The following is a 72,089-nucleotide window of genomic DNA, read 5'->3' as shown; positions in this document are numbered from 1 at the left end:
ATCAGCAATTTTAAGCACTAAAAACAAAAAAAGTCTCAGAAAAGAAATACAAAGCATGGAGAAGAACAAAATAAAAACTGAAAACTATGACTGAAATAACCTCAGTGAATGAGCTTAAAAAGAAAATGGAGATCTTAGAGGAAATAATAAGTGATAGGACAGATCAACAGAAATCGTCCAAGATGAACAACAGGGAGAAAACAAATTGGGCAACAAAAGAAACTAACAGAACTCAAGGACCTGTGGAAAGATAACAATACATTTAACATTGGTATCTTTGGAGACACAGTGAGAGGAGAGAAAAGGATAAGTCTAAAAGAGTATTCAAATAAATAGTTGCTGAGAAGCTCCAATGTTTGAAGAAAGACATAAGCTCACATATTTAGGAGGTCAAGCAAATTCCAAATACAAGAACCTAAAGAAATGCATGTCAAGATATATCATAATTAAACTTCAGAAGACTAAAGACAATATCTTGAAAAAATCCAGAGAAGAAAACAACATTTTTCCATATAGAGAGAAAAGTGTTCAAAAAATAGTTTCTTATCAGAAACCATTCAGTTCAGAAGGAGGTGGTCAACTAAAAATATTATTCAGTAATGAAGGGGAAATCAAGACACATTCAGAGGAAGGTAAATAGTAGACCTATTACTTTAAAAGAATGACTAAAGGAAGTTTCCTAAGCAGAAAGGAAATTATTAAAGAAGAAACCTAGTTGTCATGTCCTGAGCTGCTTTCTTCCACCTTGCCTTTCTGCCATGATCTTCTGCCTCATCTCAGGCCCAGAGCTATGGAATTGACCATCTATGGACGACCTCTGAAATCATGAGCACCCAATAAACTTCCTCCTCTAGAAGAAGAAGTAGAAGAAGAAGAAGAAAAGAGGGATGGGATGAGGGAGGGGGAAGAGGAGGAAAAAAACTTGGAATATTAGAAAGGAAACAGAACAGGGTAAACAAAAATATGAATAGTATAATAGACTTTCCTTCTTTTCTTGAATTTTATGTTTTATTATTAAAGGTAGCCCTATGTCTGATGTGGTTCTAACATTACCTGGTATGGTGCTAAATGTATGTAGAGAAGTATTTGAGACAATTACATTATAAAAAGGGGAGGGTAAAGGAACAAATGACAGATATGACTTATATACTTCACTTGCTCAGGTACACATATAATGTGAGATCTAAAGCAACAACTAAAATGAATATAAAAGCGATACCTTAAAGTGAATCAAAATGATTTCTAACAAATAATTCAAGAATGGGGAAACTTTAGAATATGTAGAAGGAAATGAGAGGGAGGAGGGTATGATAAATGGTGGAATGAGACAGACATCATTACCCTATGTACATGTATGATTACACGAATGGTATGAATCTACATCCTGTACAACCATAGAAATGAAATGATGTACTCCATTTTTGTACAATGAATCAAAATGCAGTCTGTAAAAAATTAGAAGATAAATTTAAAAAATTAAAAAAAAATTCAAAGTGGATCACAGATTTGCAAAAATAAATAATAAATAAATAAAATTCAAGAATCCAAAAGGAACTCATGAAAAACAAAATGGAGAAGTGAAAATAGAAATCAAAGAATAAATGACAGTCTTAGATCATAACATATCAATATTACATTCAATGCAAATGGGGTGAATATATCATTTTGGAGATAATCATTGGCAAAGTAGTTTTTTTAAATGACCCAACTATATTTTATTTACTAGAAACTCATTTCAATAATAATAATATAGTCAGATTGAAAGTATCAGTATTAAAGAAAGTTATACCATACAAACATCAATAAAAGGAAGCCATAATTGTTATGTTAAACTCTGAAAAAAGTGTACTTTGGGACAAAAAATTACCAGTGATAGAGGGACATTATATGATAATAAAATAGTTAATCCATCAAGAGAATATAATGATCCTAAATGTGTATGCACCAAACAAGAGGGCTGCAACATATATGAAGGCAAAACTGATGTAACTGAAAGGATACATAGATATATCCACAATTACACTTGGGGACAATTGCTTCTCAATGACTGATAGAACAACCAGATAAAAAATCATCAAGAATATGAGATAATTCTAACAAAGTCATCAATTAACACTCCTAATCAATATTTATAGAAATGCTTCACTGAATAACAACAGAATTTTTTTCAAGTGCCCACAAATCACATAACAAGGCACACAGTATCCTGGACCATAAAACAAAGCTTAATTTTTTAAAAGAATCATAAACAGTGTATTCTTCAAACATAATGGAATCAAACTAGTAGTTATTTATAGGAAGTTATTAGAAAAATGTTCAGTCATTGCAAACTAAACAACACTTTTAAAAATAATGGTTCAAAGAAAATCTCAAAGGCAATGAAAAAGAATACATTTAACTTGAGGAGAACAAAGATATAGCATATGAAAATTTGTGGGACATGTTAACAAAGAAGAAAGATTTAAATCAATAATCTATCCCTAGAAATTATATAAAAATGCAAAATAAACCCAAAGCAAGCAGAATATAAAGCGTAGTAAAGACAAGAACAGAAATCAATGAAATTGAAAACAGAAAAATAAATGGAACAAAACCGGATTCTCTGAAAAGATCAATAAAATTGGCAAATCTTTAGCGACTGACAAGGAAAAAATGATAGAAGAGACAAATATCTAAAATCAGGTATGAAATAGGAGATATCGCTATAGAGCTTTCAGATAAAAAAATGATGTACTGTGTATTGAAAACAATAAAACTTTGATGAAAGATATCAAAGAAGATTTAAAGAAGTGGAGATATACACTATGTTCATAGATTGAAAAAAATTAACTTTGTAAAGATGTCAATTCTCTCCAAATCTGTCTACAGATTAAACTCAATGTCTATGAACTTCCCAGAAAAGTTTATATAGACACTGATAAGACTGTTCTAAAATAGAAATAGTATTCTCAAATAAAATAGCTAACATAATTTTTAAAAAGAAGAATAAAATGTGTGTGTTGGGGGGATCAATCCACCTGATTTTAAGAATATGTATAAAACTACAGTAGTCAAGATTGTGTGTTATTGTCAAAGACAGAGACACACAAATAAATGGATCAGAAAAGAGATCCCACAAGTAGACTACATAAGTACACCAAACTGATTTTTAAGAAATAATCTGTATTTAACTATATTTCACATACATACAATTCAACCTTTAATTATACATTTTTTTTTAGTATAGTCACAAAGTTGGGCAACCAGCACCACTAAATCCAGAATATTATAATATCCCTGAAATAAAAGTTTATACTCATTATCAGTCATTCCCCATTCTCCTCCAACTCCTAGCCACAGGTAACTCTTGGCCTACTTTGTGTGGATTTTCCTGTTCAGGACATTTCATGTAAATGAAATTATACAATATGTGGCATTTTGCATCTAACTTCTTTTGCTTAACATAATGTGATCAAGGTTTATCCTTGTAGTATAAATCAATATTTCATTCACTTTTATGAGGGAGAAAAGCAATTCAATATAGGGAAGACAGCCTTTTTTCAACAAATAATTCTTTAGCACTATGACATGCCATAAAACAAGATCCATAAAAGGAAAAACATATAAATTGAGCTTAATCACATTGAAAATTTAGCTTGATGAAAGGCCTTGTCAGAAGGATGAAAAAACGGAGTAAAGACCAAACTCAGCAAAGTTGCAAGATACAAAATCAACATACAAAAATATTAGAACTGTTATATGCTTCTGAAATAGAAGTCAGAAAGCAATCCCATTTAAAATAGCTACAGAAAAAAAAACCTAGGAATAAATTTAATGAAAGAGGTAAAAGATCCCTACAATGAATATTATAAAATAATGGTGATATCAATTGAAGAGGACACACAGAAATGGAACAGTATTCTGCATTCATGTGTTGGAAGAATCAATATTGAAAAATATTACCCAAAACAATCTATAGATTTGGTGTAATCCCTATCAAAATGCCAATGACCTTCTTCATACACTTATGAAGAAAAATTCTAAAATTTTTATGGAACCACAAAAAGCCCTTAATAGTCAAAGCAATCTTCAACAAAAGAACAAAGCAAGAGGCTTTACACTACCTGACTTCAAAATACACTAGAAAACTGTAGTAATCAAAACTGTATGGTATTGACATGACAACAGATACAATGGAAAACAGACCAAAGGAACAGAATAGGTAGTCTAGACTTAATGAGGCACTCAGCAACTCAGTGAGACGCTGTCTCTAAATAAAGTATAAAAAAAGGGTTGGGGATGTGGCTTAGTGGTTAAACACCCTTTGGTTCAATCCCCAGTACCATAAACAAACAAAAAACCAAACAAACAAACAAAAAACTGCAATGAGATATCACCTCACTCCAGTAAAAATAAAGAAAATGTGGTAAATTTACAAAATGGAGTATTATTCGGCCATGAAAGAACAAGATCTTTTCATTTGTATCAACATGAATGAAAGTGGAGATCATTATGTTAAGTAAATTAAGCACAGAAAGATAAGTAGCACATGATCTCACTCATATGTGGAACCCAAGAAAGTTGATCTCGTAGAAGCAGAGAATTAATCATTGTTACCAGAGCCTTGGAGGAATGGGGGAATTGGGAAAGTTGGTTCAATGGGTACTAAGTTACAGTTTGATAGGAGCAAGAAGTTGTGGTGTTATTGTACCGTAGGGTGACTAGGGAGGACAATAATGTATGGTATATTTACATATATTATTGAAAAGATAATAGATGAAAAGATTTTGAATGTTTTCACCATAAGGAAAGGATACATGTTTGAGGAGATAGGTTTAGCCTGATTTAAACAGTATACAATATATACATATATCAGATCATCACATGGCACCCTATAAATATGTACAGTTGTTATGTTTTTATATCAGTTAAAGTAAATTCAATTAATTTAACTAACACATTAATAGCAATAATTCAAAACCAATAGTCAGGCACTATCTTGCTTGTAGGAAGTTTGAGATGACGGCACTAACTGTGAAAAATGCGGCACTTATTCACATGCTTATTATTTAGTTTAACTAAACAGGCAACTCTTTGTGTGAGTCAGGAAAAATGAGGCACTAAAATCTGTAAAGGGTTTTTCTAAGGTTAGGAAAGGAAACTAAGGTCACAAATAAAATATGAGCTCTGTAAATACTCAATGCTTATGGATATATTCAGTTAATTATGCTATGTACATATGTGAATAAACCACAGTGAATCCCACAATTATGAATATCTATAAAGCACCAATTAAAAAAAATAAGTGGAAAGAAGACTAGTAGAGTAGAAGAAGAGGACAAAGGAGAGGAAGAAGGGGAGGGAAGGAGCAAATGCTGAGAACTGAAATGAGCCAAATTATATTCCATGTATGAATGATTATGTTAAAACGATCACCACTACTGTGTTTAAATATAATACACTAATAAAACATTAAAATAATTTTCAGAAAATGTTACATTTCACTTTCTTTTCCACTCTCTCCATACCTTCCAACTTAACTAATCTCTTGCAAACTCTTTAAAGCATAGATTTTTCTAAGAGTCACTTACTACCTGTCTTCTCTAACCAGGTGTACAAGACTAGCCAAAGTCTTCATACTTTTCCAATACATGAGTAGTATAGATATCAGTCAATGCCCCTATCCAGTAGCTCTATAAGTCCTAGACTAGTCCACTTAAATTGCAACCCCTGTCAGATCCCCATCTTGCCCTGTGGGAGCCCTGTCTCTTTTCATCTCACTTAAATAAATCCTAGTCCTTTCACTCCCTTAAAAAAAAAAGAATCAGTCAATTTTTATAAAAAGAGAATACCACATATTGCTGTGCTGTATGCAATCAGTAAGATTCACTCTTATGAAATTATTCCTTTGTTAAATTTCAAACACTGTAAAAAATGATGATCTGAAAATAAATGTATATGGTCTCATTATTGATAGCCTCAATTTTTTTCTAAAACTGGATCACCTAAGTTCCTGGATATCACAAGAATTTATCTAGGAGTATTAAATGAAGCAAATTATTTAAGTATCCTTTTTAGAAAAACTTGAAAATGTATAAAGGTATAGCATAAATGTGTGGAAATTTTTTCACATTGTACCAACTAAGATTATAACATCTTAACCAAATTGTATATTTCTTTTAATTTTTTTTTATTTGTTCTAATTTGTTGTACATGACAGTAGAATGCATTTATACATTTTGATAGATCATACATAAATAGAGTGCAATCTCTCATTTTTCTGATTATACATCTTGTAGGATCACAACGGCCATGCAGTCATATATGTATATGTATAAGTATGTATGAGGTAATAATGTCTGTTTCACTCTACTATCATTCCTACCCCATACCTCTCCTCTCCCTTCACTCCCCTCTACCTAATATAAAGTAACTCTATTCTTCCCTGTCCCTCCCTTATTGTGAATACTAGCTTTGTGTCATGCAAGCTAGTATTTCAAATCTATAGCACAATCTCTAGTAATACAATCTGTACGATTATCATTATTTCCAAAATTTCCATGTCATTCTATCCTCTTGAATTTTAACTCTTCCATACAGATGAAACAATCCTTCTCCTGAAAAACACACAGCATATTTTGCTCCTACATATTCTGCATCATGATCAAATGTTGTTTTATTGACAAGAATCTCTTCTTCTGTGGGAATGTTTATTGGCATGAAGCATAAAAATTTCATTGATGGTGAAGATACTTGACTCTTTCTTTTGCATGAAATTCTTTGAGAAATTTTATTATAGGTGGCCTGGTACTGTCTGTCACAAGTGATTCATCTATGACAAAAACTTTTTCATGAATAAACGTGCTTGACAATATTCCAATTTCATTTTGAAACACCAAAATTTCTTTTATTTTAAAGTTTTTTAAAAATTATTTTTTCTTTTTAGTTATACATGACAGTTGAATTTATTTTAACATATCATACATCCATGGAGTATAACTTCCCATTTTTGTGGTTGTACGAGATATGGAGTTACACTGGTTGTATATTAATATATAAACATAAGAAAGTTATGTCTGATTCGTTCTACTGTCTTTCCCATTCCCATCTCCCCTCCCTTCCACCCATTTGCCCCTGTCCAATCCTGGTAAACCTCCACTCCTCCACACACCTATTGTGAGTCAGCATCCACATATCAGAGAGCACATATGGTCTTTGTTGTTTTGAGATTGGCTTATTTTACTGAGCATGATAGTCTCCACATCCATCCATTTACTGGCATATGCCATAATTTTATTCTTCTTTAAGGCTGAGTAATATTCCATTGTATATATATACTACATTGTATTTATACATTCACCTGTTGAAGGGCATCTAGGCTGGTTCCATAGTTTTGCCATTGTGAATTGAGCTGCTATAAACATTGATGTGGCCATGCCACTGTAGTATGATGATTTTAAGTTCTCTGGGTATAAATAAAGGAATTTGAGGTCAGTCAAATGGTGACTCCATTACATATTTTCTGAGGAATCTCTATACTGCTTTCCAGTTCAGAGTAAATTTATTTTTTAGAATACCACCTCCAGTCAAGAATGTTGTTCTAAATGGCCCACCATGGGTCATGTGCTTTCTTCTTTTCCAGCCTTGTTCATACTATTTCTCTCCCGAGGGCCCCATTCTCTGTTACCTATTTATACTTTTCTGGCCATTGAAGGCTCATCAACTTATAAAACCATTTTTGGTTTCTTTTCCTTCTCCCCCTCTCCTTCCCTTCTCTCTCCTCTCCTGTTTCCTCCCTCCCCTCTCCTTTTCTTCCTCTTCCTCCTTTTCTTTCTTCCTTTCTTCTCTCTCCTTTCTTTCCTTTTCTTTCTTTGATTCCACACTTCCCAAACAAGTTCTTGAACAGTATAAGATAGCACCATCCTATGTAAACCTACAATGCACATATACTGTCCCACAGTGTAGTTCTTACCCCTTGTTTCCTCCCTCACTTCCTTCCTTGTTTCTTTTTTCAGTTATGGGAGGAAGTGGTAGAATATTCAAACGTTCATGGGTTTTTAAGTAGTTTAAAAATAATCATTATCATTAAAAAATAATTTGATACATGTAGATTGGATGTGGTAACACATGTCTGTAATTCCAGCTGCTTGGGAGGCGAGGCAGCAAATTTGAGGTCAGCTCAGCAATTTAGGGAGAACTCGTCTCAAAATAAAATAAAAAATAAAAATATTGGGGATGTAGCTCATGGTAGAGTACCCCTGACTTTACTCACCAGTACTGCAAAATAATAATAATAATAATAATTGTGAAATAGAAAAAGCTTACAGTTTTCATCATAACATGACAGAAAGTAAAATCCAGGTGTGTCTCATTTCAAAGCATAGGCCCTCAACCACCATAGTACTTTAAAGCTAAGAACTTTCAACATTTTTCATCCTTTATAGTATATAGCAGTAGTAGTTTGTGGGTATATTTATAAAATATTCATAGAATTAAATGAGTTTACAAACTGATCCCCTGAAGAGAAGGCTTCCTTTTATAGAAACCATCATTTGAAGATGGGATTCATTGAACAAGAACCAGTAGCCTCAAAAGTTAACTAACTCACTCAAATTGCAAAATAGTAGCTAGTGTGTTTTAGCTTTTGAAAAGGCATTAATTACTTTAATAAGAATTGTATTATCTTTTTAAAATAAACAAGTGCTTCTGATTATGAATGACTTACAAGAATATACTGTATTTAGATGGAAGTAAAAAATTATTATAGGAAAATGTTTAGGAAAATGGGTTAGCCTGGAGCCAAAGTTCAGCATGGAACATGTCAGCCACCAAAATGTACAGGGTTGGTCACTTCAGTTGCAGTTGTTCTCATGAAGCAGCCTTAACATGGCCGAATCCTGCCCCCACTATTGAAAAATAACAATAGACATTTGTTAAAAATAAGACTACTAAATGGCCAGCTTTCCACTCAAAATAGTTGATAGTGCAAAGGTCAGATAAAATATCAGATAAGAGTAAGAATTCTATGTGTGGATGCTCAGGTTGTTCCTCCACCAAGGACAGTCCATAATGTGACATAATGATTGCTTGTCACATTAAGAACAGATACTAAGTTATATGAAAAGGGGAGAAGAGGTCATGGGGATTCCATATCTCCCAAAGAAGTTCTTGAACAGTAGTAGTAATAGTAGTGCACCATCCTATGTAAACTCACAGTTACACACCTGGGAGAGCACACATGCACATATTGCTCAGCACACATGTGTGAATCTATAGCTTGTGCCTGCTGCACTGCAGATGGGTCCCCTGGGGATGCTTTTTCCTCTTAGCACTCTTAGAGTCTGACTTTAGCCTCCCATAAAGATTCCAAACCTTATACAGTCACCTCATCTGGAGGTCAGAGAGAGGAGATTAAAATGTGAATAGTTCTTGTAGAATATGCATCCTAACATCTATGCAGGATGTTTGTAAGCTGGCAAAGTACAGGTACATTTGTGCAGGCATCTGGGGTTGTCTTCTCCACATAAGGGGGCCATGAATGGTTTCTTGGATTGAAAAGTAATTTAATGAATTATTTATGGATTTTATTTTTAAAAGTTTTTTAGTTGTAGATGGACACAATACCTTTATTTTATTTTTATGTGGTGCTGAGGATAGAACCCAGTGCCTCACATGTGCTAGGCAGGCACTCTACCACTGAGCTACAGCCCAGCCCATTTATGTGGTTTTTTTTTTTAATATATTTTTAGTTGTAGATAGACACAATACCTTTATTTTATTTATTTTTATGTGGTGCTGAGGATCCAACCTAGTGCTTAACATGTGCTAGGCAAGTGCTCTACTACTGAGTCACAATCCAAGCCCTTTATTTGTTTTTAATTGAGGAAGTAGCACCTTTTCCCAATTTACAAAATATCCCTAAGTGTAGGGCAAAGCTCATGTTAATGGAGAACCAAGGATGGAATGGAGTGAAAGAGGATGATTTCATGGGTATATTTTTGCAAATGGTTATCTTCTTTTCTCAGCATCTTTCATAGTAGTAATTTATCTTTATGCAGCTATTATGTCTTATATATTGGAAATGCAGAAAATGGTAAAGCACAGTCCTGTCTGTGAGGAGTCGGTAGTTTAGGTTTATCAAATCTAGTGAACGGAATGATTCTAGTTAACTTTTATACAGAACTTTACCTAAATTAACAAGTGTTTGGACTTTTATATCATTAGATCATCTTTGACACCTGAAATAGTTCAGGTTACAAACAATGTGATTTTCAAAATGATCAGAATGAAGCTTGCTCAGCATAATATGTAAGTTTGGAGAGATGTTGTAGAGCTGTGGAACATAGTGGAATTGATGGTACTGAAAACTCACTTGTGGAAATTTTAGAAATGAAATAATCATATCCTTGAGGCACTGAGGCCCAAAAGTTTCCTAGACAAACATGCCAAGAAAGAAAACTACAGAAAATACCCATATTTAATATGGAGAAAGAATGCTTTAATGTAATACTAGCAATTTGAATCCAACAATATATAAACATATACAACATGGCCAGTGGTATTGTGCCACAAATATGTATTTTGTTTAACATCTGAAAATGTATTAATGTATCCATGTATACCCATCACTTTCAAGTTTCTTCATGTCTCTTCGTATGTCTTTCTGTGTGTTTTGTGGTAAGAACACTTAACATAGATCTGTTTATTACCTTCGTTGTGGAGATGGCATCATATGTGTATGCATATTTCAAAATTTTACAAGTGGTATATATTAAAGATGTGCTAATCCAGACATTGGGCATGCCTGTAATCCCAGTTACTTGAGAGGCTGAAGCAGGAGGACTGTAAATTCGAGACCAGCCTGGGGAACTTAGCAAGACCCTGTCTCAAAATAAAAGCATAGAGAGGTTTGGGGATGTAGCTCAGTGCAAGTGTACCCACAGACTTGATCCCCATTACAAGAAAGAAAGAAAGAGAGGAAGGAAGGAAAGAAGGATGAAAGAAAGAAAGAAGAAAGAGGAAGTAAGGAAGAAAGAGTTTTTATTCATCAATAATAAATAAAGATAGTAAAATAATGGAATACATCCTGTTAACTAAGGAAGTAAGGAAAAACAAACATTTTCTGGTCATGTAGAATGTTCCATAATGTACACTTGTGTATAGCATGTGAAACTAATGCTGTTTCTAATTCAGTGTGACTTTCTTTGATTTATTTACTGAAGGATATAAAATATGAATTTCTAAGAAATAGCTCGAATGTGAAGGAGTAGATGAAATCTGTATTTTCCAGAGTATATTTAACTTCCATGAAGATAGAAAATCATGAATTGACCTTGCGCAATGAAGAGGATAAAAATTCCATGTGGAGAAAAAGGAGTGGTAGAATGGCCAATTTTCAGAATAATTTTGGGAGTCAAGCCTGCAATAGCAGAACTAGTCACTTTCAGATTGTTGTAATAGGGCCAATATCAAGGTAACAGTGTACTCATTGTACCTTGGAGATAGGGATATCCATCAGGTGACAGGAGTTGAATTTCCTTTTGATGACCACCCTTCTTTGGTGTGGAAACTGAGGATCAAGTATTTCTGAGAAAGATATAAGCAGGCAGGCCAGTTCTAGACAATAAACAGGACTGGGAATGCTGGGCATGGTGGTGCACGCCTATAATTCCAGTAGCTTGGGAGGCTGAGACAGGAGGATTGCAAGTTTAAGGATAGCCTCAGCAACTTAAATGAGGCCTTAAGCAACTTAGAGAGACCCTGCCTCAAAATAAAACAAACAAACAAACGAACAAAAAAACCCATAAAACAAGAAGCAAGAAGGGCTGGAGATGTGGGTCAGTGGATAAGTGCCTCTGATTTAAATCTCTAGTACAAAAAAAAAAAAAAATTCAGACAGTTAATTGCAGTCAGGGGTTGACTGGTATGGAGACACACACACACACACACACACACACACGCACACGCACACCCAAGAGTTTACTCTTGCATGTTAACCTATGCACAGTATATAAGATTCCAACTTTTGCTTCAGGAAAATTCTCTTCTAGTCAAACTAGATGATTCAATTTCATGTTTTTGTACCAGGTTTACCCACTTTTGCTTTTGCAATGCCCTTTCTTTAGAAAGCATCATTTCTATCTCTGTATATTTGAATCCTTTATCATCTTCAAGGTCCAGCTCATGGAACTGCACTATCCTTTACTTGCATAATTCACTAATACCCATTTATTTATGCAGTCAATAAATATTTAATTTGTTGTTACTGAGTCAGTTATTGTATAATCCTATAGCTGGAAGTAATCTCAGTTCACTGAATCCTTTTAGCAATTTATTTGTGCCTTTTTAATGATATTTACCATATTCAGACTATTATTTTCATGATCATCTTTTTTTAACACCATGAACAGAAACCATGTTTATTTTTATACATGATCACACAATGACCTGAATATAACTGGTATGTATTTTTATGATCTCTTGAACCCTTGGGGAACCCCAAACCTCCCCTATTTTCTTTATTCTAAATTTATCATTTCCACAATATACCAGGAGAATCACTGGGTCAAACAGGCAAATTCCTTGATGAACGATTTTCTCATGAAGTCTAAGTTTACTAGAAGAGGACATTTAAACATGTTTTTACTTCACAAAAATAATACTTCCAAAACAAATTTCCAGTTATACAGATGTAATCACACTGAAATGAGCAATTAGACTCAAGATTTCAAACAGGGCAATGGTACCACTGTGTTAAATGGACAAACAATTTTTAACGATGGGTCTTACCTGAGCATCAGGTGTCTATGTTGATAAAGAGAGAACTGTGGGTGCCTTTCTTATGCAAGGTGGGAAGTAGAATAATACAGTAGTTCACAATTCAGCCTGAGGGAACACCTTCGCTGAACCCAAACTACAATTATCAAAAGAAACTAGTCACCTGCCAATGACAATGGAAGGACCTATCAATAATTTCAAATCGAATGAGAAGAGGCAAGAGAAAAGTTAAAGAGAACAAGTTGGTCAAAATAATACTAGTTTGAAAAGCTGGGAGATTACAGAACAAAGAAAGTGGAATCATCTGTGCTGTTTTGGCTTGGAAATGTGAAAATTTTTGAAAAGAAGCTGGTGGCGCCTTTGGTGGTGGTGTAGATTACTTCTTTTTTCACTGTTGCCTAATGTTTAATGAAAAAGCATGGGGGTAAAAGTTAGAGGAGAGTTTGTTTGGGTTTAATATTTCTTGACAGTGAAATCTTTTTAGACTAAGACATGGTCTCTAATGGAATGTGACAGCATCACTTAGGGCATTTCAACATGGATTGTGCAATATTCTTGAAGGCTAATCATAGAAAGCAATCCCATACTGGCAAAAAGAGAAACTGTACTAAATGTTTCTTATCTTTCCATTTGCTGTGTCACCCTTATGATTGCTTCCATGTTTTTATTGTTTTGTTACAACATATATTTGAAAAGCCAGCTAGAAAAATAAAAAGGGGGATTTGGTTTGGTATGCATTAGGTCTTCAGTAAATGCAACATGGTAAAATGAAGAGAGAAAAAAACATGTCATAGACATGTTGTGTCAGATGAAGGGAACTGGCATAGAAGTTGTTAATACACAGCTAGCTTGTTTCAGCAATAGAACGAATGAAAAAGTAGGAGCAAAGAGAGATAAAGAATAACTTCTGGGCTAGGGATATGGCTCAGTTGGTAGAGTGCTTGACTCGCAAGCACAAGGCCCTGGATTCAGTCCCCAATACTACAAAAAAAAAAAAATAAATAAATAAAAAGAATAACTTCTTTGATAGGGAATGTTATAATTTGAATTAGTTCCTGTAAAAGGAAATCTACTTTGCTTTATACTGTTTCCATGGTATCTTCATATAAAGTTATTTGGGGCACAGGGGTTAAGAGTGGTTTTGGGAAAATGGTCAAAGAGTGTTGGTCCTTGGCTGTGTCCTGCCTATCCCGGTGCCACTTAGAAGAGCATTGAATAGGACTTCAGATATGACTTTTCCATCTACCCTATCCTTTTTTGATAGATGGGAGAAATTTGAATCTAGGGAGAGGTAAGGATTTAACTAAACTCACAGGCTATGCCTAGTAAAGGGACTAGAACTGTGTTTTGACTCAAAAGTCAGTGATGTTTCCACCACTTCATTATGTTTATGGTGTTCCACCTTTCCTTTTAGTCTGTCTAGTTCCCATGTCCTTAGCACTTATGCTTCTCCTCCAAGTGGGACCCAACAACAAACTCAGCCCTTTCTCTCAACCCACTGTTTTATTGTATACACACCTCATCAGTCTTCCTCCATCATTATCAAAACACTTCTTTCTATTGGGGAATGGATAATGAAGTCACATTAATTTGTTTATGGCTATTTGTGTATTCAGTACAAGGAAGGGTATACCTATTGTAAAAATATCTTATCCCAAAGACTGACTCTCATGGTAGAAATTTCAATCAACAAAACAGGCATCTGGGGAGAGATTTTAGGTAAGTATAGTCTTTCTAAGGTTCTCCAGATCATACATGTATATGAGAACTTACTTGGGCCTAAGCAACAAGTTGTCCATTATTAGATACACTGGCTTCTCTACTTTCGAGGTATTGAAATGGCCTGCTACCCGCTGGACTGGCAATTATTTTGAGTTCTAGTTAACTGTGCTCTTATAGTTAGGACTTGAATCCCTAATAAATTGCTTCTTTAAAGGCAATTTCAGTGACTAACCAGCACATTGGATCTGGATAAGACATAAATCAGACCTATTATAGATTTCTGAAAAAGAAAACCTTACCAAAAATACACTTTGCAGTTTTATTTCAGTTTTTATTTCTGCTTTTAATCATAAATTGGCCATGGTTCACTGGAGAGCATATTAAATCACCCAGAAAAGGTTTCCAGCCTTTCTACAAAAAGGGCTGTCTTTTGGGTACTTTTTCCCATTGCAAATATTCTTGAAAAACAGACTTCTTGGCTTCTTTTGCAGTAAATGTCCTTGTTCCATTAGATGAAGCTGTTCTTTTTTTCTTGCAAAACTAACGTATAAACATTTTGAAATATAGTAGCCTTGTAATCCTCTTAACATATTAGAATTGTTTAATAATTTGAGCTGCCAAGTCAGCTTGACTAAAATCTGTGACATGCACATATGCATCTAAAAGTGACTGCTGTCTTTCTTTACTGTTATAAATATTGCAGCTGGGGAGATTCTCCCACCCACCCCTATCCCCCAGCACTTTCTAGTTTATGGTAGGAGAGGATTTCTTTAAACAACCATGTCCTAGAATGGGCCTCTGTATGGTCAAACAGTATATGTCAAACTTTTGAAAGACCTTTTTCTTCTTAGTGTGCTGTGCTTTGAGGAATGAAAGCCCATAAACCAAAGGTTCTGGTGTGGAAAGAGATGCCAAGGTCACAAACATTTACCTGAAAGAAGTAATAGGATATAAGAGTCAAAAGTGAAATGAAAGTTGCTGTGCATAGTTTTAGTGGGCCAGGTTCATGTAAAACCAGAATCAGAATTTTCCTGAGGGATGGTAAAAGCACACATTTTTCTTGCATCTTAAATATGAAGGAGAACAAGTGTTATACATTTAAGTTTCATTGAACATAGGTTGAACAATTTTTTTTGTGAAGTGAGAGTGAGGTTAGAAAAATGAATACAAATTAGAACTTGCAAAGAACTATCTAGCAGGTTGAAGTTATATGCACATATAGTCTTGACTTCCCTTCCCAGGGAGCATTTTATTAAGTCTTCAAAGTGCTTTTTCAGGAAATGTAATTTAACCCCAAAGTAAGCTAAATTACTTCTTTTTCATTTCATTTTATTTCTTTTTTTCATTTTAAATGGGATTAGATTACTTTGATTTTATTTAAACCAATAGAGCTGGAAATATTGCCATTTTTATGTAGATTTACAGTTGTATATCTGTCCCTCTAATTACATATTTTTAAAAAGGTCCAGCCAACCTACATATTCTATGGCAGCTGTATTACCCTTACAGATTTTTCTCTGAAAGATTTTTGTGTCAACAAAAGTGATATATTGGTACCAAAGTTGGCTATTCGTATTTTCAACAAAGATGAAGAAGAGTTATAGTTAAAACTATGTTGGCTTGCTTATTTCTTTAGCCACTATTTTATACAGCTCTTGAACATTTGCTTTAAGAACAATTGACGCTGCCTTTAAAAATCTCTTTCTTGGAGTTTATTTTCTAATTGGATAAATAATGGTCAAGTTACAATATTCAGGGTTAATAATGGGGTTTCAATGGGAATGGAATTGCCAGACATTCAGAATTTTTTATGTCTCGGCATAAAAACAGAGCCAGGCTATGTTGAGGGAAATGATAGAGTATCAATTTCTGTGGAGATTGTTATTTGGTGAACAATGTGCAATAGTACAGATAATCCATTTGAATAGTCCCAATAAATTCCTGTTTTCCAACAGCAAGGAACAGGAGACCAAGTATGATGAATTATAAATACATTATAGAGTCTGTGACCATAAACTTCAATACCTGAAAATATGAGGTGCAGTTAGTGATTCAAGGTAGGGTTGCTATATACAACAGTTGCTAATCTTAAAATTATTGGAAGTATTTTCCTTCAAAAATATTTATCTTACTTTAACCATTTGTTAACGAGGAAATACAGTTAGGAAGTACGGAAAATTTTCCTGTAACTAGAAGGAGGCTAAAGGAGTTACAACTACTCTTTTTGCCAGCCAGGTATAATTATTACTGAAGCAAATGCATCTGAATCCACCACAACTTTATGGCTATCAATAAGGTTCTTCCTAGTGCTATGACCTAGAAGACTGAGGGAAGCCTTGGTGGGTTAGGAATTGATAGTCTTCTGTGAGTTCTCTGATGAATGCATACTTGCCCCCTGCCCAGTCTCCCACTTCCCTACTGCTGTAAAATCAGACCCTGTAAATGGTGAACAGCTATCTAGGCAAGGAACTGAGCTTCCAAACTGATGAGGGAAGCAGCTGCCCTCTAGAGGAGGGCTGAAAGGGGATTAGCCAGGATTTCTTTTCGGGGCAGGCCGCACTTTGAGATCCTCAGAAAATTGATAGCTTCCAAATGTTCTTTGTGTTCCCTACAGTAAAGGGTCTCTGAGGCAGAGCCAGACATAGGATTTTACACAAAGGGAAATTATTAAATACATACTTCCCCTCATTGTGCCTCACTCCTTTACCCCACCCAGGGTGAATTGACTAAGATTAGTTAAGAGAAATATCTCAAAAACAACGGGAAAACTGGAATAAAGATACCACAGTGAAATAATTCATGGTAGAAGGCACTCATTTAAACATCATTAACACTCTGCTTTCTGGAAAATCAACAACTATGCAGCTAAAAGTACTCAGAGGTTTGGTCATAGAGTCAATCGTCACCTGAACCTGAATCTGAAACACCAAGGAATGGCCTGTGATCAATCAAATTGTTTTTATTTTGACCTCCATTCCCTTCTCTCTTACTTAATCTCTTAGGCTAGCAGCCACATCCTGTCTTCTCCCTTCCTCCCTATTCTGGACCCCATTTCAATGACACTCCTGCAATTCTCACAAGCATTTTCCATTCCTTTGACTCCTTCACCTTCCATTTCACAGCTTTGGCAATCCCCCTGCTCTGTCCTGGCTCAGTTCATTGGTCTACTTTGCCTGTTCTTGTTCCCAGGCTGCTGAAGACCCATCTGGGGAAAATTGCATATCCATGCTCATTGGCTCCACTACAAATGTGTGCTTTCCAACCTCAGCTGGACCCTCAACTCTTATCCTTAATCCTGTTCTCATCCGTAGCTGGCTTCTTTTACCGTTTCTCACAGCAGCTGTTCCAAACCTTCATTTCTCTTCTCAGGCCCCCACTTCTGGCCTCCTCACTTTGAGCAGATGACCTACATTTCTCTTTCAATAAAAAATGCTATTAGGTGACATTTCTCTCCTATTTTCCCATCTAATGTCCCTGTACTCATTCATCCTTGTCCTCCTCTCCTGTATCACTGAGCTTCTTTTTAATTCTTTTCATCTTTCCTTATAGCTTGCAAATGAATTTTAATATCAACTGCATTACACAAATACAAAACCTTTTATTTTTCCTCCTTATAACTCAAACATCTGTCTCATAACTTTTATATCTAAACTTCTTCATAACATAGTTAATGTTTGATATCTCTAATTCTTCATCTTCAGTCTACTTCTCAACACACATTTATTTGTATGTTGGCTTCTAGATTTCTACTAGGCTTGTCATGGAGGAGTTATAAAAATTAGTAGTCCCCCTGTATCTTTGCTGTCATATTTCTTGTTTTCCAGAGGCAATAACTTTAAATCTTTGGCTGGTAAATTAGTTACCATAAAAACCACTTACTTTCCAGCTTCCAGAACTGTGCTGTTTGCTTCCTCTCTGGTTCTCTTTGTATCATTTGAATTTATGACTTAAAAAAAAACGCACATTATTATCAATGGGCTTTCAGGGGAGAATAATATGAGGTATTTAGGTTCAATCAGAGATATTTGTTTAGAATTACCATTGTCTTTCTATGGCTCCTGTTATTCTGCCTGCCCCTTTTAAGAGTATTGTTCGATGTGTAGTTCTCATTTACTTTTCTCATTCCCTTCTACCTGCTCTCCCTGTGTGATAGTGTTCACTTTATTGTCTTCAACTTTGTCCCTTATGAATATAAGTCAATAATCTGTATCTCCAGTCCTGAAATTTTTCCTCATCCCCAGAACATCCATGTAAATACTAGGATTTTCCTCCGAGGTGTCCTATAGGCATGTTAAATATAACCTATTCAAAACCAAACATCTTTCCCTTTCCAACTGGCCCTCCTCCTGCCTTTCTTCTAGCAAATGGTATCATTCAGTCATCTAACCCTAGAATATGCAGAGTCATGCTCATCCATTTCACCAACAAAGAATCTGTTTCATGAAAGGGACAGATAATATCTCATTCATTTATCTATCCCTAGCCATTAGCCCAGGCACTCACATAAAAGTTTGTTAAATTGATGGGAACTTGCTTTCAGAATCTAAATATAGTGCAAAGCTAAAGTCATCATATAGACAAAGAAACACATAACAATGTGTTCAGCTTATGTGTGGTTAAGCTGTTTATTTTATGAAATTCTTCCTTGACATGAAACCAAGTTATGCATGATTTATTTATGATTAAAAGCATTTCTCCTGTTTTGTTTTCAAAATTGTCAAATTCTTAGAGAAATAAAAGCAATTGTGTGACTATTGCTTGACTCTATTATCTCTCTAAATAAAATTTTGGTTTAGAGATTCAAAACTTCTTGTGTCTTAATGAGGACCTCTAAAGGTTCTTTTTTAAAAGCATCAGAAATTATTTAGAAAATCCTGTCAAGTATTAGCTAGCTATAAATTCTTCCAATATAGCTTTCTCTTACTTCTTGGAGAAGGCATTCCACAGTTGTATTTTGTTAAGTACGGATTGCGTATCCTTTATCTTAAATGCTTGGTGCCAGAAGTGTTTCAGATTTTGACCTTTTTGGGTTTTGGAATATTTGCATACACATAATGAGATATCTTGAGCATGGAACATGAGTCTAAACATGACATTCATTTTTGTTTCACATACACCTAAATACATAGCTTAAAGGTAACTTTATTTAATATTTTTAAAGCACTGATGGTTTTATTGACATTCATTGCAAGAGGTCAAGGATGTTGGTAGTCAAAAAGTTTTGGATTTTGAATTTTCAGATTTGAGATGCTCAACTTATAAAAAATTAGAAGAAAAGCAGCAGCCACCTAGGACTTGGGGAAAAACAGACTTAATACACAAGAAGAATTAAGTGTTCTCCACTTTTTCTTTTCTTTGGCTCTAAATAGGAACAACTAAATCTACACATGAATGTCATCATGACATTTCTTTGGATTTCATAATAATTTAATTTTTCTATATACTCTTAAGAAGAATTTATACTTATGGATTTTCACTCACAGATCAATCTTTCCACATCATCCAATTAAGTTTGTTTATGCACATTCAATTTGCATTAGTTTTTTTGGATGAAAGTTTGAGCAATTGCTGTTTCCAGTTTAGATCCAAACATTGTGAACTAAACTCATGTACTCATTTTCAGGCCCTATGGTAGACATTTCTTATATATTTTCTTATTTAACCCTTAGAGGCAGCCCCCACAACTTGAAAATTAGAGACATTTAACCTTTATTTTGCAAATAAGGGAAACAGATGCTCAAGAAGTTAAGAGGCTTGCCCAGAACTAATTATAGGTCAAATAAATAGCAGACCTAGGATTTGAACCTAAGTTTCTTAATTTCAATGTTCTTCCCATTTTAGAACAGAAACATCTTATTCCACAGATACACTTGGGTAGTTTATCCCCCTATTGCACAGAGGAAATCTCATATCACTTTAGCCAATAATCTTTTATTTAGTGTCCATTATGGTGAAATTAGTTCTATTGAGTTAAGTGAAAATATTTTGGTACCAATTACATGAAACACAGAAAAGACAAGCTTTCCATCTATCAATAGATTGGTAAACACTAGGTCCAGACTTATGCAGAGGTGGAGTAATAAAGTAGTGAATGCTGAGATTTACTGAGTACAGATTATTATACCTGAAAGGAATCTAAATAAATAGTCCCATTTTTCAGAGAGGAAAGCTGAGTCTCATGGAAACCAAATGACTTGTTTAAAATCACATTGTCAATTAGTAGTAGAGACAACACTGGGACTTATGTCTTGATTTTAAGTTCTCCTGTTTTAAGAAGGTTTAAAAAAAATCATTCTTTAGGCTTGCTAATGTGCCTGAAAAATCCACCACTACTAAGGTATCTCACTTGGGATTTACATTTTGTATTAACATACTGATGTTCTTGGAAGAACCAAACAAGTCACACTGTTGTGAGTTCTCTTCCTGACTTGCGTACTGTTAGATCCTGGAGCCAGCTGAAGGTTGGATATTCTGGTGAGTGGAAGATAGGACAGGGTGATTTTGAGTTGAGATGGGTCAGAGGAAAATCCAAGTCCCTGACTTCAAAGGAAGAGGGTCACTCACTGTAAGGGATTCTGCATCATCCTGAGGCAATTTGGAGCTATAAGGCATTTGGGGAACTCTGAAGAAGGGACAGCACAAAAGGAGAGAGGACATTAAAAAAGCATTGCATAGCAAATGAATACAAAGTCAATCAACTCCACAGTTTTAGCCCTAGGCAGCAGTGGTTTTTTAATGTATTTATTTGTTGTTAACCTCCTCCAAATAGGCCAAATTGAGAGTTGGAGAAAATATTTTGTGCACCTAAGAATTTATATTTATTTATTTTTTATAAACTGGGTCATAATCTCTGCCCACTATTTGACCCTCTGTTTCTTGAAACCATTATCAGAACATCCTTTCTTCTCATTACTCTAAGCTTGCATATGACCCTCACAGCCAATCAGCCCTACAGCCAATTTTGTCCCCATGGACAATCCAGAAAGTGCCTGTTGACTGCTTTACTTAAATTCAGGGATGTCTGGTGAAGTCCTTTATTTGATAATTACTCTAATTTGTTCCAAAGTAAAGTGATTAAGCCTGTCTGGTACAACATGTTCTTGGTTAGTATCTGCATTTTTGAATGCTTATGGTTTAATTTTGCTCCAGGGCTGACAGATTGTTTGTCATGACTTGTGAATTTTACCTATCAAGGAGAAACTGTCAGGAGACATCTTGCTTTATTTTGATGGGGAATAATACTTTCCACTTTTGTTTATTCGCTTTTTGAGTGTCTGGTAAATTTTTAAAGCTCCTTGCCCCTGAGTTCTTATTTGACATTTTAGGACCTCCAGCATACAGGTCATTGGTTTTTGTATAGATTTCACATGTCTGATTTTTCACTCCTTTTAATGCTGCAAGAAAGAATTCATTTGCTCTGTGAGAGCTCTGGTAGGAAGACTTGTACTCAAACTGTTTCTGCTCTTTGTTTGGAGTCAGCTCCATGACTTTTACATTTCCCTGTGTGTGTGCCTGTCACATGTAGAGCTGCAAGGTCCTGTATTTAGGCTACATTGAGTGGCCAAGTAGCAACATGAATAAATAAAACACGGACATTGTCCTCAATTAAATTAGAGCCCAATGAGGGATAACATCATGCACATGAGTAAGTTGATAACTAACAGTAGGTAGTGAGCACCATTCTAGAGACTTAAAAGCAGTGCTATGGGAGCATAGCATAGGGAAAGATATATATTTGGAAAGTCAGAGGTGGCTTCATGACAGCAGTAAGAATGTGAGCTGAATTGTAAAGGACGTATGGGATCCAACAAGCAAAGAATTACTAAAGGATATTGCCTGACAGAGGGACCATTATTGAATATAGTCAGGAAAGGGTAAATACATCAGTGAAATGGTAACATGGAAGGCTTTGAATAAAAAAGTTAAAAAATTTGGATACTTTATCAGGGGCAATGGGTTACAAATGAAGGATTTTGAGCATTAGAATGACATGTTCTAAGATATCCTTCAGAAAGATCACTCTGGCAAAGGATGAACTTGAAATGTTAAACTTGGAGACAGGGTAACTAGTTAACAGGCTGTTCAGTTAGTTAGAAAATGCAGTGAGAACCTGAGTGAATCAGGAAATGTGAGACAGGGGTAAGAAGAGGGTGATAAGGGGATATTGCAAGTAATATTTAGGAAGATTTAGTTACTGATTTGATATAGGAGATTGTAGAAAGCCTGAGTAATCAAAAGTGTTTCTGCTAATATAAAACCTAAGAAATTCAGAAGGATGTTGTAAAGTACTGCACTTTTGAGGCATAGGCTCCTCCACGCTAGAGAGGAAACACTTTTAGAAATCTACTTAGTTAAAATGCCTTCTCTCCATTTTATAGATTGGCAAATTGAGTATAGAGATACAATGTCATCTTCCCAAGGTTACTTGACAAGGATAGGAATTTAAGCTCTTGTGGGAACAAATTCATTATTCTTTTCTTGCTATGATATTTTGTCATTCTTTATAAAATAATGGGATTTAGTAGAAACTGAAGATGCCTTCGAGCTCATCTAGTCTAATATTTTATTTTATAAAAGTGTGCTCTGAGGTGCAGAGAAGGGAAATAATTTGTCTGAGGTCCTATAGTTGGTAAATCATTGTTTCTATGTATTTGAGGGTAAAAAAGACCAGCCAAGCATGCGCTACCAGAGAACATCATAAATACATCATCCACGAAGGAAAAAATCCGTGAGGAGCCACTTCACAAGCATATGTATGTCCTATAATACTGGAGTGGAGTGTGGCCTGGTAGGTAAATAGGAACCACCCCTTGGAAGTCATCATAACCAGTTGTGAGAATTGGTATTAGGGTATTCCTGTGCTGTGACAACCAGTAAATATTTAAATTACAGCAGAGATACTTTTATAGTTGTTGAAGGAAATAGATTCCATTTTTGACTGAAAAAGCTTCATTAGAAAACTGTTCCTTAAGTGGAGGGAAGAATAAAGTTTTCTCCTATTTGATTCCTTTCCTAACAATGAGAACACCATAGAGAGATAGAGCAAGTGTCTGAAAAGTATTCAACATGAAAAAGAAAAGCTTTCTTCATCTTTTCCTTTCTAATCTTGCATTTCTTCTTGCTGTCTGAATTCTGCTTTACTATCTGTTTCCTTCGTTTATCAGTTTTTCAAAATCCCTCACTTTTGGTAGAGTAAAAGATGTGTTTTAGGACACATGGATAAGGAATATAAGGCCCCAAGTAGGTCCTTGGATTTGTAGGTATTCTTCCAAATGCAAACTTCCTTGCTTCATGAAGTCTAAATCAATCTTGAAGTCTAATACTTGATTAACTCTGTATATATTTCTAACTAACCTAGAGAAGTTGCTCATGTGAGTGGAGCAGATTGAAAATCATTTAGTGCTCAGGCAGACCAGAATGAATGAATTAATGGTGCATATTTAGAAGATATGAGTGAAATCATTGTAATAGATGAAGGCCAAAAGATACCAGAAAGCACAAATAGGAGACTGTCTAAAAGATCAACAGTGGCATAAACATCCCAAAGTCTACATAAATAGTAAGGCAGAATTCAGAATTAAGTTAAAATTTAAAAGAACATGAAGATTATAAATTACCTCTGTTTGCTATTAGTATACTACTTTAAATGACAGCATTATATAAAAATATGTGAAATTTATATGGCAATTTTCAGGGCATTTTAAACCACCAAATCAATAAGTAATTAAGTTCCGACTAGGTGCAAGATTTATGATATATGTATTTTGGGGGCTACCAAAGATCTGACCCAGGGGCACTTAATCACTGAGCCACATTGCCTACATCTTTTACTTTATTTATTTGGTGAGATGGTTTCACTAAGTTGCTTAGGGCCTTACTTATGCTGAGGCTGGCTTTGAACTTGTGATTCTCCTTGCCTCAGTGTCTCTAGTCACTGAGATTGTAGATGCTTGCTGTGGCACCGTGTTGTACTAAATATTTGAAGGATGCAAATGTTAGTAAAATAGGGCTTCCTGTCTGAGAAACTTACAAATTAATTGGGGGACAGACAGGACAAATGCCTAAAAGCTCAACAGCAAAATTTAGAGGATGGTTTGAGAAAAGTTCAGAAAAATTATGATAAGGCAATAAATGTAAAAGCCAAATAAAAAGGAGATGTCAGTTTATCTGTTGTGAGAATACAGATTGGTGAGATCAGTGAAGGATTTATGGAAGAGATAAATTTGTATTTAGTGAACAATTTGTATTTTGAGAATGCATATACATACATGCTTTCCCCTAAACACATGTGCACAAAGATGCATGCTATTATATAGTTGTCTAACATACCACTTATATATCATTTACTTCAAATTTCTTATGTCAGAGTAATTAATATTACTTTCACCTAATCTATTATAATAGAGCAAATTGGTATTTCCTTTTTTAATTAGACCATGAAGCATTTCAAATATGTTACAATAAGCTGAGATGTTTGCAGAGTATAAGTAATTAAAGGTGAAAATAATTAGAACTTTTTCAAGAGATGAAATGCTAATTGATGGAGACTTTAAGAAGCCTCACCAATTTTTGTGGTGTGGGAGGGAGAGCTTTTATTTTGCTCTGTCATTCTTCTAGAGTTGCTTTTCTTGGTTCTTTGCTTTGGAAAACTTTTATTCTGACAATATACTGCATATTTTCTTCTTCTTTTGACTTCCTGGAGTTCGTTTTTTTCACAAGTCATCAGTGAGCTCCTAATCATCAGACCTGGTAGCTAAACTCAAGAAAAACAGAGGTTTTCATCAGCGTTTATCAAACACTGCATGTTCTTTCCCTTTCCCCCAACTATTGGGGGGATTTGGGGTCATAGTGTGCTCCTTAATTTCTCCATTGACTCCTTGATCTTTTCCTTCCCTGTTCCTTACGTGCAGGTAATTCCCTGAACTCAATCTTGATCTATTGTGCTTTTCCTTAGTATAAGTCTCAAAACTTCAATTATTACCTCTGAAGAAATAACTCAAATCTGTATCTCCAGTCCTAACCTTTCACCTGAGCTCCAGTTTAGTTTCTCAGATGTCACCAGGAAATTTCCATTTTGAGATTCTATTGCCAACTAAATCTTAATATGTCTGAAAACCCAGTGCATTTTGGAAGAGGTGAAAAGTGGCATGCTCCATTTTTGTATCTTGACAGATGGTAAAATACCTTTCCTACCTCCCTTCTTCTTAAAGAGATTCCTGAACCCCTTCTACCAGTTTCTTTTGAAGTTAGAATTTATGCAGTATATCTTATGAAGAATCACACTCACGCACACACCACTCTACATGAGTTTTATCATTCCATTGCCACACTGTCTCTCTTGAAAATTCCTTGTTTTCATCAATGTATGATACCTTATTCTCCAAATTCCCTGGACACTTTCTCACTAACATTCCCTCTTCATCATAACTTTCACTATCCTAGGAAAGGCTAGATCCTCTCTTGTCAATTCATGCTTGGTTCACTACAATAGTCTCCTAACTGATCACCCTGATTTGTACCATTGCATTCTTTACACTGCTGCCATAGAAATCTTTCTAAAGCAAAGATATCATCACTGTACTTCCAGGATTAAAACCTTAAATGATTAGTCTCATTGGTCCACCCTTCAAATATTGCTCAGATCCATGATTTCTTCTCCATTACTAATGCTTTGTCTTACCTCAGCTAGCTTGTGGAATGAGGCAAGGCTTACATAATTAATACATTTATTTGATTTAGACTTCTGTTTTTCTAGTTTGCTCATCCCTCAAACGTCCTTGTTTCTACTCCCACATTCTTACACATCATAATGCCCACAAACTGGATGCTTTTCCCTCTACTCTCTACTTCTTCAGATCTCACTTTGACTTCAAGGCTCATTTAATGTCTCTTATCCTTCTCTGTGAAATGGTTCTCTATAATGGCCAATTCATACTGTTTCCTTCTTCTGCCAAATTCCTATGACAACCACCTAGATTTGCATAGGTAAAATCTGTGGGGAAAGGTAGGGAAGTCATTATAAGTGGGGTATCATTTGGGAGGCTAGAATGTGTAAGACATTTTAAAAGGGAAATGAATAACCCTTTCTGACTTGAGTCACAGATTCATGAAGAACAGTGCTGAGTCTCACTAAGTTGCTTAGGGCCTTACTAAATTGCTGAGGCTGGCTTTGAAATTCTATTCCTGTGGCCTCAGCCATGTGTATTTTATGGAACACATAATTATTTAAAAGTTGCTCATCAGTGGATGCTATAGCTTACCTCTTTCAAAAATGAGACGATTATTAGTCCAGATATTAAGAAAGGGGGAAAGTTTGCATGTTAGAATAGACAAAATTATGGAGGCAGAACTGCACAAGGATGTTTGAAGGATCTAAAAGGTTTTGATTGATGTTTGAAGTAGTTTATCATATTTACCTTAGCTTTGTTTTCATGGTTGCACTTTGTATGAATGATTTTGGATTTAATTACATTTTTAGTATCACAAGTAGATGCCAATATGTGAATAATAAAGAGATAAGATTAAGTACTATAATATCTAATCAGGTGATGGATAAAGTAACAGCACCTCAAAACTGGGACTTTCTGTGAAAATATAGTCCTTTTTCATAAAATAAATAATTTTTATTTTTCTTTAAAATATCAATCACTTTAGTGGATGTTACAATATACAACAAATGGGCACTTTATGCAGTGTTGGGGAAAAGGCACTCAACTTTCTTGAGGTGCCATTTTTAGGTAGAGACCAATAAGGAGTATAATAAATAAAGATAGTTATTGACTTAAGTATTACACATAAGACCAAAAAAATGGCTTGGGAAATAGAGTTGAGGTATGGAGAAAATGGTTTGAAAGGATTTGGATTATATGGTGAATTAAATTGTGCAGCAGCAATTCTAGCCTGAGGTTTCTCTATAATTCAGTATGTATGGCCAGTATCTGGGCTTCAGTTTTCCATACTATAAAACATGATGGTAGAGATGGTGGAAAAGAGAGAAGGCTGTACTTGGAAGATCTCTTTAAGACCATAGCCAGCTCTGAAATTCCATAGTTCTAAAGTTTAATTTCAAACATATATCCAGGGAGAGCTCTGGGCCTCATAAATACTCAATCTGACCTATATCTGAATTAGAAATCTTGCTCACTCAGCATCAGCCATATTTGTTGAAAACTGCATGCAAGTGTCTCAGATATATTTATAGCATTTGCCTACTCACACTCAAAAGGAAATATAAACTACCCACCCCTGCAGTTCCACCAAGGCTAGTAATGATGTTTTATATTCTTTAACCTCATTATTCTGGTCATAACTGATGACCATAAATGGATACCTAAACAAGAGAACTATATTCCTAGTGTTGGCATCAATTTGTGACCAATGGATCCCAGGCTGTAGAAGATGAGCTAAGCCAAACAAACTCAATTTCAAAGCAGTTAATATCAGGAGTAGAAGCCAAAAGGATGTTTTAAGAATTTCTATGATAATGGCACCAAATGTTTATGTAGCATTTGCTATATATGCTCATGTAGCATTTGCTGTATGTACCAGGTAAAATCTTAACTTATTTAATCCCCACAACAGTTTATGGGGTAGATGCTGTAATTATCACCCTCATTCAACAAATGAGGAAGTGGAATCACAGAAAACCTAAGTGGACTCACTCAGGGAAACACAGATGGTAGCAGAGCTGAGATTGAAACTCATGCATTCTGGCTCCAGAGTCTGTACTCTTGACCCCTACACTACATGATCTTGGATTTGAAGTATAATAAGTCAAAGAAAAACATTGAAGCTGAATATTTGAAAGGACAAAATAATATAGGGTATAAGTATAGGAAACTGGTTTGCAGAAAAAAGAGAACAGGGAAGACCCATAGTTTGGAAAGATATCAAGAAAAAGATTATGGAAGATGGGCATGGTGGTTTGTGCCTATAGTACCAGTGGCTCAGGAGGCTGAGGCAGTAGGATCACAAGTTCGAGGCCAGCCTCAGCAACCTAGCAAGGCCCTGTCTCAAAATAAAAAAAATATGAAAGGACTTGGGATGTGGCTCAGTGGTAAAGGCCCTCTGGGTTCAATTCCCAGTACAAAGAGAGAGAAAGAGAGAGAGAGAGAGAGAGAGAGAGAGAGAGAGAGAGAGAGAGAGAGAGAGAGAGAGAGAGAGAGAATGCATGAGCTGCATTCATACTTGGTAATATCAATATTTAATATTTATAAAATATTCATTTTGTACCGGTCACTCCTCTAAGCTCTTTATGTATATTCATTACTTTAATATTCACATATTATAATATAAATTTGATTATTAGCCTCATTGATGGATGAGGAAGTTGAAGCATAGATTGGTTAGTGACTTGTATAATGTCAAAGAGCCAGTAAGTAGCAAAATGGGAATTTGAACCCATATTGTCTTAACTCCAAAGTGAGCACTTATCACTACTTCACTCTATCCATGTACCAGCTCCTGCAAGGACTGGCTATATATTAGTTCATATCCCTTACTTTCTTTTAGATTTCTGTATATCTTTAGCTGGTTACTGCTGTTTTTACTTGAACTGTGATTATTTGGATTACTCCTTGCAACCAAGAGAGCTAATTGCAACAGAAAGATGTCATCATCAGGTACTATAGAGTAGGATATGAATGACTAATAGAATCTCTGTCCTCAAAGAGTTGGCAATTTCATTTGAAAGATAAGCCATCCAGATAGAAAAACACAGATGGTAAGAGTAACATGCAGCCATGGTTCTTTGAAGGAATGATGATCACACTCAAAGAGAAGTGAAGACTAATTTGGGGGTAAAGACCTCTGAAGTTCTGCAAATTACAAGAGGTTCATGTATAGTCTTTTTAACATTTCTATCTAAAGTTGGTTGGTGTGTAAACGCCAGTGAGAAAGATTTGACAAAATTAGAAAATAGAATTCCAAGTTCACTTTTATTAAACAAAATATTCATGCTTGTAGAAATTCTCCTGTCCCATTTAGGTGGGCTTGGTGGGTGCCATATGCATGGGAATGCTCAACAAGTTTTCAATCAGAATTATTTATTGTGATCTTCAAGAATCAGAGCAGAAAGTCACATGGAAAATTGGAAGCCACATGTTGGTTTGCCTTTTAATCATTTATTAACTAGTTAAAGAATTACCCACCTATGTTCATATAACACAATACTAAAAATAGTTTTCTTTAGGAAATTCTAAACTGAGAAAAATATGAACTCTCATTTATTGTTGGCAGAAATGTAAAATGGTACAGCCACTTTAGAAGACAGTTTCACAGTTTCGTACAAAAATCACAGTTTTTCCATATGATCCATCAGTCTCATTCATTTCTTCAAATAAGTTGCAAATTTATGAAGTTACACATGAATATTTATTTTACCTTATTTGTGATTGCCAAAAATTGAAGGTAACCAAGAAGTCCTTTAATAGTAAATGAATAAACAAACTAAGTTTCATTCATTTAATAGAATACTTAGAATATTATTTGGAGAGAGAAAGAAGTAAGTTTTGAAAATAAGCTATGAAAAGAAATGATGGAACTATAAATATATTGCTAATGTACAATTCCATCTATATGACATTCTGGAAAATGCAAAACTATGGAGACAAAATGTCTTTGATTGCCAAGGATTCAGGGAGAAAGAGGGAGGAAGGGAGGATTGAATGGGTAGAGCACAGAGGATAATTAGGGCAGTGAAACTGTTCTGCATGATACTTTAAAGGTGGAAACATGACATTATGCATGTGTCAAAACCATAGATCTGTACAACACAAACAGTGAACTCTAATGTAATGTATGGATTTTTAGCTAATAATAATGTATCAATATTGGTTCATCACTTGCAATAAATGTAGCACAGTAATGCAAGATGTTAATAATAAGGGAAACTGGTTTGTGTAGTTGGGGGTAGTATATGGGAACTCTACTTCCATTCAATTTTTCTAGAAACCTAAAACTACTCTAAATTGTAAAGTCTAATAATTTTTAAAAAATCTTAAAATACAAAACCTTAGGGAAATCTTTTATTATGTATATTTTTATTGAGGTCATGAAAAGGATTAGAATGTTTCCTCATTTTAGTTTTGGACTACCTCCTGAGGCACTGAACCACTTCTGAATTCAAAGAAAAATGTTACTGCTTTATTAACCCTCAGAAAACCATAAAACATTGAGCTCTTTAGTAGCCATTAGAAAAAGCAGTATGAGTGGGAATGCAATAAAGTCTCACCAAGTCAAAGGTATCGGAAGACAGAGATAAGGAGAATGAGTTATAGAATATTTAAAAAGGAATATAATTTATGATGTTCGAATATTTATTGTAACTGAAATTGGATTGACTGCTGTATAGTGCAGGTCCATGGGGGGATTGCATTAAGAATAGACTTTTTTTGTTTGTGTATTTTTGTTCACAGTTTCTCTCAACCTGGAGAGCCCTTGCATCCACCTACCAAATGCTTATTGCTTATTCATCCTCCAAGGCTTGAGTGTTTCCTACTGTCAAGCCTTCTCTGATGCATTCAGCAGAACTTCCTTCTGCATTGATTTATAGTTGTTTGAGTTCATATCAGTGAGATGCTTGAAGGCAGGGTCCAGGGCTTAATCATTTCTATATCAATTATTGTACTTTCAGTTGTATGCCTTGTTCATTAAAGATATCTCAAAAAAAGCTTGGCAAGTGCACTTAGTACAAATTATTGATATAGGTTGTAACAGAGTTTTTAAATGATCATTTCATTTTGAGTTAAAAGGCATCCAGTAAAATGTTTGGCAAGGGAGTAGATGATGGAAAGCTGTTCATGCATAAAATATATTAGATTTAAAGTTATAGAATCCCTGAATGTGAGAACCCTACAGATGTAGTTCATTTGGTTCAGCCCTTTCATCTTATTTTTGAAGAGGTTTATTGAGATATAATTCACATACCATTAAAGCTTACCTGTTTAAAGTGTATAACTCAATGATTTTTGGTATTTTCAATACCAAACACAATAACCATCATAATACCATCACAATAACCTAATTTTAAGATATTATTAATATACTACAACGAATTTTGAACCATTCACAGTCCCTTCACATTCCTTCCCTCTTCCCAACCCAGCACGACACAAGCACAAACTTTTTGTCACTAATAGATTTGTGTATTCCAGTCATTTCATATGAATGAGATCTTATGGTACGTGGTCCTTTGTTGCTGGCTTCTTTCACTTAACAGAACGTTTTCATGTTTCCTCAATGTACCAATACTTCTTTTCTTTATAATGCTAAATGATACTCCATTGTATGAATACATCACACTTTATTTATCCACTCATAAATTTATGAACATTTGTGTTTTGCCCCTTTGGGGTTACTATGAGTAATACTATTATGAACATATATGTAAGGATTTTTTTCTTTTGGGTGTTTACCTACAAGTGAAGTTGCTGGGTCACATGGTAACTTGTTTAGCATGACTCCAAATCTCTTTTTCAAAATTGATTGCACAAATGGTATGCCTTTATGCCATGTACAAACAGAGAAACAGCATGTATCCCATTTGTTTACAATAAAAAAAAATTGATATAAAGAACTAAAAAAAAAATTGCTTCACTGTTTTTTATTCTCACCTGAAAGGTATGAGAATTTCAATTTCTCTATATTTTCACCTACACTTAGAATTGTCTGACTTTTTGATTATAGCCATGCTAATGGGTGGGAGGTGATACTTCATTCTGGGTTTGATTGCTGTTTCTTCATGGCTATTTCTTTTAAGCACCTTTTCATATCCTTAATGATCCATTTATTTAACTTCTTTTGAAAAACAGTTCACATTATGTGTCTTTGAGAAACTGGGTTTTCTTTTCTTTTTTTTTTTTTGTATTGAGCTGTAAGGGTTCTTGATATATTCTGTATAGTATTCCTATACCAGATATATGATTGGCACATATTTCCTCCTTTTTTTGAGTTGTCTTTTTTCACTTTCTTTATGATGTTCCTTGGATGACAAAGTTTAAATTCTAATGAAATTAAACTTTTCAATATTCGCTTTTTCTCTTTTATAGTTTGTGATTTTGGTATTATGTCTAAAACATAAGTGCTAAATATCCATATTCCTAGTTGGTTCAATGGTTTTATTTTGAAAGAATGTTGAATTTTGTCAATTATTTTTGCTGTGTATTTAGTTGATCATATGGTTTGTCCTTCATTTTACTAATATGATGAATTATTTGATTTTCATGTTTAGCAAACATTGTATTCCTGGGATAAATCTCACTTGTTCAAGGCATATAATCCCTTTCATGTTTCTGGATTTGGTTTGCTGGCATTTTTTAAAGGATTTTTGTGTCTATATTCACAAGTGATATTGGTGTATAGCTTTTTTCCCTGTGGTATCTTTATCTGTTTTGATATCAGGTTGATATTGGTTGGCCTCATAGAAGTGAATTGGGAAATGTTTCCTCCTATTTTAAGGTTTTGTTTTGTTTTGTTTTGTTTTTGGTACTGGGTATTGAATCCATGAATGCTTTACCACTGAGTTACATTTCCAGTCCTTTTTATTTTGTATCTTGAATCAGGGTCTTGCTGAGTTGCTTACTGCCTTGCTAAGTTGCTGAGCCTGGCCTGGAACTTGCAAGCCTCCTGCCTCAGCCTCCCAAGTCAATGGGATTAGATGTGTGCCACCATACCATGCTACCCTCCTTTTATTTTTTAAAGACCTGATTGTAAATAATGGATATTTTTGTTCCCTAAATGATTAAAAAATCTCCCAGTGAGGCCATCTGTTCCTGGAATTTTCTTAGTTGGAGGATGTTGAATAATAATTTAGTCTCTTTGAGGTTATATGTCTATTCACATCTTCTAATTATCTTGAATCTGTTTTGGCAGATTTGTGTTTCTAGGAATTTGTTCATTTCATCTAGGTTATCTAATATGTTGGCATGCAATTGCTTATAATATTTCCTTATGATATTTTTTATTTATGTATGATTAATAGTAATGTTTACTCTTAGATTCTAGATTTTATTAACTCGAGTTTTCTATCTTCATGGTCAATCTAGCTAAAGGTTTATCAATTTTGTTGATTCAGTTGAGAGAACCAATGTTTGGTTTCACAGATTATTTTCTCTATTGTTTTTCTATTCTTTATGTTCTTAATTTCTGCTATAATCATTATTATTTCCTTCCATGTGGTTGATTTGGATTTAGATTGCTTTTCTTAATTTATTTTGTTTCTTATGACTAAAGTGTAGAAGACATTGTTTTGAGATCTCAATTCTTTCCTAATATGTTATTTCCCAATATAAAATTTCCTTAAAGCACTATTTTTGCTACATTACTTAAATCTTTATATATTGTGTTTTCCTGTTTCTTCATCTTAAAGTATTTTCCATTGTGATTTATTCTTTGACTCACTGGTATTTTATATAAGGACTGCTTATTTATCACATTTTTTAAATTCCACAAATTTCTTTGTATTGATTCCTAATTTAATTCCATTATGGACTATCACTATACCTTGTATGATTTTAATCTTATTATATCTATTAAGGCTTCTTTTTTATACTCCATGTACACTTGAAAGAATACATATTCTGCTGTCTTTGAATAGAGTGTTTGATAGTTATGTTAGGTCAAGTAGTTGTATAGGATTGTTCAATTATTCTATATCTTTCTTGATCTTCAACATAGTTGTTCCATTCATTATATTGTAGTGTTAAACTTTTATTGTTGAATTGTCTCTTTCAATTTTCAATTGCATAGGTGATTACTTTATGTATTTTCTTCTATGTATATGTACATATATGTTTATAATCATAGAATCTTCCTGATTGACCATTTTATCATTATAAAATTTCCTTCTTTATCCTTAATAACAGCTGTTTATTTTAAATCTGTTGTTGCCTATTGGATATACTCTTCAACTCCTGTTTTTCTGTTTTTTGTTTTTGTTGGTTTGTACCAGGGATTGAGCCCAGGGACACTTAATCACTCAGTCATATCCTCAGCCCGTTTTTATTTTTTATTTTGAGATAAGGTGTCACTAAGTTGCTTAGGACCTCACTAGGTTGCTGAAGTGGGTTTGAACTTGTGATCCTCCTGACAGCTTCCTGAGCACTGGGATTATAGGTATGCACCATTGTATCCAGCTCCTGTTTTGGGTTATTGTTTTAAGGTATATTTTATGTCTTTTTACTTTCAACCTATTTACCTATTTGTCTTTGAATTGAAATTGTGTGTCTACAGACAGCATATTGTTGAATATTGTTTTATTGTTTTTGTTTATTGTTTTCCATGTGTGTGCGTATTTGTGTGTGGTATGGGTCTGAAACCCAGTGCCTTGCTTGCTTGCAAGGCAAGCACTCTGCCATTGAGATGTACCCCAGCCCCAGATCTTGTTTTATTAACTCAGTCTTATTTATTTGTGCCTTTTGGTTTAATTGTGCTATCAGTTATATTTAATGTTATTATTGACATTTTTGTATTTTTTATGTGCCATTTTGCTTTTTACTTTGTACATATTTCATGACTATTTTTGGCCTGTGTTCTTCTCATTGTCTTAAGTGACCATTTTCTAGGAAATCTTTTCATTTCTTAATGATTTTTAACTATCCTTTTAAGAGTTTTTCTTTTAGTTGTTGTTCATGGGTTTCCAATATACAGTTTAACTTATCAAAACTGACTTCAGATTTATATTAACACAATTCCAAAACACTGGTATTTTGATTTGGTTGTGTTATTTATTATTGTTGTCTTAGGTAAATTACTTTCCCCCCATGTCTTTGAGAGTCAGCCTATAACTTTAGGTCTAATATTAATTGATCCAGAGATTTTCATACCTTTGGATAGGTTAAAATCCACACATTCTATTGTGAGATTTATCAATTTGTAGTGAGCAGATTGCATTACAAAAGTAGAATCCTTATATTTGTTGTGAACAAGAAGATTTACACAGAATTCTGAATGCTGTATCAAAGGAAGATGTGATTACGATTAGTCCAGAAATTATCAGACTCAATATAGTAATTACTAGCTGTGTGAATTTGAGTAAGTCATTGAAGGTCTCTGTGCCTGATTTTTCCAAGTATAAAATAGGAATAATAGTAACTACATCATGGAGTTGTGAAGATTAAGTAAATAAGTATAGGCTAAACACTTAGAATATTTCTTCCTATATAATAATGCTCAGAAAATGTATTCTATTGTTATTATCATTATTATTACTACCTTGAAATGTTTCTAATTTACACCAAGTACTCAAGGCCTCAGGAAACTTTCCAAAGCTTTTTGGTTAAAAAGTTCATTTTCTCTAACTACCAACTCTGTCTCTAAGCAATGGGAACTTGTTATTATCTAAGCCTATTCAGTTGTTGAAAAGGAAAGCCCAGTTGTTCGAGAAATAGCTAAGAGTGACGGTACTCCAGTGTAAAGGATGAACTAAAAATCTTCCAGATATTGTGCTTGAAAACATTTTTTTCTGTCCTTTCAGAAATCTAGTGTCCTAAATAAACTGGTTGGGAGCCTGATCTTGTAATCCCTTCCTCCTCTTGAAGCAAAAAGGACTGTATAAAAAAAGAAAGCCTATAGGATTCTTTGTTTTTTGAAAGGCTTTAATGCAACTGCTAATTAATGCAAAGATAGTAATTAATTGGCTCCCCTTCCCTAGAACTGCCCAAGTTTGTACAGGCACAGGGTTCCTTTAGAGACCAGAAAGTTACCAAAACTGTTAGCTGGACTCTATAATCTATAGGCATAGTTAAAATCCTTTGGTTACATTTGTACTGTTTCTAGGGAAACTAGTGTAGTGTTGAGTTGCTGGCAGTTAGGGTGAATTCACCCAGTCCTTTGATATTGTTGGCAGAAAGAAAAAATAATTGATTTGGTTTTTAAGTGTGAAGGTCCCAAGCATTTGGTTGTTCTTATTCAAGTGTGTGAATTCTCAGTTGGAAGTTGGTCATATTTCAGCTACTTTCTTTTCAAACAGATAAAAATGAAATGCATACTCCCCCAGATAGTTCTGAATGCACTTTTTCAAGTGAATATTCATCCCACCCCCAGTGGCACAGACATCAGCAACTCAGTGAAGTCTTTTTAAAAAGGATGTTTTGGATTATGTTGTGTAAACTGGCTGTTTGGAGAACAACCTGGAAAGCCTTCAGTTTGCCCTATCTACCTTATAAATATTAGAGCAAGCAAAACTAGAATGCTGGACAAAGGACTGAAGTAAGGGGAAGGGGAACGGTAGTGGATAAGCTTTAGTACTTACTTGTCAATGGAACCTTTTTTTTTCTTTGTGTGTGCTTGTTCTGGCCTATAAAATACCTTGATGTGGATTTGTTTGCAAGTGTATGGAATGTGTTTTCAGCTGGAAAATAAAAAAAAAATTAAAAAGGTGTTTTGTTATTTTGGGCAAAAGAAAATGTCAGGGAGAAGAATTTTTGTGAATACCACTAATATCATTTTAGAATTAAGTAGATATGGACTCTGTTATCTTGGAGTTTACAGTTAGGAGAGATCAATAATGATCAGTGTCACACAAAGAAATTATAAAACAGCATGTGAAATTATACCTGTGATGAATGCAATGAAGAAAATGTTTATGATGCCATAAGAAATTTCTGTATGACCTAAATTTGGGGTTAAGGACAAGTTTCCTGAAGGCATGAATACTGGAATAGGATCTGAAGAAATAAAAATTGAATTGGTGATAGGAGATATTATGGAGGAGGAGCATATTCCAGGCAGCAGGAACAACATGTAAGAAAAGAAAGATGCTCAGTGATATTGAAGATTAGATAGAAAGAGGAAGAGTGATGTTGGAAGGGTCCGTGACATAGTGACACATTTAAAGATAGGCTAAGGAGTCATTTGGGAGATTAATCAGAAAGATACTTGAGTCCTTTCAAGAGAAGCGAAGGTAAATGAGTCAGAAGACTGATGGATATGAATCTCAAGAGGAAAATGATAGTGAGCTGGTCATACAGGCAGATAGGTGGCGACCATGAATATTGGCTAATTCTTCAATTACTGTAGAGCATTAAATAGCTACAATAGACCTCTCCTCTAAAGGCTCTTCTCCTTACCCTTCTTTTCTCTTCACAAACCAGTCTCCTGCTTACCCCTTTCACTTTCTATCTACTGTATTTGATCATTTGGCTCTAGGCACCTATAAAGCTAACCCCTTCCATTTTGGGGTTATTTAAACCCTGATCATCCATCAAGGTCCAGCTCAAACCTCACCTTACCTGAGAAGCCCTCCAGGCTCTATCCATGCAACTATATCTCCATCCTCTGAACCATTTATACAACTCATTCTTTATAATAATGCTTTAGTATTTTTCAAAATTTGCCATTCGTATTTCATCATGCCATGTGTCTTTGTATCTTCACCTCTACTGTGAAGTTCTGTAGGACATTGTATCTTCTCATGGTCTGACAGATGAATCAAGGGGTGGTTTAGGCCCAGAGTAGGTGAAAATATCACTCATGAAGACATAGCCAATATCAATAACTGACAGAAATAGACATACCTGAGATAAGCACAGAAGTAAACAAAAGAACAGAGACTGAGGGTAGGGGTGGGGGAGGGGAGGCAGCAGAGAAAGTGTTTTTCAGAGTCAGTCACAAATAATAAGGTTAGTGTCAGCTTCACACTGACCTGCTAGTGAGAACAGCCACAATAGAGCTGAAGAGAGAGGGAGGATAAAGAAATGTGAAACATGTTTTATTTGGGAATCAGCTTAATTATGCAGACTGAAGTTATGAAGCAGACAGAGGTTACCCCAATTCTCGAGGGACAAAACTCTGCCCGAAAATGAAAGCACCTTATCCTGGGCCAGAGGTTTCATTCCAGAGAATAGGGAGGGATTGCTGTTGTAATCTTGGCAGTGGGTAGAGAAGAAAAAGATGGGGGGGGGAGTGTTAGTGGAAGGGAAAGGCTAGAAATGAAGTTACAGATAGATGAGTGAATTTAGGTCAGGGAGAGGATGGGGGAAAATAAAGAAAAAAAAAAGCATTGTCATCAAGACAGCCAACCTATAGGAAAAGAATTGCCAAGGGAAGAGGAGGTATACAGTTGAAGATAACTCTTCATTATAAACAGATTGCATCTGTACTATTTAGTTTGGTTTTAGAAAAGCTCTGAAAATTTCATGGTAATTAGTATTCCTGCCAGGCAGTTATTTAAGAGAAGTGTAGACCTCCCTTTTGCCACAGAGCGCTCCCTGGTCCATGGAAGGTGGGTGTTAGAGCTCTGGAACCCCAACACATCTCTGAGGGCACTTCACTGGCTTGAGCAAGTGAGTATAGTACTGAATTTTATTCATTTATTTATTATTTTGTGGTGGAGTTTAATTTTGCATAATTTAGTAAGAATGTATTTATGGTCCCTTTCACTTTTGCCTCTTTCCTGCCTCCTACTTATTATTATCAATATTGTTGTAATTATTTCAAAAAAGTAGGAGCAAACATGGGCTTCTCATAGTTGAAACACTCCTCCCAGTTTGGAGTTTTGTCTCCTCCCCTTCATTAGAATTGTAAGGGGGTAGCGGTCCTGCTGCAAAGACAGGCACACAGGCCTTCTCTGTGGATTAATTGGTCAGGAAAGACACTTTTTATATTGTCAAGTGGCACTTAAGCCACTAATTCTTGACTGTGAAACTGCTTTTCCTGGGCAATGCTCTTTAAGGAAAAACTTCTTCAGTCCAGTGATTGGTGACTAAGGGAACGGTGGAGCACAGGGGATTGGGCGGGATCTCGGCTCCTAATAATGCCTCCTTATCCAATGAAAAGCATTTCCTATTGAGACCCCCAAGAGTTCCCCCGGCCCTGGGCTCCAGCCCGGACTTGGGGCCTTTTCTTGTGTCCTGTTTGTTAAAGGCATGCCGGCTACAGCATTCAAGAAGGCCGGTTCTTAACAAAGGGAAAGAGATAAATGTAAATAAGCTCACATTTTCAGAATGAGCGGTTTGCAGTAAGCTGCGGCAGCCCAGAGTCTGCTACTTTGGGCTGGGCTAACCTTTCCCTGTAAAAAAAAAATAATGGATAAAAATATGCACTTCCAAAGTGCGAGTTTCCCGTTTACATGTTTATTAGCTAATTGTCTACAGGCATGAGCACACTCTCTCATCTAGCACACTCTTTTTTGGGGTAAGTCTCTTTGAGAAAGATTTGATTTGGGCGTTTGGGGGTGGGGGGATGGCGTAACAAACTTCAGTGGAAACACTGATGCTTTGAGTGTTTTGGGAAAGAAGTTAGACTTCAACTCTGAAGTGCTGAACAAGGATCGTCGTGTTGAATGGTAAAAAAACAAAAACAAAAACAAGAATTTCTATTGTTTTGGCAATAATATTGTTTCCGTGGAAGAGACAGGATTTTCAGGCTGTTGTTTCATGTAAACACAGTTGTCCTAAAGAGCTGCTTTTTAATCACAGGGTAGAACAGTTTAGAAACTCTTTTGGCTAGTTTTGTGTTTCTTTGGTTTACAATTGATCGTGAGCTAATGTGGCTTCTATTATGATGAGGTTTCTTCTAGTAAAACTATACACGACATGCCTTTGATGCTTAATTGATTTATGGAGAATGTGACATTTGCTATATTGAATAATTCATGAACTTGCCCATAAAGGAAGAATCATGTTTGAATGAGAAACTAATTCTGGCATAAATAGATTTTGCTATTATATGTGAAAGTTATTGCTTTTGCCATACAAATGCAACATTGTGACATCTTTAAAATTCTCTTCTGTGTATCCTGAATATTTTCAAGATTTTTAGTGAAAAGATCTTATTGAACTGATAAGTATTGTATTTTGTTCAGTTTGTTTCAGAAAATATAATAATGTAATTTATCATGATTTCTGTATGAAAAATGACCAGATGAATCCAAAATTCAGAACATTACAGAGCTTGTGGGGTTATTCATTTTGGTACCTTACCAAATTAAACCATCATTTTTACCCTTGACTAACATGTAGACAACAATAGTAACCTACTATCCCAACAAATTTATCCAGTGGCTTTGCAACATGTTCATTTGTCAGAACAAACTTCCAAGCAATACACCCATAAAAATAGATTATAAATCCCTTTGCATTGTTGTGGAAGAAAAGTTGTACTCTTCCTAAGAAGGATGAGTTCAGTTGATAAACTTGATGTCCTCTACATTCTGAAGCATCTCCTGCCAATCAGAGATACGAATGAAAGCCCTATTGGAACAATCAGGCCAGCCTTTCAGAATGTGTACTCTCTGTAAGTTAAAGAGAGGACTGGGGAGATGCCTCACAGCAACACCCAGGCCAAGCTTAGCTAAAGCTTGATCTATTCAATTCCCTTTGAGGGAAAATGCAGTGAGATTTGTTGCCATTGTTGTGATTTGGTCAGAATCTAATTGTGCAGTCACTTTTGTTTGCCTGTTATCATATATAGTCTGCTACTGGCCTTCTTCAAAGGAAGAAAAAAATATAATGTATTTGGGAATACTGGTACTGAAATTTGAAGCTGAGAATCCAGCCTCACTTTTGTAGATAAACATTGGTTATCAGAACCATAAACAGGAAAAGTAATCTGCTGATTTTATATAGTTATGTTCTGAAGTATGCTGTTAACCTCATATTTTGAGGGGCAAGGTGAACAGGTAGAAGGGATCAAGAATTGAGATCTAGACAATTAGAGTTGATATGCCTGCTGAATAGGCAGGAGAGAGGGTGGGGAAAATAAGGGGATTTGAAGACATGACGGTGTAAATGGCCATCTTGCTCTGTGATTCTTAGTGTTTTGTACTAATTAATATTTACTTCTGATATTCAAATAAATTTAGCAGTCATTTCATTGCATTTAATAAAATTTAATGATTGTCGTTATAGAACTTCAGGGATCAAAACTTTTTTTTCAAGTGGAAGCAGGTGAAAATAACTGGCAGGGGGCTAGCCAGAGAAGCCACTACCATGGCACTGATTGAAGGCTTCTGTCAGTCAGGGCCAAAGGTGGAAGGCAAAGAGAAACTGAGGTCCAGAAAGGGACTGTGATGTATTCTCTCACAGTTAGCTACTTATGAGGCAAGATGTGTCTATATAGAATTAGTATCAGAAATGAAAACTTCTGAGTGTTTCAATTTCCTAATTTGCTTGGATTCCAAATTTTAAAAAGTTCTTTGTATCAATTATGACATCCATAAAATAAAGAAATGTTAATGTTTTTTTCTTCCTTTAGGAAAACCCAATAAAACAATTTTCAATTCATTTCATTTCATTTCATTTCATTTCAGGAATATTCTCGGGAGGAGTGTGAAAACTATTCTCCTTAATATTAAGGTGATCTCAATGTATTTTAAAATGTCTAATGATTTTATTTGTTTATGTTGGGTTTTTGGAGAAAAAATTATTTAAGGAGAATGAGAGTACTATTTAGAAGTCTGCTTTGTTTTAGGCTACCTTTTGTTTTTGGAATAGAATGAGATGTGACCATAGCATAAGTCTGTTACTGGCAGATGATTTTACTTTATAAGCATTGCAATGAGTGGGGTCCAAATGCAGGTGCTATTGTAAGAATCCCATCACAGATTCTGATTCTATATATGTATTTTGTGCAGAGTTGTGATTTGAAGGTGTTACAGAATGCTATAATGTGTAGGCCTACGATATACTGTAAAGGCAAGAGTGATAATCAATAATTGTGCTCATGTTCAGTAATCGAAGCCTCTCTCGTATCACTATAGGTCAGGTCAGGAAGGAAAGAAATTGGGTGGGACTGTAGGTTAGAGGCAAGGTAGTGGAGTCCCACCTGTTGTTCTAGTCCTCTTTCTTTGCCCCCATCAAGGTGCCTACCCAATCATAACAGTTGTTGCCAGGGAAAAAGAGAGAGAGAGAGAAAAAATAAGAAACTGATATAACTTCAGACCAAAAAAAGTCTTTTGTTCAGTATTTTTAATGTATGGAAGTGGGAAAGGGTATCTTTATGCCTTTTGGCCCTAGTTATCTTTAAATGATTGTAAGTTATACAGACTCATGGGTTTTATGTTTCAGTCAGTACCACTAATAAAATGTGGGACAGCAATGACGGTTTTGGAAAATAAAATGTTTTCTAAAATTGTGTTATAATGAAATTCTAAGCATTTTAATACTATTTTAAAACACGTTAGCTCTCACTTATTATGATTTATATAATGTAATAATTTTGTCTATTTTATGATCTTGGTATACATTTTATTGGAAATCTTTCTTATGGTATACTATTGTGACAAATTCTATTTCACAGCACCTGTTGGAGAAAATTCCTAACTACAGTGTCTCCAGAAAGTTCACTGAGTAGCCATTCTCAGACAAAATTGGTGCCAGAATTTGAACTAATGTGGTGAGTACCACTTTCCTTGTGACAACTTTCTCCACAAATACTTACTTTATTCTCCAAATCTTTTTGTAGCCCATACTTCCAAATTATTAAAGATCATGTGATCCAGTAATCCAGAATGAATACAGGAGGAGTTATATTTATTTATAGTAAAATTCAGGCAATTTTGCTGTAGATGAATATTCATTCTTTAGCTCAGCCCTTCTTTGTCTTTGATACCGAAGTTTATAGATGGGAGACATTTTAAATTCATATTATCAGAATCAGTAGCCAAGTGTATGAGATGAATTGGTGTCCAAACTGATTACTGATTAGTCTGTTCAGATATATGGAATGAAACTGAGTCCTAACTGGCATGTATGAACCTTTCAGAATTTGGAAATGAGCTGTTTTAGGAACATCCTAAATCTTTCCCAAAAGGTCTAGGGCTTCTGCTGAGATGACATATTGAGTCTCAAGACTCTAGACAATTTCATAACACTAGGTTGAGCAATTTTTCTGCAGTTTTCTTACTCTATAACTAAGTACAAGGGAAAATTCTACATTAGTAAGTCTGATGTAATCTTTGGCCCCATCATATTGAGCACTAGGCCATATTATTCCCCAAAGATTGGACTGTGTTATCATGTGAAAGGTTAGTAGAAGACTGGAGTACTTTGGGAGGGAAAAGAAAAAACTATTGAATCAGTCACTAAAGATAGGATCTAATCAGATTGGAGCTTCTGTCAATTTCTTGCTCTCCTCAAATAAAATGGGGCAAAAACAGCTTTAATAATCTTGGTGAAAACCAGATTCAACACAGACACACTGCTTTAAAACTGGTATTTCTTGCATCAAATATAAGATGTCAGTGTGGGTGACTTTCCCAGCTCCATTCTGGAGTGAAACATTTACCTATTGTTTCCTCCATATGGAATTTCATAAGTTTAGATTGTGTTTTGAAAACTATTATGAAACATCAACCAATGCATATGAACGTCAATTGGAACCATATGTATGATTGTGACCTGTGCCTGTGACTTGGCATAGAAAATTTACTTTGGAAATCTTATCTGTTAACAGCTATTCATATGAAGAATAACAATCTGGATATATTCCCCATTGATACAGGAGAATGATTTTAAACTGTATTTTAACAATATTTTTGTATTTTTTAACTTGTTTTCCTGATAAGTATCTATAGACAAGGGCACACTGGGTTTTACTTTCTCTGAATTAGAACTTTGTTTTCAATGTATCATCTGAAAGGATAGCATTTTGTGAAGTGACTTAGGTATTCATTCATACTTACATGGGCAGAAACCTAACTGCTTTCTCCAAGAGCCCCAAAGACACCAAAAATGTTATATATTTATCACTAGAAACCAGAAAAAGGAAAAAGGAAACAAATTATGGATACTACAGTGTACTATCAGAATTGGCTCCATATGTGTAGGTCGAAGTTAAAAATTCATTGAGGGTCAATGTCTTTGATCCCGGTGACTGACATCCTGTCCGCTGTCAATGAAAATACACCTACCTAATACTGTTCCCCTAGGTGATTAATTGTTGGAATAATTGACGGCAAACATCTTCACAAGACAATAGTCTGATACTGCTTACAGTGGAAAATGTAACTAACTGTATCAGCCTATTTTTTTTCTTTCTTCATCTCATTAGAAGCTCAACTGTTGGCCCTTTACCTCCATTCAGTGCTCAATACATTATACATTCAGGAAGATCTAGTGGTTAGAAACACCATTTCTTTTAGCCTACAGAAAAGCCAATCAGGGAGGAAAGACCTTGAATATCATTGATTCTCCTTCTGAATCAGCTCAAGAGTCAAATATTTCTCTGATTATTTAAATTATAGCTCCAGGGGAGATATTCCATTGGGTGCCCCCTCCTGGATTGCTCAGTTATAAGTATATTGTGTAGTTAAGGTTGGAACTCAAGGGGGACTTTTTGAGGTACAAAGCATCAAGAGAAGGATATGTTGCTACTATGAAGTTTAGAGTACCAAGAAAGACTAAGATATAAATTTCCAGTTGTGTCAGAGGTGGGAGAAGGAAACAGGCTTCTATAATGTTTCTCTGTGGTTAGGTAAGACTGAATATTGGCAAGCTCATAAAGCTACTCACAAGCACTGTTGAATCTTCCTAGCCTCAGCCATGAGGCTCAGAGGTAATGTTTATACAGGGAAGAGAAACAGTATAGCCAAGTTACAGAGCGAACCAGTGTCTGAGTCAGAAATAGAACTCCTTGCTTCCAATGCTGTGTTAAGTCCCAGCACCACACCCTCCCTGCTAGACAGCAAAGGTGGTGTGTTCAGGCAAAGGAGAGCTATGAATAGGGCCATAGAGGCAGTTTTCCCATGCCCTCTCTTTAGGAGTGAGACTGTACTGCTTTCTTGTCTGTGGTCCTTTCTCTCCCACAGGATTTGATTACTCAGAGCAGCAGACCAGAAGTGCCAGGCATTAACATACTGCCTGCTGTGGGTATAGTGCATATGTTCTGGGGGATATAAAACTGAAGTAAGGTGATGGATGTGTTAATTAACTTGATTTAATACTCTGCATTGTATGCATATATCAAAACATCACATTGTACTCCCCACATATAGTATAATTATGATTTGTCAATTAAAATAATATAAAGAAATAAAATTATTGAAATTGTGAAAAAAATGGATAGAAAACAAGAGACAAAACTCACCTATTTGGAACATACCATCTTACAAAGTACAAAATAATATGTAACTAGTGAGATAACAGCATGTTATGTATAGGACTCACCAGTGGACAGACTGGAGGGACTCTGGGCGAAGGTGAAAAGGCTTCTCCTATGAAAGCATTTTACAAATAAAATAAACTTACTAAAAGAACTTACTGTAGAAGGTAGGTGCAAGCAGATCATAGTGAATAAAGCCTGGTTTTAATGTTAAAAGTTTTGCAACCCTATGATTTCTTTAGATTGTGTGGCTATTTGTAAAAAGGATGTTTCCTTGACTGTTTTGATTTCTTTCAGAAATGAAATTATTCATTTTGAATGTGAATGATAATCTTAGTATTAAAAAAGTCTTTTGGATTAATGGACAGTGAGTGGGGTATTAAAAATAGTCAATAAAATTGTTTAAGCAGTTGAGAAATTTGGTATTCCTTTTTTCTTCTACCACTCCATGATGAAACACATAAGCTGCAAACACCTTGGGTGTACAGCTCCCAAAGTATTATATGAAAATCATTGGTTGAGATTTTCCAGGCTCTTCCTGTTTCTGCTATCAGCTTTGGTGACCTTAAACACAGTGATTGCAAACCATGCTTCTATCAGAGAAATCTGGAGGTAATAAGATAAAGCAAGTTAGCCAAAATGAGACTGCAGGAACTGTGAGCTGGTTATCCTTCCCAGGACTGAATGCAAATAAGATCAAATTAGATGGCAGAACTCTCCCCATCTCTCTTTCTTACATTATCTTCCCCTCCTTTTCTCAATTCTCCACTTTTTTTCTTTGCTATTTTCTTTCCCATCATCTCTCCTACTCTCCCATTTGATTTTATATCTTCCTTATCTGGCTCTTTTTTCTTTGTAGACCTTACACGGTCAAGGTTTCTATTGTACTCTGCTTTTACATTTTAGGTTTGCTTCTGAAAAAAGTTGAGCTGGGCCGATATGATGATATGGCCAAAAGGACTGAATTTAGTTCAGTGTTAGGCTTAGGGGAGGCACTCCATTAACATTTGTTGAATATAATTCAAGGATAGCAAACTTCCAATTTTAACTTGAAAACTATTAAAAATGACAACCCTTTGCTTTGTACCCCGTATTCTTCAAGATCATCTCTTCCTCTGTGCATTGCAGTAAATATTTTTCCTCTCAAACCAAATATTTCTTTTCTTAAGCCAAACGCTGGTTAAGATGACTGCACACCTCTGTATTTCTCATGAGTTTCCCCCATCTACTCCCTTCCCTATTATATACTGAGGTCCTTTTATCTGTTTCCTGGGAGTTTTGAGGGAAAGAATGACATAAGGAGAAAATTGCCCTTTAAATTTTAAAATAAAATCATGTGAAATTCCATTACTGGATATGTTAGGGAATAAAGGCCACTTTTATTCCATATCCTACTCATTCAAAAGAATTAATTCAGCAGCTACTCGCCCATAGTGTACTATAGAGCATTTTCAAAAGACAGTCTCTCTCCAATGGCCGCTGTTGACCTAGGATAATGTTGGTAAGATTTCTAAATGCACCTTCAAAAAATGTTTGCCTCGATAATAAAAAATAGATTAAATCACTGGCTATCACATGTTCAAATAGTGGAAGGCAGAGGACATGTAAGTGGCCAGATCAAATGTGAATTGTGAGGGGAGACTGTTCATATCAAATCCATCTCTCATCTCTTCTATTTGGCAAGGAAAGTCTTTATTGACCAAGGAGAATTAGTAGGTGGAATTATGGATGTATCTGATGGAATGAGCAGCGAGAAAGGGAGAAGGAAGACAACCTAGGCTTAGGTCTAGCATGAGAGAAGCTTGGAAAGAGGACCATGATCACAGGAGAGAAATGTTGAGTTTGTTATTTGAATTATCTCCTCAGAAAGGCAGTATGGTATAGTGAAAAAAAAAAAAAAAAAAAAAAAAAAAAAAAAAAAAAAAAAAAAACACCAAAAAACCACTTTGGCTATCAGTTCTAATTAACAGAGGGATCCCTGAACGCCTAATTTACAAGAAAAAGGTGAACCAATTATTTACTTCAGGAGTTTAGTCATAACATTTTTAGAGCATGTTCTGGAGGTCCCATAACCATCTGCAATGGAACTAATATTCAGATAAGGTGTTTCTGGAGAGTGCACAGTGTAGTTTAGAGTAGCTTTAAAGTCCCTGGGTTAGGAATAAAATAAACTGAATTCTGATTCTGACCATACCACTTATACCCTCTTCCATTTATCACATTCTATAATTTTAAAACTACTTAAGCCTCAATTTCTACTTCTGTAAAATGGTGAGATTTCCCCTCATACCTACCTTTTGGTATTCTTTTTTTAAAATATTTTTTTAGTTGTCAATGGACCTTCATTTAATTTATTTATTTATATGTGGTGATGAGGATCGAACCCAGGGCCTCACACATGCCAGGCAAGCACTCTACCACTAAGCCACAACCCCAGATCCCTTATAATATTCTTGTGGGAATCAAAAAAAGCATGGCTTTTGAAAGGATTTTGAAAATTGAAAAGCGCCATGCAAATATCAAAGCATTAGTATTGCTTTAGTTGCTAGGTATTCTTTTATTCCCCTTTGGACTCTCCAGTGGCCTACACCTAATTCATATTCATTGCATTGCACTTACTGTGTTGAGTTTGATCTCTCCTGCTTCTGCAACATACTCTTGTATTACTTTTAATATATGGTAGGTTCTCGAAAGTACTTATCAAACCAAGTTGAATGTGCATGTTATCTGTCAAGCAGGTAGACCAAATATATTTTACTTCACAGAAATAGATGGAAGAAGATTTGATGATTCATTCCATTTTGTCTTCCATAGGAGGAAAATATTTCCTACCAGTCCCTAGTCTCAGAGTGGTGAACCCCTGCAGCTAGCAGGCCTCCTGAAAATAATCCATGGGTGACAGAAGATTCATTGACTTTCAATTCCAAGATTTAAATTCAAGCCTCAGACCCAGGTTGGGCAATGCTACTACCAATAATACTTGCATTGTTGATGATTCCTTCAAGTATAATCTGAATGGTGCTGTCTACAGTGTTGTATTCATCCTGGGTCTGATAACCAACAGTGCCTCTCTGTTTGTCTTCTGCTTCCGCATGAAAATGAGAAGTGAGACCGCTATTTTCATCACTAATCTGGCCCTCTCTGATTTGCTTTTTGTCTGTACACTACCCTTCAAAATATTTTACAACTTCAATCGCCACTGGCCTTTTGGTGACACTCTCTGCAAGATCTCTGGGACTGCGTTCCTCACCAATATCTATGGTAGCATGCTCTTCCTTACCTGTATTAGTGTGGATCGTTTCCTGGCCATTGTTTATCCCTTCCGATCTCGTACCATTAGGACCAGGAGGAATTCTGCCATTGTGTGTGCTGGTGTCTGGATTCTGGTCCTCAGTGGTGGTATTTCAGCATCTTTGTTCTCCACCACAAATGTCAACAATGCAACCACCACCTGCTTTGAGGGCTTCTCCAAACGGGTCTGGAAGACTTATCTGTCCAAGATTACAATATTTATTGAAGTTGTTGGGTTTATCATTCCTCTGATATTGAATGTCACTTGTTCTTCTGTGGTGCTGAGAACCCTCCGCAAGCCTGCTACACTGTCTCAAATTGGGACCAATAAGAAAAAAGTGCTGAAGATGATCACAGTGCATATGGCAGTCTTTGTGGTATGTTTTGTACCCTATAACTCTGTTCTCTTCCTGTATGCCCTGGTGCGCTCCCAAGCCATCACCAATTGCTTGTTGGAAAGGTTTGCAAAGATAATGTACCCAATCACTTTGTGCCTTGCAACTCTGAATTGTTGCTTTGACCCTTTCATCTATTATTTCACTCTTGAGTCCTTTCAGAAGTCCTTCTACATCAATACCCATATCAGGATGGAGTCCCTGTTTAAGACTGAAACTCCTCTGACCACAAAGCCTTCCCTTCCAGCTATTCAAGAGGAAGTTAGTGATCAAACGACAAATAATGGTGGCGAATTAATGCTAGAATCCACTTTCTAGGTACAAGAATTGTCTTCAGGTCCAGATACGGTTTCTCCTATGATTTTTCTTATGGTAAGATTTGAAGCTAATGATACTGAGAATAGATCAGTGTACCAAATACAGTCAGATACGTTTGTTTGAACATTTATTGTAATATGCTGTTTTGTTCAGTAATTATAGGTCAAGTCTAATTACAACAACTGAAACAGATCACCAGACTCTTATTCTGGGTTGGAATTTCATGGTATGTTATATAAGTGGCCATTGGCCTTCACTTTAGTGATACAGAGATTACTTTAAACTTCTAAAATGCTATTTCCATTCCATTGATTTTGGTAATTGGATTGGGCCTATAAATATAGAACAAATTCAGGGATTATTTAAAAAAAGGTTATATTACTACTGATATATGCTAGTCTTTTCTTTCTTTTTTGAATTGTCATTCAATTTATTTTAACACAAGAACATATTTTATCCTAATGTTATTAACAAGAAATATGTCCAGTTTAAAATAATTGGCAAGAACTGTTATGCTAATTTTGTTAAATTATGCTAAATTTGTATTTGGTAATTTTGAAAACAGAAAAGAAAATGTATTTTTGTGTATATGGGTGGGGAGAATTAGAAAATTAACAGGATTTAGACATTTATAATCACAAACAGTATCATTTTTTATAAACTTTCTTTTTATATTACATAAAGATTTTCATATGAAAATTCTAAGCCAGAAAGCTGCTACCTATGTGCCTGGCAGGTGCAAAATGGAAAATCACATAAAACAACAAAATGTCAATAAAGAAACCCTAAGCAACACTAACATTTTTTTCTTAATACATCTACTTATCTTTCTTGTAGGGGACTGAGTTGTATAAAATATTTATTCTCCATATGAAATTTTGGGGCACAATGCAACCAAAAAGCTGTTGTAGTTGCACCCAGGTCAGGAGTGAATTGAAAAATATGAGAAAATAATAGCAATAATAAGAAAAAAATGTATACTTGCAGTTTTTGGGGGGTGGGAGGGTAGGGATCTGTAACTTTAAAATACTTATTTCTTTCCTATTAAGTTTTGGAGCACAATGTAGCCAGGGAGCTACTGAATTTGTGCCTCGGTTGGGAGCAAATTGAAAAAAATATGTATAAACTAAACCAAAACAAAACAAAAAAAAAAATAAAGAAAAAAATACAAAACAAAAAAAAGACAAAAAAAACCCCGCAAACAAAAATAGTTCCTAACACTTGTTTTATCTATTTTTGAATCATTGTAAATTTAAAAATGCTAGTTCATTTGTATGAAATTTTTTATGAAAATTCATCTAGAAATTTGCCAAATTTTTACCTTGATAAGGAGTAAATTGGAAAAAATCACATAAAACGAAAAAAATCAGAACAAACAAAACAAGCACACACAAAAATTTAAACTTGCACTTTTTTGAGCATCTGTAAAATTTAAAAAGTGCTGTAACTTTCATGTGATACTTTGGTTCAAACTGTAGCAAGAAAGCCCCTAAATTGGCACCCAGTTTAGGAGCAATTAAAGCAATGTTTGAAAATCTATTAAAGAAAAATACCACTTTTGTAATTCAATTATCAAAAAATAAAATTATCCTTAAAATCTTGCTATTTTTAGATGAAGAGTGATTTTAATAAGTATTAAGACTTTTAAGTAAAAAATAGCTTGAAAGATGCTACATTTGTGCTTAAGTCAGAGGCAAAGGAAATTAAAAACCCTCACACACATACAAAAAATTCACAAAAACTATAAACATTTCTAAAACCCTGAAAAACAAGAAAAATATTTTTAAAATATGCATTAATCAGTTTAAAAATATGTAGATGATATAGCAGCTTAAAAATGCTAAGAATTTCAAAGTAAAACTCCCAGTAACAATGCATCTTGTAATTTGCTGAATTTGTGCCAGGGAGTGGTCAAAAAAATAAAAACCATAAAACAATGAAAAGCAAACAATAATGAAAGAGTAAAAATTTTAAAACAATAAGTGAATTCTTGAAACTTGCTAACTTTTGTTTTTCTTTCTAATCATATGTAGATCTAAAAATACTAAGATTTTTAAGTAACTTTAAAAATTGCTGAATCTGTGCTTGGGTTAAGAACTAATTGAAAAAATGCTTAAACAATAGAACAATAGTAAAAATGAATTCTCAAAACTGGTGTTAATTTTTCCTCATGATCTAAAGTTCTAAAAATAATCATGCATTATATTGTCTTGTGAAGAATGGTTGTAGTTGGAATACATAAGGCATTCAGTTATAGATTAAATTAGGTTACGTTAGACTAAGTTCAGTTCTTAGGTTATGTTGTAAGAAAAAATTAGTAATCAAAGTATGAATAATCTTTTTGTTTCCTTCGGTATATTTTTTCCATTTTTTGTAAGTATACACTATATGTAAATTTTTGTGCCCTTAGCTCTTAAAATTATGAAATTTTAGGATTGTGACACCAAATCATTTAATGGGATTATGTTAACCAAGTTGACATAAAATATATTGTTAAATCAGTTTCCTTTTGTCTAATTTCCATGTTTAGTTATGTTTAATATTTCATATTTCACTTCCTTTTAGTTAATTTCCATTTTTATAGTTAATATAACTTGTTAATAATAAAAAACTTTTCATATGAACAATTTAACCATCAAATGTAATGTATAACTAAATAAAATTTACTTTATTGTACACGTAAAAGCAAAGGTAATCTTTCAGCTTTAATTGCAAGTTGATTTTCAATGCTTATTAAATGTAATAAAATATATTTGGATTATCCAGCAGTTACACTTTGGTCAATTATTTCTTTACTCAACCATCTGTATTTGTGGATGTTTTTCCTTAATCTTTCCTTCATCCTTCAAGAAAGGACTTAGTAAAGTACATTTGCTCTCAAATCATTCTAATACTTTATTTTTGAGTCTGTCTGAAGACGGAAACAATTAGCAAATGACCATTCCCTCAGTGACTTCTCAGGGACCATGATGAAAAACAAAACAAAACAAAACAAAACAAAACTACCTTCTTTCCTCATTGTTCCAAATTGACTGATTTACAGCTGGCCTTCTATCCATGGGTTTTGCACCCATTGATTCAAACAGTCAACCTCAGATCAAAAATATTTGAAAAACAGGTTTATCTGTTCTGAACATGTGCAGACAGTATAACAAACTATTTACATAGTATTTACATTGTGTTAGGTATTATAAATCATCTAGAGATGAATTAAAGTGCATGGGAGGATGCACACAAGGCTATATACAAACACTAAGCCCTTTTATATAAAAGGCTTGAGCATTCATGGATTTTGGTATCCATGGGGTGTTCTGGAACTAAGCCCCAGAGGATACTAAGACATGACTGTATTGGGGGTTTCTAGGCACTTTTGAATTTCATTTCTAGGATTTGATGAAACATCCTAGGATAATATCTAGGTGACCTGGGGAAAGTTGGTACAAAAACGCCATGTGATTATGAGAGTAAACTAGGTGACTGACAGGTCAGTAACCAGAGCAGGTGGTGGTCCCAGGGTGGCCACACAGGGGATTTCTGGTCATCATGCTCATTCCTCTAATTCTAGGGAAAGCAGTGTAAGCATCTCAACCCTGCATTTTGTGTTTGTTCTCCAGTTGAGAAAGCAATTGCTCCCTTTTCTGACATTATGACCAACATGATCAGCCCCAGGCTGTCTTTAAAATTAAAGACATTTTTCTCTTAGTGACCTTCTAGGCCATTTCCTCAGAAACAATGGGAAGAGAGGTTCTTCATTTCACATCCCTATCTGTTCTCTTCCACCTCTGTGTCTACCCCAAATCCCTGCATTTTTTCTTTAGCGTGGTAGCATGGTTTCCCAGGTTTTATGTTCTCTACCTGTTTTTCTTGTGGCCCTTGTACTCTTCAACATCTCTCTTCAACCCCTATAGAAGCATTGCTTCCTTCTGGACCAAAAACAATGTAGAAACCTCTGTCAAGATAGTGACAGGTTGTAAAGTTTCACACTAAGGTGTGAAGGATTGCTCCCTCCCACTGTTGTTTGCATCTCAGAAAAGGAGTCTGATTAATTCAAATGACTATCTGAAGCAGGTACAGGGTAGGGAGAGATTATTGCCCCAGTAAATGCTAAATTATCTCTTGAGCTTTGGGCTCTCTTGCCTCATGGTAGGGCCTGTGCACTGCAACTTCTTCATCTTGCTTTCTCTGTTTATTAAATAAGGAAATACTTTATTAATACACACAAACTATAAAGCACTAGGAAATTTAAATTGGAAATTTAACATCCAGGGTCAACAGAATGCTCAAAAGAGATTGCAACAGATTAGATTCCCATGATGGAAAAAGCATCTTCATAAGTGCAGGGTGACCAGTGTAATAGCTCTTAAAGTTCTCTCTCTGCATTGAGGGTCATAAGAGGGACTGCAAACAAGGGAAGGTGTATCATATGGTGCACTTTGGGCAGGTCAAAACTTTCCACATCTAGAGGATTGAAGGAAAAGAATTGTAAGTTCTGAATATGTGTCATTAGAGGCAGGAGCAGAGCTGTTTGCTTTGACAGTCTTCATGATCATGTTTTTGGCAGAAAAGTTTGGTATCACGTTTGTGTTCTATGGAATGCACTGCCTTTCTCCTGAGAGCCCTCTTTTCCAAAATTCTCCTCAATGACAATGAATCCATGTTTTTATTTCAAATACACTTGAATTCTTTCTCCCAAATGTCTCCTGATCGTGCTGGAACATTGTGAAATGGTTCATAAAATATGAAGCAGTTTGTTTCAAGATGGAAGCCAAATTACTCTACTGAGTTAAAATTTCCCTTGTATTCAGATTTTTGAAAAGCCATGTACTGCCCACTGCTTTGATTCTTTACCTCTCTGAGGTCCTGGGAATAAAGTTCTTTTTTCCCAAGTATCCAGTGAGGTACTGGGTTCAGGAACCTATAGGGAGTTGGTCCAGGATGAGGTCCAAAATGTGTCAGTGAGGGAAGAGTGGCAGGTCTCCGACTGGAGTGCTTTGTATGGCCTTAGCAACCAGTTTCCTTCCTATTTATAATGGAGTAGCTCCAACCTTGTAGATGAAGAGGCAGTTACATATAACACTCACACCTCCCATGGCAAGTCATGGTAGGCTGTCTGCTTCTCAGGTTGTTGTCTTTTTTGTATACGCTAGGAGTAACAAGGCCAAAATTATGGGTCACTTTTCTCAATGAGAATCCTGTAATCAGTGGACTAGACCCAATTTAAGACAGCTTGAAGTTCCTGAGAATTGCTTTGGCTGGAATTCCTGGGGATCCAGAATTCTTTCATTTATTTACTTATTCAACTAATTGAATATCAACTCTGTGACAGATACTCATCTAGGAAATAGAGATGCGTAGATAACAATAACAGAAAAAATCCTTGATGTTTTAAATCTTATGTATCATATAGTAGGTGAAACCAACCACAAATAAACAAGCAAAAGATGAGGAAAATGTTCAACATCCCTAGCAATCAGGGAAGTGCAAATCAAAACTATATTGAGATGTCATCTCACTCCAGTTAGAATGGAAATCAGTAAGAATACAAAGAATAATAAATGCTGCTGAGGATTTGAGGAAAAGGTACACTCATACATTGTTAATGAAACTGAAAGTTAGTACAACCACTGCAGAAAGCAGTATGGAGATTCCTCAAAACACTAGGAACAGAAATACAATATGACCCAGCTATCCCCCTCTTTGATATTCATCCAAAAGAACTATAATCAGCATACTATAGTGATACGACCACATCAATGTTTATAGCAGCACAATTCACAATACCAAGTTATGGAAACAGTCCAGGTGCCCATCAACAGATGAATGGGTAAAAAAAAAAAAAAAAAAAAAAAAAGTGGTATATATACCCAATGGAGTTTTATTCAGTCATAAAGAACAAAATTAATGACATTTACTGGTAAATGGATAGAACTGAAGAATATCATGCTAAGTGAAATATGCCAGACTCAGAAAGTCAAGGGTCAAATGTTTTCTCCCACATGTGGAAGCTAGAGCAAAATAAGGGGAAAAAGGGAGGTGTGGATCCCACCAAAAAAGAGGGGAGATCAGGGGAGTACAGGAAGGGGATTGTGGTGTAGGCAGGAGGGATGGGAAAAGGGTGGAAATGCCAAATTATATTGACTAAATTATGCTATGTACATATATGAATATATCACAGTGAATTTCACCTTTATGAGTATATATAGTGCCAATTTAAAAATCGATTAATAAATAGAAGTGAGACCAACAGAGGAAGGGTAATAGGTAATATTATGAGGGATTGAAATGCGGTAAATTATACTCCATGCCTGTATGACTATGTCAAAATAAACTCCAGTATTATATATAACTATAATGTACTAATAAAAGCATTAAAAAATAAAAATAAAAGGGACAGGGATGTATCTCAGTGGTAATGCAACCCTTGTTTCAATTCCTAGTTTAAAAAAATGAAAAAGATGTTTTTGTTGTTCTTAATGGCTTTATCAAGGGGTAATTGGTCTACAATAAGTTGCATATATTTAAACTGTACAATTTTGTATATTTATATATAAAAAGTAATACCACAGATGACAAACAGTATTACTGAGGAAAGTAAAGGGAAACAGGCACATAAAACCAAATCCCATGCTCCTCAGCAGGATTGGATTAAACTTTATAGATCTTAAGCCTTGAAAAGAGGAGGATGGGCTGGGTGCAGTGGCACACACAGTGGTGGCTCGGAGGCTGAGACAGGAGGATGGTGAGTTCAAAGCCTGCCTCAGCAACGGCGAGGTGCTAAGCAAGTCAGTGAGACCTGTCTCTAAATAAAACACAAAATAGGGCTGAGGATGTAGCTCAGTGGTCAAGTGCTCCTGAGTTCAATCCCCAGTAATGCAAAAATCATCAGTGCATGAAAATAAGTGTGAAATTTTTCTTATTTGTTTATTTATTTATTGGTTCTGGGGATTGGACCCAGAGGCACTTTACCACTGAGCCACATCCCCAGCCCTTTTTATTTTTTATTTAGAGACAAGATCTCATCAAGTTGCTTAGGGACTTCCTAAGTTGCTGAGACTGACTTTGTATTTTCAATCTTCCTGCTTCAGCCTTCCAAGTCCCTGGGATTACAGGAGTGCACTGCCATGTCTGGAAAGTGGGAGAAAGTCCTGATTTTTTTTTTTTTTTTGAACAGGGGATTGAACTCAGGGGCACTTAACCACTGAGCCACAACCCCAGTCCTATTTTGTATTTTATTTAGAGACAGTCTCACTGAGTTGCTTAGGGCCTCAATTTTGCTGAGACTGGCTTTGAACTCTAAATCCTCCTGCCTCAGCTTCCCAAGCTGCTGGTATTACAGGTGTGTGCCACCATACCTGGCAAGATCTTATTTTTAAATATCCCATTTCTAATGCTAGTTTTAAAATAGGCTATGAAGCCTTTAATTGCTGTTGTCCCGAATCTGTTCTTAGGAGATATATATATATATATATATATATATATATATATATATATATATATATATATATATATATATATATATATATTGGGTGTTTATGTTCTGGTTTAAACCACGTAGGTCCTAAAAGTGTAATGAAAACTCAAACCTAGGAAACTTCTAATTAACAATACTGATCAGGTGTTGGCCCCAGCCTCAACTTTGCTCAGCTTCCTCTTTTCTACAGCAGGTTGGTCTATTGTCCCAAGTAAGATACACACTCTCCTCACTCTCTATTTTTCTTTGTTCTCCCTCCCTCTCCGTGCCACCTTCTCTTTTAGTAAAAAAGACTTCCAGAGAAGGATCTCAATGATAACTATGATGTAATAGTAAACTTGGGCAAGTCTGTTCCTCTCTTTGTATCTGTTTCCCAATTAGTAAAATAAGCAGATTGGACACAGCCTTCTCTCATATGCTTGATAGTGCTAAGACTGGAACTCCAAACTGATTCATGCTGAGTCAGAACTAACAGTAATTATTAAAAATGGTGATATGAGCTAGGCACAATGGCACACACTTGTAATCTCAGCCTACTTGAGAGGCTGAGAAAGGATGATTCCAAGTTTGAGGGCATCTTTGGCAACTTGGTGTTATCCTGTCTCAAATTAAAAAATAAAAAAGGGCTGAGATGTAACTTAGCAATAAAAACATCCCTGGGTTAAATTCCAATACTGTAAACGAAAACAGTAATGGTGATATGAATCAGGATGGTTACTAAGTTCCAGATATTGTACTAAGAACTTCATTATGTCCCCCACAATCCTCTGAAGGAGGTTTTATGATTATCCCCTTTCTACAGATGTGAAAACTGAGGCTTAACAAAATGAAGGAACTTTAAATAGTCATAGGGCTAGTAAGGGGCAGAGTCTGATTTGATCCCAGTTGTGTGTGTCACTAAAGCCTGTGTTCTAAACTGGTACTGCTACATCCATCCAGAATTTAATGGAGAGTCTTTATTTTCTTTCTTTTTGTGGTACTGGGGATTGTACCACTGAGTTACATCCCCAGCCCTGACAATTTTTTTTTTATTTCGAGATAGGGTCTTGCTAAGTTGCTCCTTTGTGAAGTTCATTCTTGTCTTAAGGCCTTTGCCTTATTGTTCCCTCTGCTTACAATACTTTTCTACAAGGTCTTTATGTGACTGGCTCCATCATTCAGGTTCACATGTCACCACTTCAGAAAGACCTTCCTTATCATCCAATCTACAGTAGACACTCAGTAATTCTTTACATATTATACTATTTTATGTGTTGTCAAAGTACTCCCCAATATTTTTCTTTTCCCTTTATTTTGTCTTTGACTACATTACCCACCCCCAAATAAAATGTGAACTCCATGAAGGCAACCATGTTATCTTTTTCAATCATGCATATACTCAAGTGATAATTATTTACTGGATCAGAGTGTCAGAGTTGGGATGGGACGTCAGGTTTATATGACTTTAAACATCTAGTTCTCTATTTTAATGTCTCTCATTTATCCTTTGAGTCTTCTCTTTTCCCCAAAATGCAACATTTTCCAATTGCCTTATGCCAATGTTCATCAGTTCCTGAAGAGTGAAATGTCTTCATTTTATAACACAATTGACAACAAACTTTCCTAGAGAAATGACTTTCATTACCCCATTTTTTTACTTTTAGTTTTTGTAGAATGTTGAAGTTCTCAAATATCCAAAATGTTCAAGGAAGAGCTCAAAGAAAAAAGACAAAACTGGAGCATATTTAAAATGCTTAAGCTATATTCAGGTCCCAAGTAAATAGCTCCACCTTTCTTTTTGCAGTTTTCCCTCATTTAATTTGTTCTCTCTGGCACTTGCTGGCACTTCTGAGTTATACATTAGACTGGAACCTTCAGTCCATATGGCATGTCACATTGCACATAAAGTTTACTACAAAGAAATATCTTGTTACTGGTGATTCTGAAAAATCTCCCCTGAAGATTTCAGCACACATTCCCCTGGTTGATTTGCAGTCTATTTCTTTACTAGAAACCACTGTCTAGCCATTGAGAGAACATGTTTTTACTAAAAAAAGAAAAAAAAAAAAGTAAAAGTGAGCAAGAAGGGAGGGAAAAGTGCTATGTGATTGGATGCCATCCAGGAGGTGCATACATAGCTTTAACTGTAATGGAGTATAATGGCAGCCTTTTTCTAGGAGGATCTGGGGCCAATGCTCACAGTTTTCTGTTTGCAGTTTTACTGGGAGAAGTCTGTGCTGGCTTCTCAAATAAAATGTACTGCTATCATCATCTGCCAAGATGCTAACTGAAAAGATCCATTATTTTTGATATTTAATACCTTATAAATTATATGGAGATTGTGTTGACTGACATGGACATCTGGGATGATGGTCAGGGATTTTTTTCCCTAGGTCAGGTAGACTGAGTGAGTGCCTGTTTCTTCGTCAATGACCAATTATGCATTCATAGAAAAAAGGTCTCTTCTCAGCTGTTGGTCAGCTAACCTCAGAGGAACTGGGATGGCTGAATTTGAAGGAGGGGATGCAAATGAGCAGTGGCTAGTTGGAATTTATATGGAAAATGTATAGCTGCTTGTTTCCTAACAAAGATGAATTGTGAGTTGGCCAAAGTTTGAGGGACAGACAAATCCCATCTTGGTTAAGCAGATGTGTTTTGGGAGTCTTTTCTCCCCTTCCAGTTTGGCTGTCTCTGTAGAATGGTGAAGGCACTTGGCTCTTGACTCACTGACCAGGAGTGATCTATTTTCTGACCAGAGTTTCCAAGTTTGCTCCCAGACACATCTCAAGAAGAGCAAGATGAAAATTGTGAAACCAATAGTATTATCTGGTTGGTCATAAAGACTTTTCATTTTACTGCTAATTCTCCAGTTCTCTGCTAAAATACTTGAAGTTATGTTTCTGTCCACAGCTTTGGTTTGTTCTGGGTCATTTTTGGCTTCATTTTTAAGCCTTAATATAGGGAGTGCCTGACACACCTCCCCCTAAAGCAGGGCATGTTTGGGGATTAGCTGTTCTTGCAAGCTGAGATGGATTTCAATGAGCTGTTCACTCTGTCTTGCCTGGCCCCCTGTGACAAATGGCATGCTTCTGCTAGGCAGCAAGCTGGGGCTGAGGCTGTGGTGGAAAAAAAAGGGTAAATGAAAAAACTCTTTTACTAAGTTGAAAAACAGGGCACGACAATTAAAGCTAATCAAAAAAGACCATCTTTATTGAATTAACAGATGGTGAGTTAAAAAGCAATGAAATAAATACTATTTATAAAGTCACAGAGTTCAAAAGCATCAAAACCATTTTTATGAATGCAATTGTTTTTGATTGATTTTTAGAGACTCAAACTAGCATTTAACAAGCAACTTCAATGTTTTCTAAGCCCCAAATCAAGATCTATGCTCAAGCAGTCTTGGCTGCCAATTTTGTTTTTACACATAGAGCTTACTGTGAGTGAGCACACATGTGTGTGCAAGCTCATTAACTAACATATCATATAGTTGAATGTCTGTCTGTATTTTGGTGTGTACATTATATGTTTTTTGATTAGGTAATGATATTTGAAAAGGATGGTTGTGAATAGGAATGCAGCTCCAGTCACCCAATGACCACAGTAGGTGTTTTAAGTTCCTCTTCCTGAAAAAAGCAAAAAACAACCCCCCCAAATGACACAAGGATTGGTTTACTATAATGCAGAGATTTTTTTTTTGTTTTTGCTTTCTAGAGAAAATGAAATATTCTATAGGAAACATCTGAATGGAAATCAATAATAGAATATAATACCTTTCGCTGTGTTTTAAGTGTGTTCATCAAGGGTTCATGCACTGGAGTCTTTGTTCTTAGTGTGACTGTATTGAGGTAGTGGAATCTATAAGGTGGAGCCTAGTGGGAGGTCATTGGGGATGTGCCCTCAGAAAGGTAAGGTAGATCTCCTGAGACCCTGAGTTAGTTTTCATGAAAGGGTGGTTGTTGAAAGTGCAAGCTTGGCCCCTTCCCCTTACTGTGACTTTCCTGTCTTATCATGCAATTGCTTCTACTCAGATGCAGTTGTACCATGATGCCATCTGCCATGAAATAACACAGCCAGGGTGTACCATATCCAAGCTGATGCTATGCTGTTTGGACTTTCAGTGCCAAAACTGTGAGCAAATAAAACTCTTTTCTTTATAATTACCCAGCCCTAGGTATTTCATTACAGTAACAGAAAACAGACTAATGCATACTCAACCCTTTAGCTCTATTTAGCAAGAACAGTCGCTATTTATCATTTATTAATTACTTATGATTATCATTTAAATTCATGTTCAAATGTCCCTACTTCTGCTAGTCATGGTGGCGTGTGCCTGTAATCCCAGCAGCTCAGGAGGCTGAGGCAGGAGGATCTCAAGTTCAAAGCCAGCCTCAACAACTTAGTGGGGTGCTAATAGCAACTTAGTGAGACACTGTCTTTAAATAAAATATAAAAAGGGCTGGGGATGTGGTTTAGTGGTAAAGCACCCTTGGTTCAATCTCTGGTACCCTCCAAAAAATGTCCCTTCATCTACTTAAGTCCTCCTTGGTATCCTCAGACACAAATAGCTGACTGTTAACAACTCTTGGTTAACACGGCACTCTTTATATAACTCTATTTTCCATATATCATATTATATTAAAATTTATTTCTTCGTCTGCCTTTCTTATAGAACATGTTTCCTTTGTGGCATCATTCACCTGTTAAATAGTGGGTTCTAAATAAATGTGTGAAAGAATGAGTGAGAAGGTATTACATTGTGAGTTACATACTGCAAAGAACTCTGGGTACACTAATTATAAATTATGAATCAATTATCAGGTCCTATGGCCTACCAAATGACTTTTATGCTACTTCTGGGTATGAGTAGCAAAGATCAGAGATGTATTTTGAAAGACTAAGTATTGTAATATCAGAACTTTCCAGTAATTACTACTGATTTATGGGGCCATATGATGCAATATGTGAAATTTGATCTGACCTAGAAAAACTGATATGTATGATTACCATAGCTATATGATCTCAAGAACGCTTGATTATGGAGTGTGCACATGATCTAAGAAATGTGAACAATCCACTGTAGTAGAGGGAGAGCTGGCAGTTTTGTTCCCTGGAAGATAGGTAGCGTTCTGGTGATACTATACACATAGACTATGGAACACATAAATAAGTTGAGTAAACTCACGTGATATAAGGGTAAGATTTGGAATATTCCTTTTTAAATTTTTTTTAGTTGTCAATGGATCTTTTATTTTATTTACTTATTTACATGCAGTGCCAAGGATCGAACCCAGGGCCTCACACATGCCAAGCAAGTACCCCACTACTGAGCCACAATTCCAGCCCAAGATTTGGAATATTTCTGTACAGAAAGAAAAAAAATACATTATTTTTAGTATGTACAGATTATTTAGTGCCTTTTATAAAGGCCCAATCTATTTTCACTAATCAGTCAGATAGTTATAATCTTTGGGAATGAGAGGAGGAGTAGTCAATATTTATTGAATGCCTATTATGTGCCCTGCACTGTATTTAGACTTTACTAAACATTCCCTCAGTTAATACTACATTATATTCAACTCTGTGGGGAAGTTGCAATCACATTTTTGAATATGAAACCAAGATTTGAGGGACATGGAGTTGGGGTTCTAATTCAGCCTGAATGACTCCAATAACATGGACTTCAACATTCATAAAATATCTATCCATTGGACTTTGGTGACTGCGAATCAAATTGAATTAATGCAAGTCCACGTATTATATATTATATTATCACACATAATACAATTCTTCACAACAACCCTGCAAAGTAGGTATTATTTTCCTCATCATAAAACTAGAGAAACTGAGATTCTTTAAGTTAAAAATTGTTAAATTACTTGCCTAAGTCCTATAGGTAGCAAACGATACCTTGAACACCTGAAATAGAGACTCATTTTTTGTGTTCTCTTTCAAAACTTGGGTTTCCTTGGGTATATTCTGAACCATCACTTGCTTTTTATGCTTTTGCTCCAAAGGGGCCCATGGTTGCCTCTTTCATGATGGACTACCTTGTTTTTGTCCCCAAACTCAAGCAGTTCTCTGTGATGCCCAGGATCAAGCCCATCATTAAGGTTGTCAGTGACCCACACTTTAACCACATATCTACCATCATTCAGATTGCAAGACCCATGAAATATAAATTTGTCTCTCCTTTGTCCTTAGAGCGGGCAGGGAATAATCTCTCTTAAGGGACAGAGAATTCCTAGGCTCCTACAGCTTGAGATTGGACTGCCTCCTCAGCAAAGTGTCAATGAGTATGTATATTCTGGTGGGAGTTGGAGGTTGCTTTTAAATGTCAAGGTGTGGCCGAGGTCATGGGGAGGGAGAAATGGAAAGGACATTGAAGATAGGGTCTCTGAAAACCCACTAGTTTTATATTTCCATGGAGGCAGCTTTATGAGCCATGCATGCATGCAGGCCTTCATAAATGTGCAAGACCTGTAGAAAGCAGAAGTTCCCTTCACTCCAAAGTCTGGTCCTCAATTCCCTCTTTGCTATGTAAATAGTCATGTTTGCCTCATGTTTGTCTGCTATTTGCCTCAAGGATAAACAAGCAAAGAAAAAAATAGCTACAAGTTTGTGCTTTGTGAGAAGTGTCTGTATAGTTCTGATTGTGGAAACATGTTTCTCCCACTTGAGTAGTCAAAGGAGAAGGCCTAGTTACACACAGGCACAAGAACAGATGAAGATAACTTTTTGAATGGAAAAAAGTTATAAATATTCTCTCAACACTGCTCTCCCCTTGCTTTGTTTTGTCTCCACATATAATGTAACTCTCGAGTGTTTCCAAAAAACAATAAACAAACAGCAAACAAAAAACCTCTGCAAATTTTGCCTTTAGCCTGGGGAATTTCCTTAAAAAATTGTCAATAGTGCATGAATTTTCTTGCAAGACAACTCACAGGCACTGTTTTCCTTTACATCAGATCCCTCCAGAAGGAATGGCTCATTTCTGTGGTGAGTAATACATTCTATCAGAAGCAAGCAATCTTAAAGTCCAGACAATGGCGAATGAGAAGGGAACTTTGATTTGGTAAAAGGAAGCATTCAGCACAAAGGGTGTTTGTGCTGGGTTACAGACGGGGACAATCACTTTCCCTCTGGGTGAAACAACAGTCACAGAAGATTAGTTTGCTTCAAAAACTGGTATTTGCTGAGCAATTTGCACTAGTTAATTTACCACCAGGTGAGTGGTGGCAAAGCACAAAGGGAAGAAAACCCGTCTTGGAATCAGATAGATCTGAATTCAAATATCAACTTTTTCACCTATAGTTGCATTGTTTTTAACAAATTACCTAACTCTTTTGGAACACAGCTTTTTAATTACAAATGAAAATACATGACAACAGCCACCTATTAAGACTATTGTAATAATCAGAGAAATGTTGGAGCCACCCCAAACCTGCTAGTTTTATAAATACACAGGAGTTGATAAAGTTGGATTCTAGGATAGATATTTCTCCTAAATAACTCTATGACATTGAACATGTCCCCTTGCCCCATCTGTGCCCAAGTTCATTTATGGGTAAAAGAAATGGACTAGGCACTAACAGTGCAGTGTTAGAGCTGCTTGCATGCACTGGGTGTATTTCAGACTTTCTTAGTTTCTTGGAGTGTGGTGTGTAAACATTTTGGGTAACTTTGATTAGCCCACAGTATCATCCCCAGAGGTGCAACTGAATCCAGGGAGACTCAAAAATGATGAAATGGATCACATGCTATCTTAGAAAATTGGCATCTTCATAGTATCAATGTCCTTTGGAAAGCATATACTTGCTGAAATGATTGTATTTTCCTTTAAAAATACAATTCAGTCAGTGGCTCAGGAAGCTGAGGCAGGAGGATCACAAGTTCCAAGACAGTCTCAGCAACTTAGCGAGGCCCTAAACAACGGAGTGAGACCCTGTCTCAAACAACAACAACAACAAAACATGGGCTGGGTATGTGGGTTCAGTGGTTAAGCATCCTTGGGTTCAAAAAAAATGAAGCTCCCTGGTACTAAAAAAATGCAATTAAGAAACAATTTTCTAAATATCTATAATTGGCTGCACATTGTGGAAAACGAATAAATAAGACTAGTAAATCTTCAGAAGGAATCTGAAGTTTTTCTGTCCCTAACCCACAGGCCCTGAAGGGTTTTCACGTGTTCAATGCCATGATCATTTTTGGACTTTAGGAAAATTATTCTAAATGCTCTGTGGAGAACGGATTAACAAGGAGGAAAGGAGGCAAGCAGAGTATTTAGAGGGCTGGTGTTAGTGCAGATGACAAATGCTGATGTTTTGAGTTGAAAATAAGTGAATGAGGGACCAAATTAGATCTATTTATAACCAATTAGATTATAAATAATCAGAAAAAGAGAGGGGGAAAGTTGGTCAGGATTATACCAAGATTTCTGACTTAGGTGATTTGATATATAATTGTACTAATACAAAGACGGGGTATTTTAGAAGAAAAAGTGAATGTGGAATAGAGGTAGGAGGAATCTCACATGTATAGATATTTTGAGTTGGATGCAATCGTTGCCAATGCATGTAGAGGAGTCTCATACACAGAAACATGGATCTGGTGTTCAGAAGAGAAACTATGGATAGGATATAGAATAATGGGAATATATTCAAGGAAAAGGGACTAAAGGATGAAACTAATGAGAAAGTCATAGAAGAACCTGAGAAAGAACATAAATACCAACTAGACAGATGGGAGGAAGAAGTTTCACAAACAGGAGGATAGATTTTATTTAGTTGTAAATGACCAGATAAAGTAAATAGTCTCCTGATTAAAATGATCCATTCACTTTAGAAACTTAGAACTCATCAGTGGCCTTTGTGGGAGTAGTGTTTGAAATGAAAGCCAAATTACAGAACATCGAAGAGCGAATTGGTGTGAGGATGTGGAGAGAACCTGAGTTTTTTCTATAAAGTTGTCTGTGAAGGCAAATGAAGATTGAGTAGAGTAGAGAATAAAATAAGGACTGGGGAGTTATTGTCGATATCTTTGTGGTTGTTTTTTTCAGATGGAGTTATACTGAAGGGATAAGAGACAGTGGGAGGGAATGAGCAAGTTTGTGAAGGAATCAAGAGAGAATGGGGTATGCATCGAACAGGACAAGGAATAAGTCTCCTCAGTGGTTGTCAGAGGTAAAGGAAAAAGATTTAAGGACACCAACAGTTGCAAATAAATTTGTAGACTTTGAGACAGGAAGACATGGAAGTTCCTGCCTTATGACCTCAATTTCTCTTTGGTAAGTAGGACATATCATCTGCTAAAATGGAGAGAGGTTGTGATGAAGCTTCTGAAGAAAGATTTGGTATTTCTCCTGAGAATTGTAGAAGGAGGTACTGACTAGAAACATTTCTGAGCTGCACTGAAACTATTAGATATTATTTGTGGTGTTCACTCTGTGTTGTGGTTTGGATGTGAGGTGTCCCCCAAAAGCTCACGTGAGACAATGTAAGAAGGTTCAGAGGAGAAACGATTGGGTTTTGAGATTCTTAACATAATCAGTGAATTGATCCCTGATGGGATTAACTGAGTGGTAACTGGAAGCAGGTAGGGTGTGGCTGGAGAAGCTGGGAATTGGGGCATGGCTTTGGGATATATACATTTACTTCTGGCGAGTGGAGTCTCTCTGCTTCCTGACGATGCAAGCTGCTTCCCTCTGACACCCTCTCCTGCCATGATGTCCTGCCTCACCTTAAGCCCTGAGGAATGGAGCTGACCTTCTATGGACTAAGACCTCTGAAACTGTGAGCCTCAAATAATCCTTTCCTCCTCTATATTACGCTTGTCAGATCATTTAGTCACAGCAGCAAAAAAGCTGACTAAAACACTCTGCATGGTTGTATAGTATTTTTCCCCCTTTTGTAGCACTCAGGTTCTTGAGTACAACAGTGTAGAAGGAAGTATTTAGGTTACTTCAGGACAAAGGTTTAGTAAGGAAGTTATGTGTCAAGAATGAAAGGGAACAGATTTTGAGATTCCTTGAAAAAGCAAAATTGAAAGGAGACCCATGGTGTCTAGTCTAGATATAAAAGGGGGTAAAACAAAAGTCAAATTGTGCCTTGATATAAAGGCAGAATTTAAATGACTGTAGGTCAGAGAATAAGAAAAGTGAGAAAACTGAGAACTGGAAGCACATTGTCTTGGTGTCTAGGTATCTATAAATGAGATGTCTTAATTTTATGTTTTGTAACTAAAGCAATTTTAACTTATGGCAATGTTCAGATGTGACCAGAAGAGTATGTGGTTGAAGCAGTTTGTAAAATTATTCATTGTATTTGGCAGGGGGTGGGTACTGGGGATTGAACTCAGGGGCACTTGACCACTTAACCACTAAGCCACATCCCCAGTCCTATTTTGTATTTTATTTAAAGACAGGGTCTCACTGAATTGCTTAGTGCCTCGCTTTTGGTGAGGCTGGTTTTGAACTTGCAATCCTCCTGTCTCAGCTTCCTGAGCTGCTGGGATCACAGGCATGCACCACAGTGCCTGGTTAATTCATTGTATTTTAAAAAGGCAAGGAACCATCAGGCTAGAAGGTAGATTATTCACAAGGACGTTGAAGTCTCTCTGGATAATGTCAGAATTTGAAGTGGTAAAGTAGCTTGGAGCAAGAGTGCTCACGAAAAGGATTGGGATGATAGTTGACATGTAGCCCCAAAGGAGAAGAAAGGTTGGTAAAGCTAGATGACATACATTTCAAAGGGCAAAGATTTTGGAATGTGAACAAAGAAGTTTGTGTCTGGGAGTGACAGTGGGAGCAAAGAGAATGCCACTGCCATCCTTGGGGATTTGGGGAGTTTGGAAGAAGCAGGGCCACTTTGCTGAGGCTGCAAGAGAACCATTTAATTCAGGATTTACTAATCGTTGCAATAATAGAGATAAATGATAGGCCTTTTATTGTTTACTCTATTTGTTGGTTAGAAATTTGTTTTTCCTCTGTTCTTATTTTGTTTTTCTGAACAAACAAACCAAGGAATTTTGAGGTATTGTGGGATTAGAGAAAGATAATTTGACAAGGATTCAGAGGTCAAACCTCTAGTCTTGATTCTAACATTGTGTGATCTTAGAAAATTCCCTTTCATTCTCCATAGAATTTGGACTAGAACACCTCTAATGTCTCCTCCAACTCTGTCAACTATGAAGCTGTGCAACAAGTCTTATTTTTGTACCCTTTTTCATTCTTATAATATCCAGATTGCTTCGTTCCATATACTCATGATACTGGGTAGGCAAGAACAGATGCTGTCCTTGAAATGAAGTAGTCTACCTTTAGGTGACCCTAGTAAAATACAAATAAATATCAAGCATGGAAAGAGTAACATATTTAGCCATTATTATTCATAGGGTACAGAAACATATAACTCGAAGGTTTGGAGAAATCAAGAAGATCTCTGGAACTTGGAAAAACAAATATGAGCTTGAATGTGAGATAGTACCAGACTTGGTGGCCAAGGAAGGACTGGTTTACTGGAGCTGTTTTGATGGTAAATGATGAGGGTAAGAGTAGGAAAGCACAGAGGCTAAATATCCATGGTTTATCTGTGGTGGCCAATGGGTAGCTACTTAGGAAGCTGCCTTGAAGAAACCAGATAATGAACTGAATATCTACTGTGTGCAAGGTATGTTGATGTTTATCATGACAATTTAATCCTCATTCAAGTCCTGTCAAATACTTGTTATTAGGTTTGTTTTACAAAAAGATAAAATGAAAGATCAGAAGAGATAAGTAAAATGCCTAAGGTCTACAGTTAGTAAATGGTAGAGCTGGAATTAAAATCCAGGTCTGTCTGACTCCAAACCCCATCTTCTTAATCATTCTAAACTGCAGCTGTGAATTAATAGGTACAAGTTGATTAAGGCAGAATGAAGGGGTTATCTGGTGAATGAGTGTAAAATAAGAGTTAAACTGTATTATCTCTCAAGTCAGACTGCCTGGACTGGTGTTCCTTATCTACCACTTATTAATTATGGAAATAGGCAAGTTATTCAAACTCTTTGACCTTCAAATTCTTAAGCTGGAGAATGAGATGTTAATATCTATTTTGCATGACTACTGTGAGAATTGAATAGGTTAATCTGTGTAAATCATCAGGTACAATAAATTTTAGTTAATAAAGAAATAATAATACATATTAATTAAAAGAATAATCCAATGCCAGGAAGCATTTCCATTTTGGTAAGGGGCCCAAGGAGAAACTTTTCTTTACTTCACAACTGTGTTTTGGGTCACTATTTTGATGAAATTATGGGCACCAATTACCAACAAGAGCTTCTTCTTGAAGAAGCATTTTTGAAAAAATCTGGACTTCAGGACTGGAGTTGTGGCTCAGTGGTAGAGCGCTTCCCTGGCATTGTGAGGCCCTGGGTTTGATACTCAGGACCACATATAAATAAATAAATAAAATGAAAAATTCATTGACAACTACAAAGTATTTAAAAAATCTGGACCTTTTTAAACATTAACAATGTGGTTTGTCCTCTGTTTATGATAATAGAACCAAATGTAAGCTATGTGCCTTTAGTCTGATATATTTGTTAAGTGAACAGTTCAAACAAGCAATTGCCCTAATAACTGAAGAAAATGAGTCCAACTTCTAATTTACATACATATTGCTAGGTCAATTAAGAAAAAAAAAACAGAAAAATGGCATAGAATGCCCTAAATCTATCAGTTTTTTAAACTTGCCAATCTGATAGGCTCCCATTATGGAGATTTGCCTTCCAAAAATGTTTTCATTTGATCTCAGTTAATAACCTATTTACTTTAGGCAGTACTAATTGCCATGTGTTCAGGAAAAAGAGGAAAAAAAGATACTTTAATTCTACTGAACTTGGAACTCTATGAGTCTGATATCTTCTAAGGTCTTCAAAGAGCTCCCAGGGCTTCCAGAGAGTAAGAGAATTTCCCTTTTCATATGAAAACAAACTTCTTCCTCCAAACTGAGCGTCTGGAACCTCCCAGATTTTGCCAGCATTGGCTTGTGATCTGAGCTATATACTCAGTGAGACATGGTGAGACTCTAAGAGGAAACCTTCAAAGTCTTGAGTGTGTTTACCTTTCATTTTGGTGCCTTTGATGTTTGGTCTACATTCACTTGACCAAGGATTTACTAACCTCATTAGTTCTTTTTCTCAGAGCTGATTTCTCACAGAAACCAGAATCTGTATAAGCTATTTTTTTCCTTTGAGTGGACAAGAATTTCCACAGATGTGGAGCTGAATGTTTATTTCCTTTTCACACCTTTCCAGACAGTTATTAATTAAAATCTGTTGTTGCTAACTAGGGACATTTTGAATCAGCCCCAAAGTGTTAAGGATGGAACAGGAGTCAAACTCCAGTTCTTGTAGTCAAGTACATAGATAAGCCTATTTCATTTTACTCTCTAATTTCTGCTACTTCTCAGAATTTACCTTAGATCTAAATAGTAGTGAGGGATGGGAAATACTCCTCAATTGTGTATTTCCCTGCCTCAATCTAAGGAAAAGGAATCAATAAAATTATTTCATCTATTATTTTACCTTTCACTGGATTTCTTAAGCAAAAATCACTAGGTCATTATCAGAGCTGTCAGAGTGGATTAAATCCATTCTCTCCCCACAGGCTCAACACTATCTTAACATCAAGAAGAAAGAAAATCTTGGTCCCTTTCCTTATGGTCAAAATGGGAAAATGAGACAAGCATTTAGGCAGTAAATAATGAATCTATTAAGTCTTGACCACAATAAATAGAGTTGGACTAAATAAAAAGGCGATTCCAATGTAAAGTTATTACAGAGATTACACGGTGGAAGATGACTACATTTGAGTATGGATGGGAGTTGAATAGATGAAGAGGAAGTGATGATAAATTAGGTGAAGTCAGGGAGAAGCCATTAGCACGAACAAAAAACTAGAAGATATAGTCAAAAGTATGTGTTTAAGACTGTGAGATCACCCTGGTGGAAGCAAAAGTACTGAAGTGGTTGTCTTATTTAAATCATAATTAGATACTCTTCATTGGATGAAATGGGATGAGTGGAATTGTCTACAACACTTGTTAAAATAGAGACTTTTAGCCCCTGCTCTTAGGTTTTCTGATTTAGTAGTAGGTAGAGTGGGACCAGAAAACTTGTATTTATAACATATTGCTAAATGACTCTGATGCTATTGATCTGGGATGACATGTTGCAAACTAATGATCTAATTCAGAGAGATTTTAAACAAAATTCTATATTGTCATTGCTCTTTAATCATAATGAAAACCTGAAAGATTAAAGAATGTTGACTACAGGATAGTCAATGCTGTCAATATCCAAACTTCTTTTTATAGCTGCAAATTCCCAAGTTAGGACTGTCAAGGTCAGAAAGAAAATGTGTGAACATATGCATGGTGAGGTGGTAGATATATAGTATGATTTAAGAGGTCAGTGAGGCCTCAATTCTAATTTTTTCTAAAAAATTATTTGGATAAATTATTGAAAAACAGATTCTTCTTATCCTTTTTCCTGATAACTGTGACAAGCAGAAATTTATGCTGGATATATGACTGGTATAGTGAAATTTGCTCACCAGAGTCCAGTCTAGCACTCCATAATTTAGATTGCTATGATTCTACTTGGGACATCACAGCTTTGGTGGAATCAACAACACCCATTAAAACTTCATCATAAATATGCAGTCACCTAGCTCAGGGGAAGGACTTCTACAGAGTAGGTTCTGGAAAATAATTGGTCCAGAACCAGTGTTTCCTCTGAGCTGATCCATTGAAAGGGTTCATTAAACAGTGTCCATTCTGTATAAATGCCAACATATTCCCTCTTTTACATGTAAAAATAGGTCTTAATGGTGAGTCTAGCCCTGAATTGAACCAAGGTAAACGTTTATTCTGGAAACTTCTTGAAGACGCCTGTTTTTCTAAATCTGAATCGGGGGAGAACAAAGGTGAGGATTCAGAAACTTTGACTCTCAGGTTTGTACTCAGTATATTAATGTGTTTCCCACCATTTTCCTCTCTTTTTGGAATAAATAATCCTGTGCTCTTCTTAAGAGAAAAGGATAACTAAAAAATTCAGCCTTTTTGGAGCCTTATGAG

General features: G+C 35.6%; 1 protein-coding gene across 2 annotated transcripts; it reads left to right on the top strand.

Annotated features, from left to right (window-relative positions):
• Positions 1-39,287: 39,287 nt before the first annotated feature.
• On the top strand, positions 39,288-52,191 carry LPAR4 (lysophosphatidic acid receptor 4). 2 transcript variants are annotated; one of them, XM_079123051.1, is made up of 4 exons: positions 39,288-39,609; positions 41,726-41,771; positions 42,715-42,810; positions 48,331-52,191. In XM_079123051.1, the coding sequence occupies exon 4, from the start codon at positions 48,408-48,410 to the stop codon at positions 49,518-49,520; it is 1,113 nt and encodes a 370-aa protein (XP_078979177.1). In that variant the 5' UTR covers positions 39,288-39,609; positions 41,726-41,771; positions 42,715-42,810; positions 48,331-48,407; the 3' UTR covers positions 49,521-52,191. The 2 variants fall into 2 exon arrangements, with proteins under 2 accessions (XP_078979177.1, XP_078979178.1); XM_079123052.1 differs by lacking the exon at positions 39,288-39,609 and adding an exon at positions 39,713-39,760.
• The last annotated feature ends 19,898 nt before the right edge of the window (positions 52,192-72,089 follow it).

Source organism: Sciurus vulgaris, assembly GCF_902686455.1.
Source record: "Sciurus vulgaris genome assembly, chromosome: X".
NCBI lineage: Eukaryota > Metazoa > Chordata > Mammalia > Rodentia > Sciuridae > Sciurus > Sciurus vulgaris.
Note: the sequence above shows the minus strand (reverse complement) of the source record. Positions and strands in the feature narration are given on the sequence as shown.

Bases quoted from the DNA above. Each gene is read 5' to 3' on its own strand.
- LPAR4 (XM_079123051.1), top strand. From the start codon at position 48,408: ATGGGTGACAGAAGATTCATTGACTTTCAATTCCAAGATTTAAATTCA.